At 35.4% G+C, this 72,089-nt stretch overlaps 2 protein-coding genes across 10 annotated transcripts in view; one reads left to right on the forward strand and one right to left on the reverse strand.

Moving 5' to 3' along the window:
- The window catches only part of LOC141487924 (actin-binding Rho-activating protein-like), an 11,142-nt gene extending 10,177 nt beyond the window's left edge, over positions 1–965 (reverse strand). For both annotated transcript variants that reach the window (XM_074187521.1, XM_074187520.1), the window contains exon 1: positions 873–965. The gene's annotated coding sequence lies outside the window, so the exon portion shown is untranslated. The remainder of the gene's footprint in view (positions 1–872) is intronic.
- Positions 966–5,532: 4,567 nt separating this feature from the next.
- On the forward strand, positions 5,533–57,807 carry TRMT11 (tRNA methyltransferase 11 homolog). Of its 8 annotated transcripts, none has more exons than XR_012468546.1 (13): positions 5,533–5,614; positions 8,786–8,851; positions 11,150–11,223; positions 17,221–17,302; positions 17,391–17,483; positions 17,596–17,730; positions 20,753–20,909; positions 26,482–26,562; positions 28,616–28,780; positions 31,644–31,716; positions 31,898–32,029; positions 33,721–33,841; positions 39,130–39,216. XR_012468546.1 is itself a non-coding variant. In XM_074187522.1 (13 exons), exons 1-13 carry the CDS (start codon positions 5,555–5,557, stop codon positions 56,975–56,977), a joined length of 1,377 nt encoding a protein of 458 aa, XP_074043623.1. In that variant the 5' UTR covers positions 5,533–5,554; the 3' UTR covers positions 56,978–57,798. The 8 variants fall into 8 exon arrangements, 7 of the variants coding, with proteins under 7 accessions (XP_074043623.1, XP_074043627.1, XP_074043628.1 ...); XM_074187522.1 differs by lacking the exon at positions 33,721–33,841 and adding an exon at positions 56,840–57,798 and having other exon boundaries at positions 39,130–39,250; XM_074187523.1 differs by lacking the exons at positions 5,533–5,614; positions 33,721–33,841 and adding exons at positions 5,939–6,826; positions 56,840–57,798 and having other exon boundaries at positions 39,130–39,250.
- The last annotated feature ends 14,282 nt before the right edge of the window (positions 57,808–72,089 follow it).

Consider the following 72,089-nt stretch of genomic DNA (forward strand, 5'->3'; position numbering starts at 1 on the left):
GTTTGGTGAGGAAAGATATCATGTCTAGTAATTCTAGAACATTATTTTGTACATAGCAGATGCTCAGTGGATACTTGTTGACTGATTGTGAAGAGTGAAGAACTCTAAGAGACATTGTGATGGTGTACTAAGGTTGTGAGCTGAATCTAGGATCAGTTTAAGAAAGATGACTCCAAAATTTAATGAAGAGCCTCTCTCTGCCCCATTGCCAGGATGGAAACAAGTACTGTATGTTTCCATTCCCTCATGCAGCTGTCCTATCTAGTCACCCTGGTTTCAGAAAGTGGGGGGGAGGGATGGAAAATGTTTCATTGGCTATTTCACTGGAAACAATAATTTTCTTTTTTATGTTGTGTCCATCTACTGCTAAGTTATCTGTTGTCTCCTAAGATTCTTGGCTCTATTTTTCCTGTTAGATAGATGAAAGCCTTCAAAACCAAAAGTTAAGTTTATCATCATTTACATATTCCTTCTTTCACCGGGAAATCAGGCAAGATATAAATATAAGCATGAAAATAAAATCTTAGAAAATCTTTATAGATTTTTTCCTTTTAAAAAATATTTTGAATTGTATTGCACACACAATCCTTTGCACATACCACAATGCCTGCATCAGCTTTTTCCTACTGAACATTTAGAAGAAAAAAACAATTCTATACAACCCCAAAGGAATTGTAAACTCTCCTGATAGATATTCTAGTCATAGGGCAACATTGTGGTTTCCCTAAGAAAGCCATAAATGGCTTTGTTACCAAGAGAGTTTTTTTTTTAACATTCCTGATTCCCCAACTTCTAAGTGAGGTAATAATAATAATAATAATAAATTACTCACAGATCTATTACAGTAGATATGTTGTTTTTAAATCACTTACCTAATGTCTTCAGTTAAGACAGTCTTTTATTTGTTCATTTCAGCAGTAGAGATTAGAGTCTGTAATCTTTCCTTATCCTGCCACCTCTTCTCAATGCAGTAGATCTAATTTTAGATGGACAGTAGAACTGACCAATCCCTATAGGGCAACACATCAGTGACTAAAACAAGGTGGGATTTCTATATCCGACTTCATTTTTTAAGGTGGATGAAACCCAACACATTTCAAAAGACTTGATTAGAAAACATATTTAGAGTGGGTATTGTTTGTAACAAATAGTTTAAAAGATATATGAGAAAGGAGTCATGAGAGGGTAATGCAGAATTTGAGAGAGGAAGATTACATAAAAGAAGATTCATAAACAAAAAAACAAAAACCTTGAATTTTTTTTTGTTAACATTGTAGAATACTAGAATATCAGAGTTAGAAGGAACCCTAGAGGTCATCTTCTAGCTGAAGCCTATTTTACAGAAGAGAAAACTATTAGTTTTCATGAAATGATTCATCCAAGGTCATGGTACTAGAATTCAGCTGGACTACCCAACAAATATTTATTGTTAATGGCTTTAATTATCAGCTCTTTGCAGATGATAGCTAAATATATATGCATGATATGTATATGGATGTGTATTTTGTCTATAAGTATGCATGTACATACTCAGTTCTCATCTTTCCTCTGAGATTGTCCCATATCACTGCCTATTGAACATTTAAAACTGGATGTCCCAGGGACATCTCAAATTAAATATATACAAAAGAGAGTTTATTATTTATCTCTGCTTCACCCCTTTAAAAATTTTCATTTTTCTGTTGAAGGCACCACAATTTTTCCAGTTTAAGTTCATAATCCCAAGGTTATTTGAGATTCCTTACTCTCATTCATATTACACTCCAAAAAAGCTATCAAATCTTACTATTTCTACCTATCTTATGTCTAATTTTTTTCTATTTACACAGGCACTACCATAGCCTGAGAACTCCTCACCTATAGTAGTGCAGCAGCAATTGATCTCCTCTGCCTCAAGTCTTTCTTTTAAGCCATCTTCTACATAGCTGCCAGAGTATTTTCCTCAAGTGCCAAGTTGACCATGCAATCCCTCCTACTCAATAAGATTCCCTATCCCCTCTTTAGCTTTCAAACAACCTTGCCCCAAACTATCTTTCCAGCCTCATTGTACCTTACCATTCACTTTGGGATCTAAACAAACTGACCTTTGATTCTCATATAACTCACTCTACCTCTTCATCTCAGTGCCTTTCCATTGGTCATCCTTCTAACTAATAAAATCCCTCTTCCCTGACCTGCACCACCATCTATACAAAAACCTCTAATTTCCCTCCCTCCCCCAACTTGGGGTCTCTTCCTCTCACTACCTTGCATTTAACCACCTATATTTGTTATCTTTACATTTACACTGTATGCACTTATCTATTTTGTTAGAATGTAAATTCCTTGAGAGTAGGAACTGCTTCATTCTTTGTACAGTTCCTGGTACAATGTCTGATACCCAATAAATGCTTTTGATTGGTTGATAAGATATTTATCACTAAAAACACTATCCTACCCCATAATATTTTGAGGTTTTTTTTTTTTTAAGACGAAAAATTCTGCTTTATGTTCATGGATATTACAGTAGGCATTAATGTCTATTCGTAAAGCACTTCTCAGTCAGTCAGCCTTTTGTCAAGAGGCTTTCTTTCATTAGGCTTCCTGAGAGAGAAGGAAGGCAGGGGAGTAGAAGGAAAGATGACACAGCAGTTTGTCATCTATAAGTTCAGAGCAGTTAAATTAGTAGGAACTTGGCTAGGTGAGACGAGAGCACCCTGGCTATTTTTGTTTGATATGAGAATAGGTGACCAAATAGTGATTCTCATTTGGGTATTTCCAGTTTTGGAAGCTGGAGGGTTCCTTTGTTAGAGCTGAATGGCTTCAGTAGGAGCTCTAGTATTGGATAAGATGACCATTGATAAGGAAGTTTCAGATGAAGCCTAGATTATTAGATCACATGAACTTGGAGGAAATTATCTGGACAGTGCAGAGCCAAGATGAAATGTAAATTGCCCATTAAACAGGACAAAAATCCAAAACAATACTGCTAATGAATCTAGTGAACCTATGAACCTCTTTTCAGAATGGCATTTAAAAAATGATAAAATGCAAAATTTCAGTTAGAGGTTAGTGAAAATAAAGGTTGTACAGTGATTTTTTTTCCCATTCAAATTCATAGACTCCCCCAAATCTATCCAGGTTAAGAACTTCTTTCTTAGACTAACGAAATTCTTAGGTTTAATATCTTTGGACAGCTCTGCAAGGGAGGTGGGGTAGGGGAAAGATTATTATTTGGTAGACTGAGCTCCTTGAGACCAAGGGCCTATTGTTTTTGAGCTACTATATTTCACACATCAGTTATTAAAATGCATTAAGATTTTTAGCTGTGAAAGTGAAGTTAATTGTGCAATAAATACAGAAGATGGGATTGAGTTGTTAATATTTGGTCTTTATTAGGTTAAACTTGTTTATTCTTTGGTCTTGCTCATTGAGTAATCTATCAACAAATATTTATTAAGTGTCCGCTATGGGTGAGGTATTAAGGATGCACATTTTCAGTTTATAAACATCCTTGTACTTTTGTTAATTATGAAATTCTTTATTAATAACTATTAATTCATTTGATGGTTTAGCACCTACTTTGCAGACTCCTGTTTTCTGTGTCTGGTTGCACAATTCATCACTGCAGAGTAGTCAGTTTCCTTATCTGTAAAATGAGGGAGTATATTCTAGATTATGTCTAGGGTTCCTTCCAACTCTAACATTCTCTAATTCTTTGTATCTATTTGAGGAACAGGATTTACTGGGTGAGACTATGTAGGCTGAGTTCTACTGGCTTGGTAAAGTACAAATTGATTTTGTCTTGTTCTCTTTTAATTCATTTTTAATCTTTGATTATTTTGTTTCAATATTGCTAATTTACCCAAGATGCTGGAAGGCTTGAAATGTTTGGACTCTTCAGAATGAGTCAAAAATGACTCATTTTTGATGGCTGACATCAACTAGAAATAGAGAAGTTGGGAGGATTTGGTTTAAGAGTGGAGAGAGGTGGGGAGATGAAGTATTGTTTTATGTTTGTTGAATATAAGTAGGTTGAAATTTGGGATTAGAGCATTAGAGAAGTCATAATTAGAAACATAGGTTTGATAGAAATATAAATGATCATGGGATTATAGATTTAAGAGCTGGAAGGGACCTTAGGTCATCTAGTTTGCTCCCACTTTCCATATTATTGATATAGAAACTGAATGAAACCCAGAAAGATTGAATGATTGCCCAAAGTCATCCAGGTATTAGGATTTGAAGCCAAGTATTTTGACTCTGAACCTAGCACACTCTCCTCATAGCACCTGAGATGTTTGTCCTTCATTCTTTTTTTTTTTTTAGATTTTTTTCAAGGCAGTGGGGTTAAGTGGCTTGCCCAAGACCACACAGCTAGGCAATTATTAAGTGTCTGAGGCCGGATTTGAACCCAGGTACTCCTGACTCCAAGGCCGGTGCTCTGTCCACTGTGCCACCTAGCTACCCCTGTCCTTCATTCTTGAAGAAGTCCATGATATCAGGGAAGGTGATGCCGAGATAAGCACAGGACTTGGATTTGTGTGAGAGGATGCTGCGCTAAGTCCCCTCCAGAGCCACCTGAGGAGTCAGGCTGAGTGGAGATGGTCCTGGGTGTGAGGCAGTCAGGGTGAAGTGACTGGTCCAAGGTCACGGGCTGGTCCATGGCAAGTGCCCGAGGTTAGATTTAAATTTCAGTCCTGCTGCCTCCAGGGCCCTGGCGCGATGACTGGCCCCCTAGGCGCCCCTGCACAGGTCCTGCAGCCCCGGGCACAGGGAGGCCCCTGCCCCGGGCACCGCCGCGGGCACCGCCGCGGGCACAGGGAGGCCCCTGCCCCAGGCCCCGCTGTGCCCCGGGGCCCAGGGCCACCTCAGACGCCACATCTGTCTCAGCCCGGCTCCCCCCTTTGTCTTCAAACAGAAGCGTCATATTTGGAGGCTCGGGGGGTTCGGGGCCACTCTTCTCCGGCTCCAGACATCAGGGACATACTTGGGAGGGCGAGAAGGTTTCAGGCCCCCCCCCCCCAGGGCCGCGCGGGCGGGGCCTCCCCGTTCTGCGCCTCCTCCTCAGCCCTCGGAAGGTTGGGGGTGCGGGCCGGGGAGGCTGAGGGGGCCCCAGTGCGCGCCCCCGGCCCAGGGCGCCGCGCCAAGCTGGGCCGGGGCTCGGCAGAGGTTCTCCGAGGCTTGATCCCGCGCCCCGCGCGGAGCCGGGGCGCGCGGAGCCGGGGCGCTCGGAGCCGGGGCGCGCGGAGGCAGGCACGCTCGGACTCGGGGGGCTCGGACTCGGGGCGCTCGGAGCCGGGGCGCTCGGACTCGGGGCGCTCGGAGCCGGGGGGCTCGGACTCGGGGCGCGCGGAGGCAGGCGCGCTCGGACTCGGGGGGCTCGGACTCGGGGCGCTCGGAGCCGGGGCGCGCGGAGCCGGGGCGCTCGGAGCCGGGGCGCTCGGAGCCGGGGCGCAGCCTCCGCCGCCGCCCCTCCCGCACCGGGCAGCGCTCCGCGGGGCCCCGCCCGCCGCTCGAGGCCCCGCCCCGCACATGCGCACCAGACGGCGCCGGGAGCGGGCCGCGGCCGGACATGGCGCCGACCCGATACTTGCTGCTGCTGGCGCAGGAGCACCTGGAGTTCCGCCTGCCGGTCAGTGCCGCGGCCCCCGCGCGCGCCGGAGCGGGGGAGGCCGGAGGGGGGCAGCGGCGCGCGCAGGCTCGTCGCGGGGGGGGCGCGGGGGCGGGGGCGGGGCTCGTGGAGAGGACGCGGGAACTGGGCGGGGGAAGAGCGGCGCGTGCGCGCGCCGGGGTGAGCGCCCCCCCCCCCCGGCCTGCTCGAGGCTCGGCGGCCTCGCCGCCACGTGGCCCCGGGCCCGGCCCGGCCCGAGCCGCCGCGCGCCTCTCCAGCGCCGCCCGGAGCAAGGTCACGGGCAGCCGCGGGGCCGCGGCGCCTCCTGTTTGCCACACCGTGGCGACGCCCCGTTTGGGAGGCGTTTCGGAACCCCCGCCTCCTCGGTGCGAATTGAAAAGGAGGGTTCCAGGCCACGCACATTCGGAGGCCGAGTGAAGGTCAAAGGAAGCTTCGTGGCCAGAGCACGGAGGGCCGTCAAGTCCGCCAGACGTCAGTGAAGCCAGAGGGCAAGGCCATACCGGGCACGAGCCACCGTCCTGCTCCCGCGGAGCCGGGCCAGGGCCGCCTAGACCGGACAGCGGCGCCCGGGAGGCGGCCTAGGAAGAGCCCCAGCCAGGGCCCGGACTTGGGCCAGCTTCGAAGCCGACCCAGCCCTGCAAGAGGGGGCTGAGCAGGCGGGCCCGGGGAGCCAGCGGGCCTCCAGAAAGGCTGCGGCTCCACGCCGGAGGCCGCCTGCGGCCAGCAGGAAGGCTTGCAAGCCGAGGAAGGGGGCATGGGCGGCAAAGTACGAGCAGACGTGGCAGACTTACTACAGGAACCCTGCTTGATCTGCGAGGTGGCACCCCTGAAGTTTAATGAGAGAGACAGACAGACAGGGTCAGATTTGGCAAGCGAGGAGAAGCTCTTCCGCAGTGTTGTGGAGGATGGATTAGCGGTGGATGTAATCTTTCAAATACATTTTCCAAGAAGACAGCATACTTCCAAATTCTCCAGTTCGGGTCTACAAGGCTTACTGGATTCATCACAGGAGGACCAGCAAATGGCTAAAAGGTGTGGGGAAAATTGGCATTACATTTGGTATCTGTGGATACCGGAAGACCTGTGTTTTAATTCCAGTTTTTGGTCCTCTTCATAGAAAAATTAACATTTGAATTGGGTTTTAATAGATGCTTAGGATTTCTGAAGATGAACTGACTTCCACCAGCCTCATTCTAACCTCTAGCTAGGATGGTAAGAACACTCCTGTGCATTGAAAAAAAAAAAGATTCAGGGACTGGATTTTATTTTACTTTTTGGCCTGCTCTATTCCTCTCTCTTGTTCCCCATATACAAAATAAATTATTTTTAGAAATATGAATAGTCTAGCAAAACTAATTTCCACTTTGGTCAAGTCTGAAAATATGTCCTTTTTTTTTTTTTTCATTCATCACCACCTCTCTACCAGAATGAGGATAGTATGCTTCATTGTTGGCGGTAATAGGAGCTCTGTAAATGCTTGTTGGTTTGAACTGAACTGATGGAGAATATATCTAGTGACTTCTACCTTCTCATAGAAATATGTTCAGAGTCATCTACTGTAAAGGGATTAGGGAAGTGGGGTTGTGAGAACTTTTACAATAGTTGCTGGCTGGAATGAGACAGGGAGTACATAAGATAAGTTAGAGCAAGTACCATCTAAAGTTGTGTAGCTTGGAGGTGCAATGGATAGAGCTCTGGGTTTGGGAGTCTGAGTTCAAATCCAGCCTCAGATACTTACTAGCTCTGTGACTCTGGGCAAGTCATTTATCTCCTATTTGCTTCAGTTTCCTCATCTGTAAAATGGGGAAAATAATAGCTCCTACCTCCTGAGGTGGTTGTGTGAGGATCACACAAGATAATAATTGTAAAATACTTAACATAGTGCCAGCCACAGAGTGAGCACCATATAAAGGTTTAGCCATTATTGTTTTATATATGTGTGTGTGTGTATAGTGAGTGAAATCATCTTGACTACATATGATGGTTTGCTTAGATTAAGCAATTTGTCCAATCATTAATTTATCTCCCATTACTTTTGTTTTCTTCTAGATCTATAATTTCATTGTTGGGAACTCCCAGTACTGAAATTATTTTTTCTAATGTTAATCAGCTGTTTGGCTGCAGTATGTAATATTCATAAGCTGCCTGAATTCCTGAGAGTTTAAGACCTTGTCCATGGTATCAGCCCACTGTATCAGCAGATACCTCTAACCTAAGCACTCCTGACTCCTTCTTTGCACATGCCACACTTTCTCTCACTGTGGCAGGTTAAAGAAGAATTGACTGAGTAAACAAAGGTTCAAATTTCTGAGCATTTCAATTTATTAAGCAGTTCATGCCAATAACATAACAAATTGGGACCAGGTTTTTCTCAGCTGGGTTTTGGACCCTGAATACAGGAGACGGATTTTATGCTTTAAAAGATAACAATAAGCAGGATATGAAACAAGATATATTATTAGATAATCTGATTTCTAATTGGAAGAAAGATCAGGGACTTTCCAAGTTGGGAGGGGGAGACCAAACAAGTGCAATTCCCTGAAAGAGGAAAAAGAAATGTCCCTCTCTCTCAAAATTTCTGTATTCAATCAGAGGAACTTGGAAACAATAACTGACCAGTCCAGGACAGTTTTCAGATAAGACCTAAGAGTTGCTTGAAATTTATAATTATGAGAAAACTCAAATAAGTCTCTGGATCTGACTGGATTTCTAGTCATCATAATCTTGGTCCTTAGGATCTCTAAGCAGCAGGAGAAGTGATCCAACTTCCCAGCCACACTCAAATGATGCAATAAAGTTTTCTCACCATTCCCATAATTGATTAAGGTATTGTCATAGGACAGAAACTGGATTAGACCAGTAACTGAATAGAAAGGCAACTGAGCTAGATCCAGAATTGAGTCAAAAGATGGAGTCAGTGTGGTTCACTCAATTAGCACAATTCCCTCATCACACTATATGTATATGTATGTGTGTGTGTGTGTATACACATATATATGTACACACACACACACACACACATATATATATAAATAAATTTACATGTGTATTGCAAAGTTCTGGTTGTATTTTTAGAGAATAAACATTAAACTTCGTAATCAATAGATGTAGCAATTGAAATTGTTTAATATAAAGAATAAACTGAATTTCTCCTATAATTTTTCACAATAGGAAATAAAGTCTTTACTTTCACTATTTGGAGGTCGATTCAGTAGTCATCAGGAAATTCATGGAAAAGTAAGTTGATAATTTATTTTATTCACAAAACTATTTATAGCTTTTGTATATATCTGTGCCAGTTTTTTACTGGAAGAAACTATTTTCTTGGAGTACTTTATGAGAAAATTTTAAAGTTTTTAGGTGTTTTTAGATAAAACATATTTTGGAAAAATTATCTTATGGTTTTGAAAAACTTAGTATAGAATAAGAATTACTAAAATTTTGTGTTCTGGACCCCTTTGGCAATCTAATGAAACAACAGTGGACCCCTTCTCAGAATATTATTTTGCTAAAATTCCTAAAATATATGGAATTACCAAATTGAAACCAATTATTCTGAATTACAGTTAACAAAATATTAAAAAACCCCACAAGAAAATGGGCCCCCTTATTAAGGATCATTGGTAAAGATTTTTTAAAAGCCTTTTCTTTTTATTTTTAGACTTATTTTCACTTAATTTATAGAAGAATTTTTTTTTTTTTTAGGTTTTTGCAAAGCAAATGGGGTTAAGTGGCTTGCCCAAGGCCACACAGCTAGGTAATTATTAAGTGTTTGAGACTAGATTTGAACCCAGGTACTTCTGACTCCAGGGCCAGTGCTTTATCCACTGCGCCACCTAGCCGTCCCCGAAGACTGTAATTCTTACTCAGTTTATTTCTATTGAAAATAATTATACTTCTGATTTACTAAGATATTAAAGAACTAGAATGAATATTATTAAATATTGCACTGCAAACTTCCTTTTGCAATTTATTTTTAAATTTAATGGATGCCATTATTCAAGAAAATAAAATTAGAAATAACACAGTAGATGTCTGATCCTGAGCAAGTCACATAACCCTGTTCAGTTTCCTCATTTGTAAAATGGATTAGAGAAAGAAATGGCAAATCACTCTAGCATCTCTACTAAGAAAACCCCCAAATAGTATCATAAAGAGTTGGATTGACTGAACAAAAATTATTCAATTAGAACTTTATTGCAACATTTATTATGGATTCATAATTTGAAGGAGTTTCTTGTACCTTTGCAAATTAAAAGTTTTTCAAATATTTGTCACCAGTATTTTTGTAAGATGCTGTGGCTGAGGGCAGTCTCTCTGAAACTTAATTAGGATGATCTTCCAATAACAAAAGTAAATTGTGTCACTAGTTCTATTCTCAACACTTTTTAAGTTGATTAGGCTTGCTAGATTCGATTGGCATATTCTTCTAGAACTTGAGGCCAACTTCATACTCTAGTGAAGCAACAGGGTGGGGTATTATTGGAAGATCAGTGCTTTGAGGGAAATTATATATAACAAAGTCCAAAGGAAAATTTTAAGGATTAGGAAATGGCAAGTGATATGTGATTTAAATAGTCTCCTGAGAAGTAGCATGGTAAAATGAATGGTAAAATGCTATGTTTGGAGACAGGGGACCTGGTTTTTGAATCCTGCCTCTAAAAATTTGTTGGTTACATGATCTTGGGCAGGAGACTTTAGTGCTCAGGGTTGTTGAATTTCCCATCTGTAAAAATGCGAATAATAGCTGCTGTGAGGCTTAAATGATTTAATATACATTGTGTTTTACAAATCTTGATAATTTTATTATTATCTTATTTACTTATAGTCTCATTTACTTATTTACTAACTTATTATCTTAGTTGCCATGTAGGATAACTCAAGAGGTAATTTATAGTCAAGGTCCCAGTTCAGTCTTTTTTAAAAAAATTATTTGTTTAAAGCAATGGGGTGGGGTGGCTAGGTGGCGTAGTGGATAAAGCACCGGCCCTGGAGTCAGGAGTTCCTGGGTTCAAATCTAGTCTCAGACACTTAATAATTACCTAGCTGTGTGGCCTTGGGCAAGCCACTTAACCCAGTTTGCCTTGCAAAAACCTAAAAAAAAAAATCATTGGGATTAAGTGACTTGCCCAAGGCCACACAGCTAGGTAATTATTAAATGTCTGAAGTTGAATTTGAACTCAGGTACTCCTGACTCCAGGGTTGGTGCTTTTATGTACTGCACCACCTAGCTGCCTCCCCCCCATTCAGTCTTTAACAAACAGATGCTGCTACATAAGGGTGAATAGAAAGAATCTTAAAGAAATGATCATTAACATTATTTGGACTGCTTTACCAGTGCTGCCCTATTATATTCAGCTGATCATTGTAGAAAGGTCAATTTTGGATGTTGACTGTTTTGATCCTCTTAGGCCATGAACTTTACTTTTATATTTTCCGCATAAAAATGACAAATGGGAACTTTTCTTCTTCAGTACTAAAACTTAGGGTGACATAGGACCAGATTATTATACTGATTTATTGTTTCTTTTTCAGTCACCATTTTGGATTCTTAGTATTCCTTCAGAAGATGTTGCCAGAAATTTAATGAAACGGACAGTATGTGCAAAGTAAGAGCAACTTTGAAAAGGTGTAATTTTCTCTCATTTGTGCACCCTTCTTCGATGTCTTCTGGGTAATTGCAGGCAATCCCTGCTTTTTTTTGCTACAGTGCTTCCCTGGAAACCAATCTGAAAGCAGAAGGAAGAAATAGATATCATTTTTATACCATAGTCTATATGAATAGCAGCTACCTGCTGTCGTAAATAGATGATGCTTCTGCATGAGCAAGGCAAGTTTTTGTGGGAATGGGAAGGGAGTTGTCTGTAGAAGTTGGATAGTCAGATCCTGAAGGTGATAAATGAATGGATGAAGTTGGCAAAAAAGTGAAATACTGTTGAATGACTATAACAGCAAAGTACAAGGCAGAGAAAAATGGGGACTGCCTGAACTTATTTGTTCTGCCAACTTTGTTAGTGGACTGAATTCCTAAGTCAAAGCTGATTCTTTGTTAATAAGAATTTTCAGTAGTAAAATACTCAGCAAGCCAAAGTATGTCTTACCATTAATCAATAGTGTAGTGGCATAATTACCTGTACAACTAATCTAAATTCCATTACATTTAATTATTGACAGACTGTTTTGTTAAGGAATATTATTGAAAGAGTAACAAGTAGTATTAATAAAAATAATAATAGTAACTAGTAAAGAGTAATTAATAAGCATAATAATAGAATAGATAACTAGGTGATATAGTTGATAGAGTGCCAGACCTGCAGTCTGGAAGATTCATCTTCCTGAGTTCGAACCTGACTTCAGTCAGACATTTAGTAGCTGGGTGACTCTGGGCAAGTCACTTGACTGTTTCCCTCAGTTCCTCATCTGTAAAATGAGCTAGAGAAAGAAGTAGCAAACCACCAATATCTTTGCCAAGAAAACCGAAATTGGGATCACAAAAAATCAAACATGGCTGAAAAAATGACTGCACAACCAAAAAAACTGTTTAATAGACTACATTTTCTTAAGTTAGAGTATCATATAGCCTTTTGAAACTTGAACATTTTGTAATATTCTAGAGGTTTTTGGAAGAATATTTCAGCAAATTGCTCAAAGATTTTTCTTTGGCCTAGGATTGTACTATTTAGAATTGCAGAATGATTATATCTAATTTTAACTTTGGCAAATTTGTCATATATGTGATGAGATACATTTATTTTATGAGCCTTAAAGTTCATATATATTATTTTTATTGTGCAAATGCTATGATATTAAATGGTGTGTGTGTGTGTGTGTGTGTGTGTGTGTGTGTGTGTGTGTGTGTGTATATTTTCAAAGTACTGAAATCTCCAAAGCTAATCTTTTCAACTTGTTTTTGCTAGAAAACCCTCTTTTTTGTTTAATATATCACATTATTATGAATACATTTCTCAGATAACTTGCTTTGTAAGTTGTCATTATTTAAACATAAAATGTTTTGAAACCATATGATTTGTTAGTTATAAGATTTTTTCTGTTCTGGGGCTAAGAATTCTTAGACGTAAAAGTTCTTAACTTGTGGTGCATGTTGGAACGTGGATGTATAATGGTATGACAGAATGTGCATCTTAAGTTGCAGATTTGCCATCCACCTTATACTTTTCTGTGGTGAATTTGGAATTCAGGAGAATGAATTCCAAAACCATCCTTCCCTGTTAGCCAGAATTCATGTACTACTACTATCAATCACATGGTTTAGATCTGTTTATTTTTTACATTATAACTATTTGAAGTAATGATTCTGTTATTTGGTAACTTTGGGGAACAAAGTATTTTGCATAAATGATTTTTCTTTTTCAGAATAAGTGAGGTATTATTATAGAGCCCCTTCCGCCATATATTTAGTGGGAAAAAGGAAGTATTAGCCTTATAAGTGAACTTTTGCATATGTATATATTATATATATATATATATATAATATATATATGCAGTTTTCCCCTTAGTATCCTGACTTTTTATTGAAACATTTTTAAAAAATTGCAAGTTTTTAAAAATATATGATAAACTTTACTGTTTATAAAGAGCTTATGTAATGTAATTTACTACTTTCTGATTAAGTTATGATCATGATCATTAGTTTTATGTTATATTGTGATATAGAGCTTTTAGAACTGTGAAAGACTATTTGTTGAATAGTCCTACATTGAATATCCTCAAATAACTTCAGTTTCTTTAATTTTTTTGTCAGATGGTTTTATATATCTATCCACCTATGTTATAGATTATAAATATATATTTTCTCTTTTGCTATCACTTTTTTCTTGTTATTTTCCTGTACCCGTATTTAGTTATTCACTTTTTCTTTTTTAACTTGAATCTTAATTTGTGATAGCCCAAAAAAACCAGATAACCAACCTTCTTAGAAAAGTGAATACAACTTAAATGTGTGTGTGTGTGTGTGTGTGTGAGAGAGAGAGAGAGAGCGTGCACTGAATTCTAAATAGTGGTGTAGAAGTTTTTCAGTAAGTATAGCAAATAAACTTTGGTGCATGGTCTTAGTAATACCTGTTTTTTTCATAATTATTTGTGGATTTTAGAGTGAAAGTCATATTTTCTAACCTTTTGTTTTTAAAGATAAGGAAAGTGAGGTCAGGAGGCATTGAACATTTTGCCTGAGAACTGCTTAGAAGTATCTTTTACTTACTGGTTCCCAATACTAGGTACTTGAAGAATGATGTGAAGAATTATTGTCAGTCTCCTTTTACATTAAGATCATGGAAGAAAAAGCACTGATTGTAAAAGTGTTTTGGTCTCATACACATGTAAAGATATTTGAAAAGTTACTGAACTGATTTAAAGGTAAAGTAACTTTTAGTCTATATTCAGTTCTGTTTTGCTATCACTCCTGTCTTTTTTGAGTATGAGGATCTTTTATAAAATACCAAATTGTAAATTTCCCATATAGTTTTGCTTTTATCCACTAACTCCCCCTCCAAAAAAAAAATAGTGCGAAAATGGCAATGCTTGGTGTACATGTAGGTTCACATACCTCTGAAGTTCAAAGATCAGCAACCAATGGTTTTAGACTTTTTGTAGAACTATTTGGAAGTTATAGCTTCTTAGTACCTTTTGGAATCACAGACAGTGAAACACTGTTCCTGGAAACAGTTTTTTCTTTTTCATAATTAATTCAAGTTTGAGTTCTTTTTAGGTAATTGGACTTAGTAATCAAATGTCAAACCTTTTACTTCATTACCTTTTTCTTTCTGAGGTTGAAATCCTTTTTTCCTCTTGAACTGGATTAACAAGTGCTTTCTGAAGATTGATCCTTTTCAAAAAACCTTAGTGATGTAGTTTTTTTTGTTTTTTTTGTTTTTGTTTTTTTAGGTTTTTGCAAGGCAAATGGAGTTAAGTGGCTTGCTCAAGGCCACACAGCTAGGTAATTATTGTCTGAGACCAGATTTGAACCCAGGTACTCCTGACTCCAAGGACAGTGCTTTATCTGCTACACCACCTAGACACCCCTCATGATACAGTTTTAAAAATAAGTAATAGCTTACTATTAATTTTTTTTTTTGCTAAAGTGGTTAGGAGATCCATGTATACCATTTAATAAATATTAAGCTAATGCCCAAATACAGTAATTTTAAGGCTCATTTGTGAAAAAACACCCTGAATGAGGAAAAACACTCTTTAGAGCAGCTTATATATTTTACTTTGTTGAAATTTTTGATAGAATTCTTACTGATTTTTGACTACTCATGTATTATTTTATTAAATCTATTATTAATATATATTTTACTGTATACTATATAATAAAAAGATTATTTCATTAAAGAAGGAGCCCAAGGTAGTAGATTGAAAGACATCAGAGAATAAACATTGAATCTCTTCATATTCTGTATTGGTATCAGTTGGAATTTTAGTAAGTTCAATATGATAGGTAAACCCTAATAATTTTCATAACAAGAAATAAAAAGGCCTAACCTGAACTTATGTTTCCAAGTCTCTAAAACTGTCTATCAATTTTACCATAAGACCTTGATATTATTAAAAATATATAACTTAAAACATCCAAGAGAGGTATATTGTTATATCTCTTTTACACATAATTAAGTCTATTTAGAGTAGGAATTCCTAGGGTTATATAGTTAAAATCATGATTGTGACAAATGATTATGATTATAATAATCCTGGGGCAGTTAGGTGGTGCAGTAGATAGAGCACTGGCCTTGGAGTCAAGAGGACAGGAGTTTGAATCCAGTCTCAGACCTAGCTGTGGTCAAGTCACTTAATCCTGATTGCTTCTCATTTAGGGCCATCTCCAGTCAGCCTGATCCATATCTGACCACTGGACCCTCATGATTTTGCATAGCCCCCACTCACTCAAATCCAATTAATGTGTTTGTCGTGGCATCACCTCCCTGATTTTGTAGTCTTCCTTGAAATGAAGGACAAACATTTTAACAATATTGTGATATTTGATTATAGTCAAATAACTATAATAGCTGACATTTATAAATGCTTTAGGATTTATAAAGCACTTTACATACATTATTTCCATTTTAAGTAAGAGGCAGTGTGCTATAGAAGGTAGAGAGCTGGTCTTGAAGGCAGGAAGACTTAGGTTCTAATACTGCCTTAGGCTCATATTGGCTATGTGACCTTGGGTAAATCTCTTAGCTTCTCTTTACTTTTGCTAATTTTGTAAAACTTTATATGGCAGAGTACACTTTTTTCTTTTTCTTTTTTTTTTGAGTACACTTTTTTTCACTTGGGACTTACCTGAGTCAATGGAATCCCTGAAACCCTATGGATTAGGAAACTTTGGCATTCAGAGCTTAAATGATGTGCCCATAGAAACATAGCTAATAAGTATTTGAGGCCCAATAAATTAACTGTCTAACTCAGTTTTTATTCTGTTTTTTTCTCAATATCTTGCCTATCTGTAAAAAGAAAGGAAAAATAATGAAGGATAAAAATGTTACTACTCTGATAAAAATATTTTTAAAGTCTAGTAAATTTTTTTTAATTAGTTTTTTTTGCAAGGCAGCTGGGGTTAAGTGACTTGCCCAAGGCCACACAGCTGGGTAATTATTGTCTGAGGCCCTATTTGAATTCAGGTTCTCCTGACTCCAGGGCCCCCACTCACTCAAATCTATCCACTGTGCCACCTAGCTGCCCTGAGTCTAGTAAATTTTAAGAAGTTTTAGGCACAGTTAGCAAATTCTGGTCATTTGAATGCCCCCTAAAGTTTGTTGTAATTTTATTTAGATTTTATTTAGAAATATTGTTGTGTGTCTACATTTCGAACATTCTGATTTTTTGGCAAGATTATAATTTGAATATAATACTAAGTATCATATAGATAGATGAGCCCATCAGAGAAAATTTACATTAGTAAGAGGGATACTTTCTATATAACTTTGGAGAACAAGAACCAAAAACTGGGTTGAAACTGGAGGGGGAAAAAATCAGTTTTGGTAACATAACCAGTCAGATTTTCTTCTTGCTTTGAAGATTCAACAGTATGTCCTTTAGAGGGGTAGAGGTAAAAAAAAATCCTTCTCTATCACTTTTTCTTCTCAACTGTAGTGCCTTCCTTTAAAGACTACTTATCATCTGTATTAATCAGGCTTATATGTGCTTGGTTTGATATATATCTATATATCTATATATCTATATATCTATATATATCTATATATCTATATATCTATATATCTATATATATATATTGTCTTTCCCATTAGCCTGTAAAATTCTTAAGAGCAGGGACTGTTTTTGCTTTTTGTTTGTATCTCTAGATCTTAGTACTGTGTCTGTCAAATAGGTGATAAAAAAATACTTGGTTGATTTGAGAAAAGTTTTTTGTTGCTGCTGTGTATATCTTTAAACTGAAGACAATTCAATCTCCAAATCTGAGTGTTAGAAAAGTAGAATTATATGTAGCTTTCAGACCCATGTCTCTTATTTAAATGTATAGTAGTGAAAGAAAAATAAGTGATTGCTTAATTAAAATGAGTAAAATTAGTATTTTTTTTTCCGGTGGGAATTTTTCAAGCTGAACATAACTTTGATCATGAAATTTCCAGGTCTGTATTTGAATTATGGGGTCATGGAAAATCTCCAGAAGAGCTATACAATTCGCTAAAAAATTATCCCATGGAAAAGATGGTATGTATTAAAAGTGGCTTGCATAAAAATGTATATAGTTGAAGTAGAATTGCCAGAAATTAAAAGGAAATTATCCATTTTATTTTAGGCTCCATTTCTACATTCAGACACTACATATAAAATAAAGATTCACACATTTAATAAAACATTAACACAAGAAGAAAAAATCAAGCGAATAGATGTAAGTACTTAAAATTTATGTAATTTTAACAGCACAACAATTATTGAAATATTTTAGTGATATTTTATGTTAAGGTCTACTGGGATGTTAGAATTAATTTTTTTCTTTTTAGGCACTTGAATTTCTGCCATTTGAAGGAAAGGTGAATTTAAAAGATCCACAGCATATATTTTCTATCCTTGAAGATTATGGCTTGGATCCAAACCATATTCCAGAGAAACCACTTAATATTTATTTTGGTAGATGGGTAAGTACCATAACTTCTTTATATTTCTCTTTATCTTTAAAAAAAGTTAGCTCTCTAAATTTGATTCCTTTTTAATAAAAGCTTAACAGAACTAAACCTAAAGCTAAAAAGAAAAATGAATCATGCATTCCACACTTGTCTAGGTATAAACAGTAAGTAGGAGGAGGGAGATATTCAGTCTTAGAAATTGTGAATAGGAGGAATTATTATTTCCAAAAACATTTTTTTCTTTTTTTTTTTTTTTAAAGCTAAGCTAGAAATATAGTAGCTACTCTTGGGTCCCATCCCAATACTTATTGGCATGGCAACTGGCTGACTCACACCCTTTAGGAAACCTTCTCGTCCTCTCCATTCTGGGGCTTACTGAGCTTACTGAACTGATGTGGGACTTAGTGTAGATACTTGATCAGCTGTTCTCCATCTCCTGAACTCAAGCTCTTCATCAGCCTTGTTAATTATAAGTTTTCAGCACTACACTTTTTTTTTTTAAGGATTTTTCCCTTGAGTTTTAATACTCTGCATGGGGTCAGTGAGCTAAAGGCTCAGTATTAGGATACTTTGACAATAGGTCATCCATAGGATGAATCTGAACCTTATGAATTCGGAGAAGAAAACATTTTGTGGAAAGAGTTCCCTCTTTTCTCAGCCTGGACTGAGTTTACTCTAAGAGCAATCCATATGAAACACCTGTGTTGATCTGACAAACCCTCTTACTCCTGTTAGGTAAACTCCTGTGTCCAAAGCCTAGAACAATAGACATTAGTCTAGATTTTTCTTTAGGTTGCCCTAATCCTTTGAAGCTCAAGGTACAGAAAGTTCACTTTACTTAAATGGAAATGGAATTTTAATTAAGTCCCACCTTTGATGAAGATTTAGGTATATTTAGGACAAAATCAAGAGAAATTTCCCATTCCATGTCTCAGAGAAGAAATAGAGTAACCCAATGGACAGAAGGTATCTGAATATAGCCAGAACTGGATGGTATTATTAGAATTGTGCTGTCTGTGCCCCAGACACAATTGTGAATTATGCCCCAGAAACAATTAAGACATGAAGAAAAATATGTTATCATACTTCATTTGTGTTAAAATTAAAAAAAATATCAAGTGTCAAGGCAACAACTTCAATTATAGAGAGAACTCATTTATTAGATTTCCATAATAATGGTTCAGTTTTATAAAATGCTTATAGTTTTCAAAATGTACAAATAGTACAAATGATATTATCCCTATTTTGTAGATGAGGCCAGGGTCAGTAAAGGTAAAATGACATGCCCAGGGTCACATTACTATTAAATGGGGTCAGAACTCTTAAACCCATCTCTCTTTACTTCTCTTACCATCATGTCTTCTTGTCTCTTCCATCCAAAATGCAAGGACAGTTACTAGAGAACAGTTTATTTTAAAAATCCTTATAAGTGAGAAGAATTTCATAGCAAGTGTTAACTTTACTTGAAGAACATATATATATATATATATATATATATGTGTATATATATGGAAAAAGTAAATTATTTCCATTGGTTAGAGATTATGCATTTTGATATTCATACTGGTTCTTTTTCAACCTCAAATCTGACTTTGATTTGGGAATTATAAGAGGAATATAAAGACATCTTGCAGTAGATGAGGAACTTTTCTATAACCACTTCCATTACCTTTATGAAAAAGAAAGATTGAAAGTGGAAATTGGAGAGAATTTGAATCATAGAATCACAGAATTGTTAGAGTTGGAAGAGACCTTAGGGTTCATCTTGTCCAACATATACCAGAAAAAAATCTACAGTTAACCATACCTGATAAGTGGCTAGTCAGTTCAGTGAGTGACCCTGGATCAGTCCATTCTGTTTTTGAGCAATTTTTATTGTTTAATAAATTTAATAAATTTAAAAAAATAAAAAAATATTTTTCCAATTTTGTATAAAGAAAGTTTTCAACATTCAGTTTTTGAAAGATTTTGAGTTCCCAAATTTTCTCCCTCCCTCCCTTCCTTTTCCCCTCTTCATGACAGCAAACATCTCCCTTCCCCTTGAAAGAAGAAACAGAACAAGAAGGGAAAAAAAAGTGGAAAAAAACTGAAAATAATATACTTCAGTCTGCATTTTTATACTCTCTTCAGTTCTTCCTCTGGAGGTGGATAACATTTTCCAAAATGAGTCTTTTAGAATCATTTTGTATCATTGCATTGCTGAGAAGAGCTAAGACAATCATAGTTGGTCATTGCACAGTGCTAGTATCACTGTGTACAATGTTCACTCACTCAGCATCATTTCATGTAAGTCTTTTCAGGTTCTTTTGAAATCTGTCTGCTCATCATTTCTTATATCACAATAGTATTCCATTGTATTCATATACCATAACTTGTTCAGTTATTTATTCCCCAATTGATAGGCATCCCCTCAATTTCCAATTCTTTCCCACTGTAAGAGCGAGCAACTTTTATTGCTAAGAAATTTTTCCTGACATCAAGCCTACATTTGCTTTTTCACAACTTATACTCAATTCTTCTACCTTTTGACCCTGAAACCACAAAAAAATAAACTTTTCTTGAGGCCAGTCCATCAAACCCTTGAAAAATGCTGATTTATATACTACTGATCCTTTTTTTCTTCTGGCTTAACAGTGCCAGTTCCTTTAATTGATCTTCATATTATTCTGCCTCAAGACTCCTCACCATCCTTTATAGCTAATACTCCAGATGTGATCTGACCAGGCACATTACAAAGGCATTGTAACTTCTTTATTCATGAATGCTAACCATCTTTTAATGTTGCCCAAGGCTGCATTAGTTTTTATGTCTGACAATCAAGTTCTGACTCATATGGAGTTCACCATCTATTATAACTTCCAGATTTTTTTTCAATAAACTATGCCTTCCCCAACTTGTATTTAGGAAGTTCAATTTTTGATCAGCATCAAGATGTTTTTTTTGTATGAAGGTTTTACCAGGCCTTTTACCAGGGTTGTCTATCTAAGGAATCCTTTATTGGTCTTCACATTAATTTAAAATATTTTTGACACAGATTGCAGATGGACAGAGGGAGCTTATTGAGTCATACAGTGTTAAAAAGAGACATTTTATTGGAAACACGAGCATGGATGCTGGGCTATCATTCATCATGGCTAATCATGGGAAAGTGAAAGAAAATGACATTGTCTTTGATCCATTTGTTGGAACAGGTATTTTTATTTTAATTATTTTAGAAAGCATTATCAAAGATATTTTAAAATGAGACAAAGTTAAACATTTTTAAAAAGTTGCACTTTTGAAGAATTTCATTTGCCTTTCAAGAGGAGACATATTTGAAAAGGAAACTACAAAAAGAAAATTCTGAAGTCCAAGATTTAAAATAATTTAAAATAATAGATTCTTAAAAAGAAAAGATAGGATATATTTTTCATCTTTTTAAATCCTTTGTAATGTTAGATGAACCAGTAGGGGGAGCTTTTAGCTCATAAATTATAATACTGCAGGAAAATTTGAAAGCTCAAAGTGTCTTGAAACATGATAATCTTTTAGGCTTCAAGGACTCTTTCAGAATGAAAGATTTGCATGCCTTAATCAGAAAACTAATTATAATCATTTTTCAAAAAGTTAATCAAGTGATTTGTTTACAAAATAGATAATGCTTACTACTGAGTTAGTGGAAAAATAAACTCTAAAGGTGAAGATTGTTGGAATATAATTTGGAGAAAAGATGATTTGTGACCACAGTGTCATATCCCAGTTATTATGGAATTGGAGCCCCCTGGTCATCAGGATGGCCAGAAATTTCATCATCAGAGTTCCAAAAAGAGTGTGGTAATGAGAAAAAATACCAGGGTGCTAGAGGGAAAATTCCAGATATCAATTTCTCATTATTACATTCTTTTTAGAGTTCCTGGAAGTTAAATTTCTGGCCATTCTGATGGCACTCTGAACATGTAAATATTATGTGTTGGAGTTATAACTTACCAGGGCTCAATACTCTAAACTACCTTTTAGTATTTTTAAATAAAATCATATAAAGAATTAGAGATATGTAATTTAGGGAGTTATTTTATATAGTCCACTATGTATTATGTAGCCTACTAATTCTTATCCATCCCATTCAATTAACCAACACCTCTGTCTCTTCTATTCTTTATACAGATAATGCATTCCTACCACTCTGCTTATATAATTTTTCCTTCCCCTTATGACCTCATATCTTTTCTTACTGATCATTATTCTCACTACTATTTAGTCCTTGTCTTGGGATTTTTATATTGCTTTTGTGGTGCGGAAGGAATTTTTGGAGTGTTTAGGCACATAGTGCCATAGCTTTTGTTGCTGTTTTTTTTTTCCTCCCAAATCTTCTTAGCTTAGTTTTAAATTAAAGCAGATATAGGAAAAAGTCTGATTCTTCCAGATATTATAGTGACAAGTCCTTTTTGTTGACCATACATCTTAAAACAGAAGAACAAAAAACCTAATTTCTCTAGCAATAAAAGTTCTCACTTGCTTTTACTTTTGTGGTTAAGAGTACACTTGCATATTAAAGTTGTTTTGAGGCGTTAAGATTGTTTTAATGGTCATTCTCTTAGCCTTATTAATGGAAAGTGAGATGAGCAGTTAAACCAAGTCTTTATTGCACATATCAGTTTGATAAAACTAGACTGTTTACGATTCAGGCATAGTTTTAGAATTGTAACTTGTTTTAGCTCTGTGATAGTTAAATGAGTTTGTTCATTTTTCTGTGGAAACAATTGTTAAGTATAATCTATTTGTGACTGACTTTATTGTCTTCTTGTAGATGTCAGTAAGGATTGGAAAAATGAAATAGTCCTGCCTCTGAAGTCACATTTTCCTCAGAGTTAGATTATAGATTTGGCATTATTCCTTTCTGCCCTCATTTCTCCAGTTCCTCTAGCTCTAGCTCTTTTTACTTTGACATTTATTTTGTTTCCAACAACTAATATTAAAATGCTTATTTATAGAAAAGCAGAATTGAAATGAACTTGGTTTTCTAAAGGCCCAGCATCTTGCCTCTACTCACAGGCTATGTTTTTTCCAAGGTTATAGAATAATAGGTTAGAAAGCTTCTAGGAAACTGGAAGGAGAGAGAGATTTAATCTTTTTTTTTATTTGAATAACTTTCCTTGTTCTTTTAGACAATCTGCTACTGTTTTCTAGACTGACATTATGAGCTGTGTGGAAAAATACTTTTCCTCTGTATTTCAGCAACTAATTTTTTTCAGGATTTATTTAAGGAATGAAATAACTACTTTTAATAATTATCAATAGGAAATATTATTCTAATATCCCAAGCACATTCAGAGAACAAAATTTAGTGGAAGATTAATCAATCAGTAAAGTATTTTTAATGCCTGCTGTGTTTAGCTAGAGTAAATTTTCACACTTAAATATTTTCTTGATTTCTTGTTTGTGAGTTATGTTATGTAGATTTATGACTTACTTGCAGTTTAATATGAATTCTATGTATTAGCACTGTATATTTATCTTTACATAATTTATATTATTCATACTTATACTTTTTACCAAATGGATCAGATTAATGGTCTTGAGTCAGTGTTAGTAAAGATTTTAGAAGTGGATCAAGTTCAAATTTGACCTCAGGAACTTTAATAACTATATGAACTGGGGTAGTTTCCACACATGTATAGTGGGAGAAAATAGTAGCATCTTTTCCCTCTAGGGTTGTTGTGAGAATAAAACTGAGATAATATTAGTAAAACACTTAGCAATTCTTGAGCTTTCATTATTATGATTACTTGTAACAGATACCAGATTCAATCTAGGGTTATAGTGAGCAAATTTATTATGTACCCAATTTCTGTTGAAGTACAATTGAACATTTTTGTGGTTAAGTCCCAGAAGTTTGCATGGGATTATTTGTAACTCTAGTTATTCTTTCTTTCCTAAAATACAACTGAAATTAAGATAAGGAAATAGAGGTTTCAAGTTTAGAAAAACCCTAGTTTTCTGTTTGAAGTTACAGTTATTCCTCAGAAAACTGCAGGATTCAGTGCTGGGAAATCATGATGGCTATCCTCAGTTGTTCCTCTTTGAATAGTGGAGTAAGTTGGACAATGAGAACTGAAGCAGATTCTCTTAGTTCTTTCCTCACTATTCAGGATGTGATGCATACCCCCAGAATGGTAAACTCACATATATATATATTTTTTTTAGGTTTTTTTTTTTTTTTTTTTGCAAGGCAAATGGAGTTAAGTGGCTTGCCCAAGGCCACACAGCTAGGTAATTATTAAGTGTCTGAGACCGGATTTGAATCCAGGTACTCCTGACTCCAGGGCTGGTGCTTTATCTGCTGCGCCACCTAGCTGCCCCTTAAACTCTTATATTTTAAACTCTTGTGGGTATGACTTCCTCATTTGGCCTAGTTTCTGTTTAGTGGAATTGGAATTAAAATTGCAAGATGGTAAAATTCCAAATTAGGTATAATTTTAACTGATCTCCCTGAATTGTAAATTCTGTGAAGAAAGGATTAATTTTTTACTAAATGATTGAAAGGGATGGACATTTATTGAGCTCACTGACCTGGTTGTGTAATGCAGTTTTGCTTAGAATTATCCATGAATTCTGATGATATTGTTTCTTTAGTCTACTGGTGTTCAGTAGATTATAATTATGTATGGCATTTCATATTGTGAGTGTATGTTTCAAGTGCTAAAATTGATTGATTAAACTCTACCTTTTTTTCCCTTTTTTTATATCACCTCTTTATATATAAACCAAAGTCGATCTATTCATTTCCATGCATAGTTCAATTTATTATGATTGATATCTAAATCTTCAGAAATGGAAAACTTAATTATAAATTGTAACTTGTCTATACTTGGATTGCACATTTAGTAGTGTTTTTTTAATAAAAATTCTTTGTACAAAATATTACCTGTTTTTGAAATAGTTTGATATAGTGTGAAATAGTGAAATAGTGTGGGGTAAGACATCAGATATCCCAGGCTCTGCAAGGAGAGCAAGAAACAACTCAATTTTGTCATGCCCTCTTGATGCTGAAACCTTGGTAACCCTTAATTCTGGAATACCTAAATGTATTGTATCTTCAGTAGCCTACTACCAGTGATTGAACAATGACTAAGACAGGGAGACTAACTCATTTTTTAAAGAAGCCTTAAAAGTGGAAAGAAATAATCAAACTGATTATTCATTTCCTTTCATCAGTATACTTTACTTATAAAATGTGTCTTATCTTCTTAAAACTCATTGTAGCTAAGATTGTATTTAAGAGTGAGGACAGCTAGGTGGCACAGTGGATAGAGCACAGACCCTAGAGTCAAGAGGATTTGAGTTCAAATGTGACCTCAGACACTTAATAATTACCTAAGTCACTTAACCCCAATGCCTTAAATAAATAAAAAAATTTTTTTTAAAAGGCTTAAAAACAGATTGAAAAACTTCCCTATGTTTTCTTAAATACATTTTCCTTGACAACTAGCTCTCCTAGGTGAGTATTTGTGTCCTTGAACAGAATTATAGTAATTCAACTCATGGTGTGAATATTACAAAGTCATACAGCCTGACACATTTTACCCTCACACTTCATAAAGATTAATATGACTGTTCTTTATTATGACTAGGTTAATCAGGGCTTTGTCCCCTTATCTTTCACTTAAATCCTTTTTTTTCATGATGATTAGACTCTGGATTTAATTTTCACATTGTTTTTGGCACTTCATTTCTCTTCATCCTTTACTTTTAGGACTCTTTAGTAGTAATCTTGTTTGCTTTTTTAAAAGTATCTTTATATGAATGCTTTAATATTTTGTTCTAAGTAGTAATTACTGGTAACAGATACCAGATGCAGTCTAGGGTATAATGAGCAAATATGTATATAAGTATTTCTGTGTATATGCATATACACATACTGATAATACAGGTGTAATGTTTTTGACTCTATTTAAAGACTCTTTGGAGTCCCTGGCTGTACTATCCCATTTTATCTTGAAAGACCACATTTGGGAAGGCTATAGGACTGAAGAGCCATAGCTTCTTTTCTAAGTCAGTGTATATTTTATAACCTAAATCATGTCACCTCTGTCATTTTGTAGATAGGTCAGGCAAATATATAGTTTGACAGATTATTCTGCTTTGGACTATGACACATAAAAGGTTGCAGATGATTCATTGTGTTTTTTTTTTGTTTTTGATTTTTATGCTGATATTTAACTTTGAAAAATGGAGTTATTTTAAAATATGAAGAAATATTACATAATGATCTACTTGAGAAGCTATAACTTGTCCTAACATGTTTCCTTTTGTTTTGGTAGGGATTGGCATGTGAGTGGCATAAATTCTGCCCTCTGATATTTATTTATAGTTTTGTGACTTCATTGAGAATTAAGCCCAAATGTCAGAAGTTAGTCCTTTTGTATGTGGGGGAAGGATGCCAACTGTGGTTGTGTAGCAAACCCTATGAGCTAATTTTTCAGAAATGAGCCGGATATGTCTGTAGGGGCCCCTTTGAATAGAATGAAGATACTAAAAATTTGTTGAAAAAGTAATTCCATATCAGCAATACTTTTCAGTAATAATTAGAACACATTAATTTATACCCTACTTTTGAATGACCTCAGATTAATTTATGAGCAAAACTTAATAAATTCAGTGTACCTTTCATATAATTATATTTAAAGACTCTATGGAGCTTATTAAGGGAAGAGAAGGAAGGGGAGAATATGCAGCTTTTTTTCCTAATTGGTCATGCACTATTACCATCTCTTTCATTTTCAGGTGGTCTCTTGATACCCTCTGCTCATTTTGGGGCATATGTATGTGGAACAGATATAGATTACAATACAGTTCATGGACTGGGTAAGTTGTGGTTCTAAATAGTTTAATACACACTACTATTATTACGTTAAAAGTTTCCTTTTATAGATATTAGAAAGTTATAGTAATTTCTTGGTTTTTATTTTGTGATAAAGGTCATCTTCAGAATACTAGTGCCTAAGTGAGTGATAGGTACTCCAAGACAAGAAAAATTTTTTTTTAATCTTCCTCTTAACCTTCCATCCTTCTCAACCTCCTTGATTTTTCTTTCAAATGTACATTAGAGGGATAGCATTATTGAATAAATATGATAACAATAACTCATCTTTCCTAAGTGACCTTTACAGCTTTCATTTACTTGACAGATTGGAGTCAGTATTATAAATCTTGCCATGGCATGTTTAGTACCATTAGTCAAAGGTTTGGCAGCTATTGATTAAAGCATTTCCTACAATGAAATCAAAATTGCTCTATTGAAGTGCTAAGTGTGGAACTAGCCTTAAGGAAGAGTTCAGTATAAGTAAATTTGACAGTGAATTGTAGCAATATTTTGTCTTCTTTTTTTGTCTTATTTCCCCAACAATTTGTAAGAAGAAACAAGTTATTCCATGAAGCTCATCTTAGGAAAGAGATATTCTTTGTGATTTACTTTATTACAAGAAGAAATAGCCTTTCTAGCCTTTTAGAGACTGATTGCTGGTTAACCTTATATATGATGTATGGGCTGAAATTTTTTTTTATACAGCATCTTTTTCCTCTTGTTAGAGCAAAATGGTTAAATGTCCCTACTTGACAATTTGTCTTTTTTTTCTTCATTGAATAGAAGTGATTTGATAACATTTAAAATGAAACTTGTCATGTTATTGTCATATTTATATTTATATGTTAATATAAAATATAATCATAAGAAAAATTAAAGATGGATATAGACTTGTTGAAGGACAGCATACCTATTGTCCAAAATCGAAATCAGTCTTGCTAAGTTTAGAGAGGGTTATCAACAAGTTGTTTTTAGATGAATGAGTTTTTTTTGTCTGCAAGAAGTCTTTTCTATTATAATTTAATTTAATTTAGAATTTCATTTAACAAGCACTAGTTTCCCTTCTTCTCCATTCCCTCTTCGCACATTGGGAAAAAAAAACCCTTTAACAAATAACCTACATTAGCCATTTCAAGGAATGTATATTTTATTCTGCATCTTAATTCATCAGCTCTTTAATCTTGAGGTGGGTAATGCTATTTATCAATCATCCTCTGGAATTGTGGTTGGTCATTCCTTGATTAGAATTCTTATGTGTTTCAAATTGTTTGTATCATTGTTGTATAAGTTGTTCTTTTGATTATGTTCACTTCATTCTGGGTCAGTTCATATAAGTCCTTTCAGGTTTCTCTGAATAGTATTCTATTATATTCATACATCACAATTTGTTTATCCCTTCCTGAATTGATAGTCATCCCCTTGGCTCCCATTTCTTTCTTACTACAAAAGGAGCCCACAGCAACTCCTTGAAGACTGGTCCTATGTCACAGAAGCATTGGTGGAGGGTATGCCATTCTATGAAATTATAAATTATTGAAATTCTGAAATAAAGTGATCAGGTGAATTATTATCTTCTGATTCTTTCTTATAATAGGTAGATTTCCTTTAGAGAAAATATCCCAAAAATTCCTTAAAAATTTTTTCTAAATAATTATGTCTCTATTCTATAGTGTACTGTGTTAAAGGGTAGAATTCATTTTAAAGGTTGACTTGTTTTAATCCTTTGTCCAAAGTGATTTAGTTTAAAATACAAGAGAAGTATCTAGGAAGATGGTTTTATATGAAAATAAGTCCTATATTTTGTCTAAGAATAGAATCATTTCGAGAGCCCAATATTCAGTGTATCTTATTGTACTGAAGTACTTCAAGTTTCATAATAAGTTGAATGAAAGTAACTTTATTTGGATAAATAAAATGTAAATGCAATTATCTGAAGCTTTTTCTTTGAGGAACAGAGAATTAAAAGTGCTTCTATAGTTACATGATAAGGAATATGAATGATTTGACTAATACTGAAATGTCACACATGGTATTCTCTTTCTCTTTACCCACTAGGAAAGGCTAGTAGGAAAAATCAAAAATGGCGAGGTCCAGATGAAAATATTAAGGCAAATCTTCGCCAGTATGGCTTAGAGAAATATTACCTTGATGTCCTCGTTGCAGATGCATCTAAACCTTCCTGGAGGAAGGGATTGTTTTTTGATGCAATTATTACTGATCGTAAGTATATTTCTGTACTTCAGTAGGTATTCAATTAGATTTATGTAGAGTAACTTTTTTTTGTATTGGGAAAAGCATTTACCTGAGTACATAACTTATCAGTGATATTTCTACCAAACTTCTTCATTTAGTAGTAGGGGAGAAAAATATGGAAGTAGCTCAAGTAGTTGATTGAAGAGGATTGCATAATTTAGCAGTGTGATTCATGGTAGAGTTTCTAATTTCTTAATTTCCTATAGCCTAATTTTTTTCGCTCTAGGTATGAACATATGCATTTGTTTTCATGGTTAGAATAATTCAGTTGTCTTTAGAAAAAAGCTAGAGGAAAGATGTTTAGTTCATTTGCAAATTATAATCTGAGATTTTAAATAAGAAAATATGCAAATATTGCATGTTTATCTAAAGATGAGCCTTTGTATTTCTGTAGCACATATTGCTACCTAAAGAAAGATCACAGTATATCCTATGCTATTAAATTAGAGGAAAACTGAATTCTGGAATAATTTGATAATTCTATTCAGTAATAATAATTCTAGGCAGAGGGAGAAAAAATAAAGGGAGAACTTTAGACTGTGAAAAGATATAAATAAAAACATTGTTTTAAAAACAAAATTGAAATAAACCAAATGGGAAAGAAGCCCCAAATTGGTTTATATATAACAGAATAAATACTTGTAAGGTAAAAAAATAATTATTTTATTTGAAATTTAATTTTTTGCTGGAGTTTTTGCTGCTCCCCTTTATTAATAGTTTCCTTCAATTACTTTGTATTTATTTATCTGTTCATATGTCATATCCTCTATTTGGATAAAAGTTTCTTGAAGGTGAAGAATTTTTGTTTTGTTTTGTTTTTCTCTTTGTATCCTTAACACATACTGTTTGGAACATAGAAGAACGAAATAAATGTGTATTGTTATAAAGCAGTTTACATCTTTTTTGCCACTTTCTTCTTACCATTTTTAATTACTTCTTAATAATCCTGTGAAGTTGTTAGGGCTTATATTATTAACTCCATTTTATAGATGAGGAAAGAGTGGCTTAGTGAATTTAAGTTACTTTTCTAAAATATCTAATAAGTAGCAGAATCAGGAAAAGAACCCACTTCCCCAACTCCAAATTCAGTTTTCTTACCATTACATAGATATGGATGGACTTTTTCCCATCCTATTATCTTTCCTGAATTCTAATCTTGTCTCACCTACTCCTTAGTGGACATTTTAAACTGATTAATCTATAAGTATCTTAATAATAATCAGCATATTTATTATAATATATGGTGCTTTAAAGTTGCAGAGTACCTTGAATATGTCATCTCATTTGGTCTTCATGACAACCCTTGATGTAAGAAGGAAGAAAGGAAGGAAGGGAGGAAGGAAGGAAATAAGTACTCATTAAATAAATAAATAAATGAATGAATAATAAGCAAATAAAACAACATAAATAAATAAATTTATTAATTGACCTGTATTAAGCATTTTACAAGTCTCTCATTTGATTTCTTACAACACCAGGAGGCCAGTGCTGTTATTTCCATTTTACATATGAGTAAGCTGAGGCTCTGGGAAGTGACTTGCTCCTAGTCACACAGTTCCAACTGAACTCATTTCTTTCCCACCACCAAACCTACCTTCTTTTGAACTTTCCAGTTTCCGCTTCAGGAATCCTCGTCCTTGGCAGCCCCTTGGTCGTCTCCAGCTTCTCTCTCTCTCCCTCTCTCGGTTTCAGGTTTGGTGGATCCTTCCTCTGCGACATTTCATTCCAGTACCCCTTCTTTCCATTTTCCTTGTCTGCCTTACTGCCTTTCCCTTGGATGGTTGCCCAGGTTCTCTAATTCATCTTGCTGAAAGCCTCCGCTCTCCACTCTGTCCTCCATGTAACTGCCAAAGTGATGTTCCTCAAGCACAGTTCTGAGCAGCTCACTCCCCTGTTCCAGACTTGAAGACCTGAGGACCGAGTCCAGTTTCCCTTCTTTTCCTCATTAGCCGTTACTTCAGTTAGGACAAAGTGACCTTGTTGCTGGTTCTCAGTCATGCCACTCCACTGCTAGGAGTTAATACAGCCCTTGGAGCAAAATAAGGGCTCTGGTGTTGCTTCTTTCTTTGTTCCTGATCTCTGTGCCTTTGTTTGTGCTGTCCCCCTTTGCTAGAATGCATTCCTTCCTCATTTCTATTTCTCAAAATCCCTAGAGATCAACTCAAACATCACTTTCTGCAAGCTCTTTATTTTGTATATACTTAACATGCAGTTCTTTTCTCCCATAGGATGTAAACTTCATGAGTCCTGAGTCTATTTTGTTTCAATCTTTGTGCCACCCCCCCAAGTCGGAAATCAGTTTTCCCATTTATGAAAATGACAGTATTCTCACTGTTAGAGTTAATGAATCAGATCTATTTTTTTTCTGTGTGGCACCTATCAAATCTTCTTTCATTGGCAACCTTATATGTTCTTTTCATTTTTTTGGTTTCATACTGAAAATGTTTTCTCTCACATGTTCTTAGAAATCATTAATAGTGAGCTCTCTTTTCCCACAATTATTCTGTTAATTTTATTATATTTAGTTAAGTCCATGCTATAATACCATCCTCCTCAACTTTTCTCCCCCACCTCCTGATAAAATGCCAACTTTTTAAGACCATGGATAAAGGTCTTTTACCTTGATATTCCCAGTATCACGTATTGTCTTCTATATAGCAGAGGTTTAATAAAATGCTTGTTAAATTAGTTACTTAAATGAATTACTGCTATGTGCAGTACTGCTGAGTGCAGAACAATTGCTCAGATATTATTACTTCAATGTAAGTATATTTTTTGAAATTATAAGGGTGAATTCTGGCTATCAATGTTACCTGTGTTTTCTGCTTAGCTCCCTATGGTATCAGAGAATCTACCAGAAAAACGGGTTCACAGAAAGAAATACCAAAAGGAATAGAAAAATGGTAAGTAAACTTTAGTTAAAACACACACACACACACACACACACACACACACACACACACACACACACATAAATTTAAGTATTTCCAACTTTGTGATGCTTTTTAGTCTTTATTAAATTTTATCTTTAAAAAACTTCACAGTGTTTCACTAAGCATATCATTTTGGTATTTTTTTGTTTAGCCCAGAAAGCCACATCCCTGTTTCCTTCAACTATCATCTGAGTGATATGTTTGTAGACCTTCTAAATTTTGCAGCAGAAACTCTTGTGCTTGGTGGAAGACTAGTTTATTGGCTACCAGTGTATATGCCTGAGTATGTATTCTTTGGAGAACTATATCTTTTTATTCTATTTCTGGTATATCTATGTTCCTAATATATTTTGTATAATTGAATTTTGCCTTAATTTTAGCTATGTTTGGAGTAAGAGACTTGGTATTTCAAGTGGAGTGAGTCTTTAGTTTCTATACACAGCACAATCTTGTTTATTTGGCCTCTTGTCTCTCTAGCTCTTTCGTTTATTTAGACTTGATAAATATTTGTTGAATGAAAGCTTTGTTATGCAAAGCTTAGTAGCATGCAACACATACTGTAGCTTCTCTCCTAATTTTAGACTCTTCAGATAGTTGTATTTTTGGATCTTGCCTAAATAATCAATTTGCATACATTGTTTTTCTGAATATAGGCTATATCCCCAAATGAAGTTTTTTTTGAAAAGAAAAAAATTTAAAAAAAATTGTATAGACCTGAGCAGAGAGAGAGATACACAGAGCTGAGGAGATCATCAAGTTATAAAGATTAGAGAGTAAAGAGAAGAGGGTTTAGAGCCTTATGAGATACTCACAGAGTCATCCTGTTAATTAATTTGGACAAAATGTCATTTCTTTCCTAAAGACAGGTAAGATTCTGGAGCATCAAACAAATTACTGTGGCAATGCAGAAGTATAAAGTAAAGAAGTTTAGATTGCCAGACAAATGTGAACAGTTAGACTGAGTACTGTTGAGGAAGAAGCTACAACAGATAGGTTGCTTTAGTTGCCTTTTTTTCCCTGTAAACCCCTGGCCAGTACTCCTAACATTTTTTTTTTTTCCCCTTGGTAGGCCTGTCTATCATGAAATATTCCATCATGCTCAGAAAGCTTTAAGCTAAAATTTATGTCTATTTATTTCTTTATAGTTCTATTCCAACACTTGTAAATTAGTATTTTCATTTCTATACTAGGCCTCATTATTTTATTTTATTTTAGCTTTTTAAGTATACTAAAGACAGATATAATGTTCACTGTGTAAGTTGTATTTTCTTTTGTAAATTCCTTTGTTTTTGTTTTGTTTTGACTTCTTTTTGTTATTTAGCTTATTCTTTACTTAAAAACTAGAATTTTAAGAGAGGTGTTCTAAGTCCACAATAAAGTCTTTGGGTAAGAGTTATTGAAGTTTATAGACCACTAATTAAATTTCTTTTTGTGACACTAATGAAATGGGCCTGGAAAGGTACAGCGTTGGGCATCCCAAAGAAGAAGGTGCTTTCATATAAAAAGAAACCAAAAATTTAGAATTCAGTCTGAAAAATTGAAGGATAGAAGGACAGAAGGTAAAATTCTTAGAATACTAGAACTTGAAATTTCAAAGCAGTAATTTTAACAAATTAAGTAATCAATGAACTTTTTAAAGGGTCCAGCTGTGTGCTAAGGACTGTGCTAAGTATTGGGGATGCAAACACAGAAGTGAAAATCTGCCCACTGAAGGCCCACATTCTAACGGGAGACAACATGTAGCTCAATTGACATATATATATATATATATACAAGATACATGCAAAGCAGATATCTTGAAAGAAGAGGTACTAGCAATTAGGAGTCCAGGAATTGCCTTCTACAAATGGTAGAGCTTGAGCTGAGTTTTGAAGGAAATCAGGAGCAGCAATAATAATAAGACTGGAAGGTAAGGAGAGGCCAGGTTATAAAGAGCTTTACATGCCAAACAGGAGTTTGTATTTGATCCTCCAGGTAACAAGGAGCCTTCGGAGGTTTTTGAGTAGGGGAGTGACATGGTCAGACCTACATTTTAGAAAAATTCACTTTGGAAGCTGTGTGTTGGATGGATTGAAGTGGGGAGACATTTGAACAGGTAGGCCAATCTAGAGGCTATTGTTTTGTTTCTACCTAAAGTGATGAGGGCCTGTGCTGGAGTGATAATGGTCTGAGTTGAGAGAAGATGTAGAAGAGAAATATGGAGATTGAAGTGACAAGATTAGATTACTGATTGTATATGTGGAATAAATGAGAATGAAGACCCAAGGACTGAAAATCTGAGTGTCTAGAAAGATGGTAGTGCCCAGTAGTAATACAAAAAATTCTAAGAGGGTTAAGTTTTTGGGGAAAGATAATGAATGTTTTCTGAATATATTGAATTTGTGATTCTTCTCAGACATCCAGTTCAAATGTCCAATGGATTGTTGATGATGTGGGAACAGAGTTCAAGAGAGAGATGAGAGTTCAATGTATGGATATTGGAATCTTCTGTATAAAGACAATACTTGAACACATCATAACTGATGAGACCCTTAACTCAAAGAATGTTGAGAGTAAAGAGAAGAGGACCCAGGACAGAATATGCAAGAGGAGAGGATAGTCAGCAGAGTCAAATGTTGCAGAGAAGTAAAAATTGAGGGAATTGAGAAAAGGACATCAAATTTGACTATCAAAAAAATCATTAGTAACTTTGGAGAGAAAAGTTTCAGTTTAATGATGAGGTCAGATGCCAGATTGAAGAGGGTTTAGAAGAGAGTGAGAAGAGAGGAAGTAGAAATACAAGTCAGATAGCTTTTTCACAAGACTTGAGTTGAGAAAGGAAAAATGACTAATAGAGACTAAGATAAATTTATAGACATCAGGGAAGGAATTAATATATATATAGAGGAAGATCAAAGATTAGATTGAGACAGGATAATGATGAGGGCAATCTGGAGAAAATAGGAGGAGATGAGATAAAGGGTTCTTGTAAATGGGTTGGTCTTGAAGAGTAGAGGGACTAACTCTTCATGAGAGATTAGAGTAAAGGAGGCGAGAGGGACAAATACAAGGATAGTGCTGCTTCACAGAGCAGGTGACAGCTAGGCCTCATTAGCCTAAGAAATATTGTAGGTTGAAATTATAAAAATTTTGAAAGGGGCTTGATAAATTCCTTAATATTTCTATCAGATAAAATATCGGAGTGGATGGGTGATTGATGTGACTCAGTATAGGATTTATTAAGTTTATATATCACTTTAAACATTTTAACTAAAATAGTTAACTATTTTTTGTACTGTATGACTTTAATTTAGCAAGGAAACTCAGAACTTTCCAAATTTTGATTTTTTTTTTTATTGTAAGTCACATATTGGGTTCACGTTTTACATTTGTGTGTATTTCCTAGTAGGAAAATGGATATTGCACTTTATTTCTCAGGGATTTATTTGTTGGAGAAACCACTAATTAATAGTACAATAAATTTTTTGTCTGAAACTCTCAGAGAGGGAAATATTCTGGATGCCTGAGTTTCTTTAAGTAACTGAGAGAAATTTTGTAGAATGAATTATAATGTACAACCCTCAAAATATACCACATATAATTTAGCTTTTTCTTGACGGCTCCAAATCAACATTGTTATTGTACTGTGCTATAACTTTAGCTATACTTGCATCCATATATGGTATGGAATAGACATGAATGATCTAATGTGTCTCTATAGTGTTTATACAGTATATTCATTTCTCTAACTGCTGAATTATATACCATATAGTGTTTCTTTTCTATTGATTTAGGGGCTGCAACCATTTGCTCTGGTACTCCTTTCCCCTCTCCCCAGATACACATAGAGGTTTTTTGACCTTTAAAGCTATAGTTTTGAGGTGTTTACTGATGTCATTTGCAAACCTCAGAGCTAGTCCAGAAGGTTTCCTTTTTCCACTGACTGCACTATTGATGAGGGCTATTCTTTTTACTTCTCTTAATTTTTCTCATATTTGTTCCCAGCTCTTTCTCTGTTCTGCTGTTAGAATTTGCTCTTTGCAGCTAGTATTGATTTTCATTGTTTTCTTCCATCTTCTCTGACTCCTATTCCTTTCCCCTCCTCGATTTTTTTCTTTCTTCTCTTTCACTTTCCTTCTTGCTCCTTTCCCCCCCCATCTTTCTGTGACTTTCCTCAATTTTTAATGAACCATTTTGAGGTTTTATAAACTGATGAAGAATGAAATGAGTAGAACCAGAAAAACAATTTTCACAAAAGCTTAAATAATGTAAAAAAATAAATATTTTTGAAACTGTAAGAGCTATGGTCAGTATTACCATTCTAGAAGACTGATGATAGAAGAACATACTATCAATTATAGAGCAGTACTAGTTGAAGGGCATAGTTAAATATGTAAGTACATGTACGTGTGTGTACACCTATATACGCATACATACATATTTTTTACAGGCATTGAGGGATCCTCTTTTGCTTGATGTTGCATATTTGTTAGGAGAAAGTTTTTTTCTTTTTTTTATTCCTAATGGGGTGAGGGATGAGAGAGAGTGAGAATGAGAGTGAGAGGGAGGAAGAGGAAAGGGAGTGGTTGCCTCAGTTGTGAAGTGCTATATGTGCTTTTAGATGAAGTCATCAAATTATTACTTTTATTTAACCGTTTTACTTTTACAAGATATTGTTCAAGTATAAATATTTGTGATGCAAAAACAAAATGTATTAATTCAAAAGTAGACTTGCAAAAACATCTCTTATATGTAGCTATTTGTTGTGGTATTTAGTGCCTATGATGCTGTATTAAGTTTAGTGGATCTAAAAGTAACAGGAAAATATTTTCTCTTCATCAAGGAGCTTATATGCTACTGCTTGAGATCCAGAGACACTTGCCTTTTTGCTACTGCTGACATTCTTTATTTCCCACCCTTTTGGGTCACTTTATTCCAGAAACCCTTGGGAAGATCTCTAGTTAGCCAGTGAAGGCTAATTAAAACTTGACTCTTGAGCCCTTTTCACTTTACTTTGTACTAGTGGTCTAGTTTCTTATTTAACCATCCATTTAATAATGGTCTGACTGAATTCTTTAGCTGATATTCTCAGAACCTTGGATGATCATTGTTATAAAAAAAAAGGTCAAACAGAAAAGAACGTTCACTGGCACAGGTTTAGTAATTACTCAGATGGCTCTATCATTTTTTGTTGATATGAGTATTCCCTATAACAATTCAAACTTCTATACATTTGTGCCTTTTTTATCTTGTTCAGTTTTTGTCTATATTCTCCCATGATTTTCATGTCTTGGCTTCTCCCAATATTCTAAGGGGTTTCCTTGATTTTATAAATGATTTGTGTGTTAATGATTAGAAATAATAATGATTAGAAATAATAAAGGGTTTGCATAAGTAATGATAATCATTTATCGTCAGTCTCAAGCACCAAAAAAAAGTTTATTTTTTCAAAATGAACTAGAAATAATTGTTATTTTAGAATTCTTTTTTTTTTTTAGTTTTTTTTGCAAGGCAAATGGAGTTAAGTGGCTTGCCCAAGGCCACACAGCTAGGTAATTATTAAGTGTCTGAGGCCGGATTTGAACTCAGGTACTCCTGACTCCAGGGCCAGTGCTTGATCCACCATGCCACCTAGCTGCCCCTATTTTAGAATTCTTGTAAGCTTGTGTGTAATAATAATGACTTACATTTAGATGGTGCTATAATATTTACAAAGTGCTTTTCTCACAACAATCCATTATGAGGCAGGTATGCAAGTATTTTTATATCTGATTTACAGATATGGAAACTTAGACTTCGACTTCGAAAGGATAACTCATTTGTCTGTGGTCACACAGCTAATAAGTGTGTAGCAGAGGGAAAGGGAGGGAATCAGACTCAGCTCTTCTGACTCCATTTCTATTGCTCTTTTTGCTATGCCATATATTATATTTCTTATAATCATGATCATAAACAAGATTTTAAAGAAAAACGGCATGGAGATTGCTTTTGTTGGAATAATAGGAAGTCCATTACATATCAGAAGCAACATACACTGAAATTAATGAATTTTTTAGAATGAGTTAGGTTATTGAAAGTTATTTGTGCTCAGCTTCTGATATAATAGTTAATGAGACCACAGACTTCTTGTTCAGATTGATCTTATTATTCTGGGTATATAGCTGGGTAGTCAAGACCGAAATCAGTTCTTAGGGTTTGCTGGTGTTTGAAATGACAGGTGGGTTTGCACATAGACCATCTGTCAAAGAAGGACTTTTTTGGCACATATGTATTTGGAAGTATTTTCCTTCTGGCTTAGGCAAATTGAGTTTTAAAAGGCAATGAGATATCTTTTTCTTTCCTAAAGTTTTAATTCCTATATTCCTAAACTATTCCTATATTTTAGTAGTAATGACTGCATTTTCCTAGTTTATTTTCCAGCATTTAATTATGATTGAAATGCTATCTGGTAAAGCAGTAGTTTAGAATCCTTATCTTAGCTTTTTTACCTTTGCAAAGTATAGAGACTGTGTTAATTATTTATGTTATTTCAGAGATGGTAAAGGATGTATTTTGTATATTTTTGTCTTCAGACTTCATAGCTTAATAAAGGCCCTCTTCTTTATTGACTCCCCCCCCCTTCATGGATTCTCTTGGTTATTTCATTGACTCTTTTAGCTTTACTTATTACCTTTCTGCAGATACAGTCCAAATTCCTATATTTCCACTTCTACTCTCTTCCTAGAACTTCAGTCTGGCATGACATATTCTTGAGGAAGTCATGCTGAAACCTTTGTGATTTTTTTTAAGAGGTCTAGTGTTTACCAAAAAAGTAATGTCAAGCTTAATGGTCTTTAATCTGCAGAATCCATGTTATTTTTTTGTGTTTTTTCAGAATTGAGTGAATATAACATGTTAGTTATATTTTGCTCATTGTCTCATCTAAAAATTTTTTAAAGCATTTTTCCATTTTAGGTAAATTTAGGTAAATGAAGGAGCCAATATGTATATATTTCTGTTTTAATGAATATCTTTTTATACAGTGCCCGTATATAAAAAAAATACTATTTTCCTTTTAAAACAATACATTTCGGGGCAGCTAGGTGGCGTAGTGGATAGAGCACTGGCCCTGGAGTCAGGAGTACCTGGGTTCAAATCCGGTCTCAGATACTTAAGAATTACCTAGCTGTGTGACCTTGGGCAAGCCACTTAACCCCATTTGCCTTGCAAAAAACCTTAAAAAAACAAAAACAAAAAAAATACATTATTTACTTATTAATACTGTGTGTGCATTGTGTGTGCATATGCTACTTCAGGAAAGGCAGTGGTAGGAGTGTGTAAAGTAAGTACAATTGAATAATCCCCATTTTTCAGTGTGGGGCACATATGTTCCTAAGCTTATTTCAGTGGCTTTATTCTTTCCAGATATGTGGAGGAGATAGTACCACGCCACCCCTGCCTGAGGCTCATTAGCAACTGTGAGCAGAGGCTTTCCAGTCATACAGCAAGGCGTTTGATAACAATGGAAAAGGTGAAAGATTTTGAGGTAAATCGGTTTGATTATTTTAGAAGAAATATAAATTCTTTTTATTTAAAGTTCTTTTGTTGCCTTTTTTTCATACCACAGTCATTTCCCCTTAAACATACTCTTCTCCATTTAACCCTTCCTTAAAACAAAGAAAGATATTTAAGGAAAACCAGCTGTTGCAACCATTCTTTCTGATAGTGCATTCAGATGGTTACATTCCATATCTCCAGTCTCTTACTTCCAGTGAAAGGAGAAAAGGGTGTTTCATTGTCAGACAATCAGGTGTAAGAGTGGCTATGTTACAATTAATCTGAACTTAGCTACTTTTTAGTGTTGGGTTTTTTTTTTTTTTTTTTTTTAGGTTTTTGCAAGGCAAATGGGGTTAAGTGGCTTGCTCAGGGTCACACAGCTAGGTAATTATTAAGTTTCTGAGGCCGGATTTGAACTCAGGTACTCCTGACTCCAGGGCCGGTGCTCTATCCACTGCGACACCTAGCCGCCCCTTAGTGTTTTTTTCATAACATTATTTTGATCAATGTGAGTCCTGTTCTCTTGCATTTGCTTACTTTGCTCTGTAGAACTTTTGTAAAACTCCTGTTTCTCTGAATCCCTCACATTAGTCATTTTGCAGTAATTCTTCACTATATTCTTGTATCACCATTAGTTCAGCCATTTTCCAAAAGATAGTAATGCATATAGCTTTTAGTCTTTTGTTACCACAAAAAATGCTATTATAAGTATTTTGATATATATGACATCCTTCCCTCTGTTTTGGTCCCTTTAAAGATTTTAGAAGAGGAACTTTTGGGTCAGAAAAGTATTAATAGCTTAGCCACCTCTCTCACATATTTACAAATTGTTTTTCAGAAAGGTTCTCTTGTTTTATTTATAAGAATATTGACTTTGCCTCCTTCTCCATATCCCTTTCAAAATTAAGTTGTTGATTAGTCATTTTTCAGTAATGTACTACTCTTGGTGACTTCTTTGGGGTTTTCTTGGCAGAGATGTTATAGTGGCTGGCCATTTTCATCTCCTGCTCATTTTACAGATGAGGAAACTGAGTCAAACAGGAAAAGTGAGTTGCCCTGGGTCACATAGCTAATAAATGCCTGAGACCAGATTTGAACTCAGAAAGATAAGTTTCTGAATCCAGGCTTGACTTTTATCTACTGCACTACTTATCTGCCCTATTCAACATTCCTTACTTTTTGGATTTTTGTAATTTTTGTTACTTTGAGGTTATGAGGTAAAAACCTTAGAATCTTCTAATTTCTCTTACTATTTTTTTAGAGCATTCTCTCATATGATTTTTGATAATTTGTAATTTTCTTTTTGGAAACTTCATATATTTTGATCACTATCCTATTAGGGAATGGCTTTGTGCTTTGGTTCAGTAAAACTAACATTTTGATAAAGGTATTATGGGGTTCTAAGAAATATGTCTATACTTTTATTTTCCCATTCAGATATGTGTGTGTGTATGTATGTATGTATGTTTTCTGGGTATGTATAAATATACAAAGAGCTCTAGACCTGGTAGAACATAAATTTTCTTTTTTGAGTAATTTATTTTTATTCTGAACATAGCTAACACAAAATATATTCCACTTACATAGTATAACAATAGAAGAGGATTGTTAATGAAACTGTGAATCTATATGATGTAAGACTTGTTTATCTTTTAAAATACATAATGTATTCAGCATATAACTTTCAAAGTTATTCTGATAGTGATTCTTTCTTGCCTTCTGTTTTCATTCATTTAAAATGTTTCATCAACTCTATTTTCCTTTTTTTGTTTTTTTCTTTCTTTTTTTATTTTTCGACTATAATAGCCCTAAATCCTTTCTCCTTTCCAACTTAACCCTTGTGGTTGGGGTGGGAGAGAACTTCCTATAACAAGTATATGTAGTTAAACAAAACAGTTTTTTACATTGGCTGTTTAAGTAAGCTTTTACTAAACACCTACCATTGCCCAGAAACATGTCTTATTCTGCATCTTGGGTCCATCACCTTTTTTGGTAGCTAATTTTATCATTAGTCCTCTAAAAAACATTGCATTGATCAGAGATTTTATGTCTTTCAAGGTTTTTTTTTCCCTTTTCAATATTGCTTTGTATAAATTGCTCTCTTGGTTCTTTACGGTCTTCGTTCTGCATTAGTTCTTATATGTCCTTTCAGCTTTCTCTCAAACTATCTTTTAAATTTGATTATAGAGCAGTAATATTCTATTTTCTTCATATGCCATAACCTTTAGGCCTTTAAAATAAATTTTTTCCAAAATTTCATTCAACTTAGGGGTTTCCCTTTTCCCTTAAATCAGCACTTGGTTCTTGCAATTAGTTTTGCTTACATTAATTTGATATCAGTATCAACCTGTAGACATATTCCCCTGCCTTGTTTTCATTTCCTTTTTTAAGTTGAGTATGCTTAAATTGTTATTACCTTTTTCCCTCTGTATTATATGTATATATATCTTTCTGTCTTTGTCTATCTGGTTATATAATTGGGTGTTCATCTTCTAGCTCAGATAATGCAATTATCTGAATCTTCCTTGTCTCACTCCCATGAGCCATCCTCTAAATTCAGTAACACTCATTTTGTGGTGCCCTTTTCCAATAAATTTTACTTTGCCTCTACTCTCCTCAATTCTTTAATCTCTTAGGCTATACTAAAACCTAGTGTTTCATTAATTGACACACACACAAATATGTTTTGTTCATTCTGTATAACTCATTCAAGGAAGGTCTTTTGAGGGAGAAAGACTGTTTGATCAGCCTTCTCTTCCTTTCTATATATTTTTTTGCTTGTTTATTTTTTAAGGGACTTTTTTTCCTTTTTTAAGGTTTTTTTTTTTTTTTTTTTTGCAAGGCAATGGGGTTAAGTGGCTTGCCCAAGGCCACACAGCTAGGTAATAATTAAGTGTCTGAGGTCGGACTTGAACTCAGGTACTCCTGACTCCAAGGCCAGTGCTCTATCCATTGTGCCACCTAGCCACCCCCGAGGGGCTTTTTTTTTCTGATGAACCTCACTCCATAAGTTTTTTTTTTGTTGTTGTTGTCATTGTTTTTTTTTGCTAGGCAATGGAGTTAAGTTGCTTAACTGCGCTTATCCACTGCGCCACCTAGCCGCCCCCACTCCATAAGATTTTAATTCATGACTGGAACAATGTGGTGTGGTGAGAGATATTCTATTTTCTCAATCTGTTTCCTGAATCCTGCTCCTTCATAATTTGCTCATCCTAACAGATGATTTTCAGTGTCATCTTTTGAGAATTGAAAAGAATATAACTCAAACTTACTGTTTTCCTTGCTTTATCTGCATCACCTTATTTTTCCTCTCAAAGTATTATTTGTTTTGATCACTCACCCTATTAGCTGTATTTGACTTCAAGTGTTTTTAAAGCATTCAGAAGAATATGTTATCTCAGAACACAATTCTAATAAAGGAATTCCTCCCAAAGTGTTTTTTACAATGGCATCATTGAAATAAGCATATAATCCCCTTTGATTATGATGAAAAGGGAAACATTCATTTAGATGTATAAATTTGGCATGTTTGATTTTTTTTTTAAACTATACCATTTGTATAGATGACATATAATACTTTGGGGAGGAGCTGAGGTGTAATCTTACCACCAGAATTGTGCTGGAAATAAAACAAATCAAATGAACATTTTTTGGTTGTTGTTTGGACAATATAAATGGTCCCTTAACTCTGGCTGATGATGACTATTTCTAACATTGTTCCAAAGAAATGGAAAGTGGGACAGAACATGAATAATTTATAGGACTTTTTAAAGCTTAGTTGACCAGAATAATAAACCCATAATTTCTATTTTTATGACAGAAATAAGATTCACTGTGGACCTTTTACCTTTGTTTCCCCTTCTGGTACTAAATTTATTTCAGTGTATTTTATCCTCTTTCCAAAGTTATAATCATCCTCTAGGCAAATTCCTTTGGGACTAGAAAGAAAAGGTAGGGATAAAACTGAAATCGTTTTTAAGCTTTTATTTTTTTAAAACCACGTACCAAAGATGTAAAGGAAAAATTTCCAGGTTACTTTATAAGCATTGATTTTAGTGTTAATGATTGGCTAGTTGCCTCATGCCATTTTGCCAAGGTACGTCCTATAGCTGTACCCTGTAACATAATCCTTGCTCTCTATGAATTGAATTTCCCATTTTCATTATTGTCTCATTTGGAGTCTTCTGCAACTCATGAGAATTCTTTAGTTTGTTATGTTAAGTAATGGAGCTTAGTTGGAAATATATTGCTTTATTTTTACCTTTGCTTTATAAAGAGGAATGTATGTAACTTGTTAAGGTTCTAGTCCTTTATAATACAAGAGATGACATAAAAATGTCAAACAGTTCTCATTTTTCTAACAAATTGCACTTGTGCTTGTCCAGCACTATTGACTTTGGCTCCAGAATACCATTAATTATAAATTTTTATACTTTTGTGTATTTTCTCTCCATTTCTGGTTTGTAATATGTTAGACACATTTAACATCAGTTCAACTTGGTTCTGTTTTTTTAGGTTGATATAAATTATTCCTTTTATCCTTTTGAAATTTATGTTTTTAAATTTGAAAAGACCAGTACTGAAACTTGTGCTTGGTGAAAATGTGGATTATAAAAAATGTATTTGTGGTATACTATAGGATAGCCCATTTAAATTTGACCACTTAGTCTCAGTAGTTTTTCTTGATAACCCAGATGAACTCCATAAAGGTCCATTATGGAGACAAAAACATACTGAGTAATCTGTTCTTCCCCAGTGATAAATGTCTTAATGATAAATTAATAATATGTGTATCTTCTCACATCTCCCACTAAAGATCTACAGATATAGTAACTACAAGAATATTCTTGTAAGTGTCCTTGGGGATTATTGATCTAGTTTCTGATTCTTTTATATACTCAGTCTTTTAAAAAAATTGTATTTAAAATTTTAAGTCAGCAAGAAACTTTTTTTCTTACCCTTTTACCCCAGTGTTTCTCTCCCTAATTAAGAACAAAAGAAAAGCAAAATTCCGATTACAGACATGAATAATCTAGCAAAAGTATGCTTCATCATTAGTCTTCTGGAATTCTAGTAGTCATTACACTGATCAGAGTTCCTAATTCTTTGAAAGTTGTTTGCCATTATCATATTGTTGTCATTGTATAAAGTTGTGTTCTAAATTATACTCTATATTTTTTTCCAGTATATTTTACCTTTCCTCTACTTGATTTTGACATGGTCCAGGACAGTGGAGTCAAAAGCTTGAATTTAACATTGTTGTATCATTGTGATTAAATCACTTCATCTTTGAACCTCAGACTTATTTGAAAAATGAGAATAATACTCTATCATGCTTCTTGTGTTTTGTAGTCAAAGAAGACCAAAGTGACATCACTATGTTTGAGACAAATTACAGCATATCTGACAGTGGCTGATCAGACCAATATAAGCTCAGAATACTTTACTGTAGGTCAGGTATAGATAGTCCATGTGAACACCAGGGGGTGTGTATTTTAAACTTATGTATGTAAGAAAATACCTCTTGAAACAAAAAAATTGAGGTGCTATGTAAATATCTTTATTTCAGATGCCCAATGAAATTAATAGTTAGCTTTTAATGGTTATTAAGGAATTTTGTTCTTTCAGCTGATAAGCCTCAGGTTATTTATTGTTTATGTTTTTGAAGAACCACTATCCTTATTAGTCCATGTTGCAGTTAAAAAGAGCTAGCCATTTTGTGATTATTCTCAGTAGATTAGTACTTTATTTTATTTATGTAAAGTAATCTTCATCTCATACATTAATATGAGGAAAATGCTGAAATCCTACGAGTTTGGTTAGCACATTTCAAAGTACTAGTCTGTTTTATTTCTAGTAAATCTAAGAAAATTGCTTGAATATAAAGTTATATTCTATGTACTATACTAATTTCATGTACTGTGTGTGTACTATGCTAATTCTTATTTTAAAATGTTCCATTCATTAAAAGCATAGTTCAACAGGGATCTAATTCTTTGAAATTATTTAGGTATTCGTGTTTGTTATAAATATTTTAACTGTGTTCCAGAAAAATGTCATTTGTATAGTGTACAGTAGGTTGTGATTATTCTCATGGCTAATTCAGAGACCCTAATGAAGAAAATATTGTGGATATAGGGATAAGGCAAAAGTTGTTAGTTTCTCTGTTTTGGATTTATTGGAAAGAAGACTTTTGTAAATGGAAAGAGTGATGAGAAGATTGTAATAAATCAGAGTGGAATGTGGCCAAAGATGAGGGATTTTGCTCTAGAGAAAGGGATCCTATTTTCAAACTGTGGAGAAAGAACTGTCCAGATTGTAACAATTATTTGGACATGGGAGAGAAGAGAGGAATCAAGGATGACCTTGAGGTCACTTGTTTGCAAGATGGTGATATCCCCAGAGACAGAGATGACTTAAGAATGACTTGAAGGGAAATAAATTAAACCTTATGATGATGAGTTTAGATATTAAATATTACATATTAGAGAGATGTGTAGTTTCCTTGGAAAATATTTACCTAGGAGAAATATATTTGTATAAATATTTGTGATATGTCATATAAAGAGATATAGATGAATATAGTTTATATTCCTTTACTTTGGTTTATAAACTCTGATTCCTATTCAACACAGCGCTATGTATCACTACTGTTTTTATTTTCCTGATGGTCAGTTTGTTTTTCCTTTTGAGTTTTCTGGATCCCAGTACATATGGCTATGTCATAAGTTGGTTCTTATTCCATCTTATTTATAGCAGCATTGATTTCTTTGAAGAGAAATAGAGTCAGTCATTATGAATAATATTCTCTTCCACTTAAAGAATCTTTTGAAAACTGTATGTACCAGTAATGGTAGGCTCCTAGGTCTAAGTCTGTCTCTTAGAATCATAAAATTGAAATGGAAGTGATTTTTGAATAAGAGAAATGAAAGAACTAAGTAGTATCATGATTGTAGCTAGGGAGGTGAATTTTAATTCTATTTAATAAACATGTATTATACAATATTAAAGTATTTTGACCATTGTATAATTATTTGAATAATGTTTTCTTTGTGTTGTAGCATTTTCTATTGTTTTTATTCAGTATTTAATTAGAATAGATGTCATAGCATTTTTCTTAAATCATATATGGACCATCATGTCATTTCCACAAAACCCTCAATAATAAAAGTTCATTCTAATTCTAATTTCAATTTATAGTACTTTGTTTCAATTGGCATGCATAGGTATTTTATAAAATTCTTAGACTGTCAGTATTTCCAATTTTTTGAAACATATTATATCTGGCCCCAAAATGTGTATTTTTTTGATGGTTTGAAATGAAGGTGAGCAAGAAGATTTTTAAAAATATAATTGAACTTTAGTTATATCAAGTACATTAAATTAGCAGTAAATTCTTGCCTTGTGCCCTTTCAGATCTCAAATTTAATTGATGGGTGTTTATTATAAGTTATAGATGTCAGAGTAGGGTGCCCCAGCAGTACATTTGAGGAATACAGAGCCTTTTGTTAGCAATCATTAAGTCTCATTTTGTACCTCTTAAGAGAGGCAGCTTGATGCATTGATAAGGATAGAGAAGCTCAGTTTTGAAACCTGCTTTTTTACTAGCCATGTGACCTTGGTTAAGTCACAGAACTTCTCAAGGTCTCAATCCCATGAGTAGTAAAATTGAGATAATACCTGAAGTTCATTGTGAATGAACCTTTAACAATAGTGCTATGAGCTGTCATTGTGACAGTTGATTCCTATACATGTTGCCAAGAGTCTTAGGCATTAAAGTTTAATACTTTGTTGGAAATATTGCTTAAGGTTTAGAATTCTAGGATTGAGGATGTTAAAAAAAGTTCTATTAAAAGAAGATAGAGGTGAGAGTAATTGAAAACATTTGAAAAGAACAAATTTGCAAATATACAAGCACTAGACTCACTGAATAAAGATTTCCAACCTCACCTTGTGACATTCAGGTTCTCATTAAGATTAATGTTGGGAGTTTCTATTTACCAGTATTGGGTGCCAGACTTTTGACCTGCTTGTCCTTGGTTTGGAAATTGCTTAGTGCTGTTTATAGTTGTATAACTTCAGCACAAGTGGTTTCTATAGCTACTGTCCAGTACCAGATGTCTAACAGTGGGAAGCTTTGATAAGGGTAGCAGGATTTTTAAACAAAAGCCGGACATGGGTAATTACCCTGAAGCTGAACTGAGGCCCACCGAATTCAGAAACATCATTTATGTTTCATTTCTGTATTAATTAAAAAATAAAAACTACCTGCTGCTTTACTCCTCCTCCTCTTCTCCCTTCCTCATCTTTTTCCCCTTGTTAATCTTTAATATTTCTCTAAGTATGTCACATGCCTCCAGTCTCCATTGTAATTTAAGTCTTTTCTAAATATTAGTTGATAAAATTAGTTAAGTATTACATGAGGTGATTTTTCACTTTACTGTTAGCATCTCTGGTTTTCACTTAGCATAAGATGCTTCATAGACCATTTGTATTCAGAAGTTTGCAGTGGAAACTGCCATTTTTTTAATAAACTTCTGTCACTTAAGAAAATATAAATTATCTGAAGTTAATGCCAGTGATGTGGGAGAAATCATTATCTCATTATAAAGCAGTGATAGTAAAGGAATAACTTTAACTTGACCCCAAAATAAAGTAAAAAAAATCACCTGATTTTTCTCTAGTTTAATTATTAGCATCATTGATTGTTCATGTCTCATATGATGCCTTTTTTGGGACAAATCACCTGTTCTCTAGAGAAAAATAGTCATCTTTTATTTGAAAATTATCCTTGGGAATTATCACTAATGTTTAAGATTATGTGAAAAAATCAACAAACATTATTATTTTTGTAATAGAAAACTTAACAGAAACATAGGATTTTTAACTTTAATGAGCATTATTTGGACAAATTTCAAATGCTAATTATATAAAGCAAACTAAATAGGTATAGCCACCTGCCATCTAGGAATTTTCAGTATTTAAAAAAGTAAATGTTGAGTAAATATATTCATTCATTTTCTGAGTCTTAATGGCCATTCCTTCATGGAATTTATCATTTGATGAAAGATTTAATTATTAAGGCAATTTATAGGTGGGCTAAATTGAATAATGCTATTAAAAGTTGGACCTTTAACATTTCAACAATCATTTATCAAGTGCCTACATTATATACTTTATCAGACCCATATAAACCTGGAAATGTAAATTGTAGCCCAACTTTGGAGGGATTTGAAAGGTTGGACAATTTGTAGGCAATAGATATTCATTAAAAAATTTTTTTTTTTAGGTATAGAAGTGCTCTGATTGAATTTTTTTATTAGGAAATATTACTCTGATGCTGACCAAAAGAATAGATTGAAGAGAGTAAAGACCAGTATTAAAGGGATTAGTTGGTAAGTTGTTGTAGTGGTTCAGACTAGTAATAAGTACTTTTATCCAGTCTGGTTACATTATGTCTCTTATTTTTCTCTCCCCATATCCAATCAACAATCAATTCTATACTTTCCCCCCCCCTTAACAGAAATGTGCATGTGACAAGTTTTCCCAACTCCTTCCTGCACCTCAATAGCTTTCTCACTTCACCTACTCTTTTCTTACTGCAAAGTATAACTTCCACTTGTGCCTCAACATTTTTCCCTTCATCCTACCCCCAGTCCTCTCTAGAACTTTGCTTTATCAATCACCCTCTATCTCAACAATTTTCAGTCTTTGATGGCTCCTCTGTCTCTGATTACAAAATTACTCAGCTCACTTCATCTTACAAAAAAACTTTCCTTGACCTGGTAACATCTCAGACTTTTATCTTTCTTCTTCCTTGCCAAACTTATTGAGTATCATGGACTCAATGAAAGGCTATTAAAAGGATTCATTATGGTGTTGTGGCTTAGTGGCAACACATGCAATTTGGGGGAGTAGAAATGGAAAAGCTTTTAGACAAAAGTTTAGATTTAAGGGTTTATGCTAAAACACTATTGAAATGACCTACCTTTGATTTAATTTAAGACTTTATAAGGAGGGAAGTCATTTGATAGAGGCCCTACATGTCTTGTTTATCAGATTTGCAGATTTTATAAAGCTAGAATGTTGAATGACAAAAATCAGAATCCAAAAAACTTAATAAAAGCACAATGTATCAAATCAGGTAAGATAGAATTTAATAGGGACAAATGCAAATTATTTCATGTGGGTTCAAAAAATTAACTTTACATGTATTGGATGGAAGAAGTATAGCTGTGTAATGATTCTTGTAAAAAGAAATTCGGGGATAAAGAAGACTAATGATCCATAGACTCAATATATGAGCTAACAGTGATTATTGGCAGTTCCCAAAGCTCTGTGGGGAAACTTTGAAAGGCCTAGTGTCCAGGAAAAGGAATGGAATGATTCCACAATGGTTAAGCTACATTCAGTCCTAGATACTACATTTTAGAAAGGACATATTTTTAGTTGTGACTAAGATGGCAAAAGTACTGGAATCTATACCATAGAATAGGAATTATTCTGGGGTCTAGGAATTTTTTATTTTTTTAAGTGTTTTGATAATTAAATGATTCATTTCCTTTGTTATCTTATATATTTTATATATTTAAAAAGATTATTCTGTGGAAGGAACCCATGGGCTTCACCAGACTGCTAAAGGGGTCCATTATCTAAAAAAGGAAAAGAGCTCTTGATCGAAGGAACTGGGGGTATTTAGCCCAGAGAAAAGAAGATTTAGTGGGAATAGAAGTGAGACATGATACTACAGTTGTAAAGTATTTAAGGGATCATCATATGGAATAGGGATTTTTTTTTTGGGGGGGGCACAGATTACAAAACTAGAAGCAAAGGAGAGAGAGAGAAATTGTGGCAGATTTTGTTTAAGAGAAAAATTTCCTTGCAGTGTTTGCTGTCTACCTCAGTAGTCAGTATATTATTCCCTGTCATTGAAATTCTCCAGGCAGAAGATGGATGAAGCATAAGAATTTCAGTCAGATATAGGTTGAACCAGAGAATCTTTCTGGTATTGTCTAACTTTTAGATTCTTGAAAGCAGAAGGGGAATAAAGAAATAGGTGGTCATAATGAGAATGTTGAGATTGCTTAGGAATGATGGTGTGGGAGAAGTGGGAAGAGAAGAAATTATGATTTTTAGGGTTGAAGTTCTTGGAGGTGGAACTCTTTCAACTAATGGTGACTTTTAAAGCATGACCAATTATAAATGTGTGGCTAAAGTAAGAGTTACATGGGCTTTCTAGGAGTAGGGTTACTGATTGATGGTGGCAGGGCAAGGATCCAAAATGATGGTGGAGAATAAGGAAGGAAAACAAGGTTGCTGATCCCAAACAGTCTGTGAATAAGATGGTTTGAAGGAGAATTTAAAAAAGGAGTAGTTAGGAGAAAATGGTGAAAGATTATGAGGTCCTCAGGAAAAAGTTAGGTTTAATTTAATGCAAACAGTTTGTATTACAAGAGCTGGAGACTTGAGGGTGAAGATAAGTCTATATTTGAATAGAAATAGAAGTGAAGTCAAAAGGAAATAGGTACTAGGGAGAGAGTTAGGGCTAGATTTAGATAGGAATGAGTTTATGTGGGGACTAGGTTTTTATAAAACTACTGTGTATTCCTTATAATACCTAGTTCTCTTGTGCATAGTGTACATTTGTTTGTGAAGAAAGTTGTAGAGGGTAGGGGTAGAAATATGACTAACAGCCATAGAGTCCAGAATTTTCCATTTTGTAATTCACTGAATTTCTGTATTCTCTAAAGCTCCAGTTCTCAAACTTTTTCAACCAGTGACTCTCATGATTTAATTTCATTTTCTTCTGTTGTACAACAACAGGGTGTCAAAATCACCATACTGTAGAAACAACTTTGTTTCTCTGAGGACTAGTTGATAAGAAGGATTGGGTTGTAGATTTTGGGAATAAATTTGATAAAAAGGTTAGTTGGATTTATTCTTTGTATTTTCTTCCTTTATCCCCAACTGCCCCAAGACCTATTTTTAATTCCCAGAAGTTTAGGATCCTCAGGTTGAGAAATGCATCTGAATACTCATTCTTTTTTTTTTTTTTAAGGTTTTTGCAAGGCAAAGGGGGTTAAGTGGCTTGCCCAAGGCCACACAGCTAGGTAATTATTAAGTGTCTGAGACCGGATTTGAGCCCAGGTACTCCCGACTCCAAGGCCGGTGCTTTATCCACTGTGCCACCTAGCCGCCCCTGAATACTCATTCTTAAATAATAAACTTTAGTAGCCCTGGATTTGAATTTGTATACACACTCTTTTGAATTTGTATCACAAAATAATTCATAAGATTTCTTCAATTTTGTATTTATGAACCTTTACATTAATATTTACTATATCATGAAGTAGCTTTGCATGCTTTGGAAATTGAAGTCATTTGTTTTTAATGCCTTAACCTTTTATTTTGGATATCTCATTTTACTTTTTGGATGGATAGATATATAAACAGTTAATGTGTATTCAGTTACTGTCTAGTAATACAGAGAAGTGGGAAGAGAAGAAATTATGATTTTAGGGTTGAAGTTCTTGGAGCTGGAACTCTTTCAATTAATGGTGACTTTTAAAGCATGATCAATTATAAATGTGTGGATTATTATAAATTATTATAATTATAAAAAGTTGAGGATTCATTTGTACATAAGGACTATTCCTTGTTCTTGTTTTAAAATGTAGTTTTCAGTTCTTAGTAGGGAAGAGATTGTTTGGATTATCTTTATGGTAGATAGCTAAATAGTCAAATATCTAACAGTATTGAGACCCAAGATCCTTAGTTCTTAGGTCCCAGGAATATGTGGTCATTTGTGGTTTAAACTGTTACTGTAGCCAATGAAGTAAGGGAGCATAAAGAGGGATTTTCTGATTTTAGACAGCAGAGGGCAGTGGTACACATAAAAGTTTCTTCTTTAGGAATTGGCCTTCACTTTTCTTTATGTTTATAATTAGCAGTATTGATGGTGCAGGAAATTGACTTGGTGGGGACATTGTGTTAACAGGATCCTGTCTAAAAGTTTAGATTTAAGATTTTTTTTTTGCTGTTTAAATTAAAAATTTTTTTTGTTTGTTTTGAAAGCCCCACCAACCCTTTGTTTAGAAAAATTAGCCACATGATTGGAGATTTTAGAATTGGGTACTTTAAAGGTCATCTAATCTAGCACTGTTACTTTACAGATGAGCAAACTGAGACTCAGGTACAGGAAATGATTTACCTAAGGACACCTAGGATAGATTCAGAGTCTAGTGCCCTTTTTAGGACAGCATTATCAATTATTGTGTACAAATTGGAATTGAATATTATTCAGCTGTGTTGTTTTATAGACCCCCAAAGTAGCTTATTTCCTATAATTTGTAAAATTACTTATCAATTTTCAAGGTTAAAATATTTTCATTTCGGGGCGGCTAGGTGGCACAGTGGATAAAGCACCGGCCTTGTAGTCGGGAGTACCTGGGTTCAAATTTGGTCTCAGACACTAAATAATTACCTAGCTGTGTGGCCTTAGGCAAGCCACTTAACCCCGTTTGCCTTGCAAAAACCTAAAAAACAATTTTTTTCATTTCAATTGTGGTGAGCATCATTTTTATTTTAGAAACATTTTTATTCTAGTTATAATTTGTCTGATTTACCAACTTTGATGTTATATGTATTCTTCCTTCTTTCTTCCTCATTCCCAGTCAGAAATTAATTCTTGTTTTCTCCTCCATAACACATTAATCCCCTTCTCTCTGTGCTCATTTCTCTCTCTTAGGAAAAGCACTCTAAATTACCACATGTTCTCATGACTTCAACAAATTTTCTTGCCTCTGTTCTTCCTCTTCCCCTCCTTCAAGTTTTTCTAATGCAGGTTTTCTTATGCCAAAAACCTTTCTTAAGCAAGATTTGATTATGCCATACTCCATTCAAAACTCTTCAATGGTTCTCTGACATCTAATGAATAAACTTTTTTTTTTCGACCTCGTAGGCTTTCTACAGTCTAGAACCAACTTACCTTTACAGATTTGGTTCATATTGTTTCCGTCTAAGTATTCTCTATTTTTACCAAACTCAATTACTCTATATTTTATTCTTCTGCCTCCCTGCCTTTCATCATGCTGTTTCCTATGATTAAAATTCTTTCACTATCTCCTTTTACTGTTGAATTCCTACTCATACTTTGACATCCAATTCATTTGTTGACTGTTCTAAGAATATGGTAAACCTTCCTACCAATCACAAAAGCCCTTTATCCTATATTTTTCTACATTTATCATGTAACATGTATGATTATTATCTGTATCTTATCCTCTTCTCTTTCCCTTATCAGCTATTTTTCTGGGTGGTGTGGGATTAATTTCAGTAATTAATTATCAGTATTGAACCTCCTTCTACCAATGCAAGTTAGAATCTAGTCTGAAATTTTGGGTTGCACAGTATATTTAAGACATGAACCCAAATCTTTTTGCATTTATCCACTTTACCATGTTGCTTCTCTGTTTTGAGAACAGAACTTAGTTCAAGAGAACTTAGTTTCTAACTACTTTTCATCTAGCCCTTAAAGAATCTAGGTGTGAAATAACAAACCAAGGTGTAATCTTTTTTCCATATACCTTCCTTTCTTGATGTTCTTTAGTTTTCTGAGTATTTTTATTTCCTCTCTACTTTTATTTCTCCCTGAAAATTCTTCCTGAATAAAACAAAGCTACTTTGAATGAAGGTTTTGAAATGTTGAACTAGAATCATAGTTTAGACTTGTAAAGAGTTTCAGGAATATTAAAGCAAATATTGATACTAAGACAAGAGGAAGAGATAGGAGTTGTATGGTACGAAGTTCCTCCTTCTCTTTAAAGGAAACACTTTTGTCTTTGAGATGGTTAACTGATGAGAGTTGAACAAAGCCACGGACATACTTGGTCAGAATGGACAGGGAATGTGAATAGAGAAGAGTCATTGTAGGTGTTGAAAGATATGTAGAGTTGAATATCAACATCTTAAGTGTTTACTTTGGCATTGACAAAAGATATGAGACGATTGAGAATTGAATTTTATCTGAAGTGCAGCACTATAAATTCTTACTGGCATAAATAGTTTCATAGGGTTTGCGTGTGTGGAAAGAGTACTAGACTTGATGTCAGGAGATAGCGATTAACTTTGTCGAGGATTAGTTTCCTGATCTAGAAAATGGGGATAAATAACATTGTCTGTCTCATCGGGTTGTTATTAAAAGAAAGAATTCTGTTAATCTTAAAGTACCATGTAGATGTTAGTCTATGAGCTAATTGTCTCTTAAGGTAGTTGTTAATAGTGATATCTGAAATAACACATTCTCGGGAACAGAACATCTCAGGGAACAGAACTACTTTTTACAAAGTTGGCCTGTGTGTAAAGGGACCGGAAAAAATTTCCTTCTTTAGTACTGGTCAATGGTGGATGAGAAAAATGGATCTGTAGCTCTTTCTCTCATTCAGAGAATTAAGTCCTGGGACTAATCACTTGAGAGTTAGGGAGATATTACTTGTATTCCTTCTTTCCCCAATGAGTTTGAGAAGTTGAAATCTGCCTGTTATATAAGAGAAGAATTTTTGAAAGTAGGGATTGCCTTTTACCTTTCTTTGTAGCCCCAGTAATTAACATGGTGTGTGAATGTATATTAGTGAACTATTATATGGGAAGTAGATTGGCAGAGTGAATAGTATTAGACTTGGAGCCAGAAAGACCTGCATTTGAATCTTACCTCAGAGACTTACTAGTTATATTCTAAGAAAGTCATTTATTCTCTTTGTTTCATTTTTCTCATCAGCAAAATGGGGGTGATGATAGTTCCTAGGTCATAAAATTATTATGAGATAATATATCTAAAGTTCTTTGCAAAGCACAAAGTGCTATAGAAATATCATCTATTACTAATATTATCTTTGAACATATCCATATTTTGCGTATTATTTGACAAGTTTTTATAATCACAGAATTTATCCCTTTACACATATTAATTTTGTTACCCTGGATAAGTCATTTAACCTTCGATGTTTTAGACAACTTTCTAAAACTATAAATTGCAGACAAGATACCAACCAGCATTGTTGGGAAGTTTCCTTACCAAATAATTTCCAAAACCAGTGAAATCACAAGTCCACAGGTTCCTATTCATATTATTGTATTTATGATTCAGTTTTGCCTTCCAGTTTTGAGGTAACCCCATATTGGTCCCTCTGTCATACTTCTCATCTATCCCACCTCCCCTCCCTGATCCCCCTGCCCCTTGATCCTCTTGCCTTCTGTCCCAGTTGGTCCTATTTATTTTGGTGAGAAGAAGAGAAAAATAAGACAAAATGTTTGTGTATTGAGTGTCCATTAAGTGGCTAAGGAACAAATTCACCTTGGATTCATGGCTGTTTTCATGTGCTTTTGTATTATTGACTGAACTGTTCATTAATATTCTTTAGAAAATGTGCTGAACTTCTAGGATACATGTACATTGTGTTTTCTTAAGATTCAAGTATTTATGCTTAATGCAATAGTAAAACTAGACATATCTATGAAATATTCATTACGCAGTTTGGATTACTTAGTTGTGACTAAAATGGTTCTTAGAAAAACATAAGGACTAACATTATAAAAAATGAAATTTCATATTAAGTAAAGCTTCTGGGTATTTATAAACTCTAGCAATGAAGTAGGACAAAGATATGAAATAGGCAGAAATAGGAAAACATTCTGACAGCTGATATAATCCAGATGCATTTGTAGCTACCATTTTGATATTAAAATTAAGGTTTGAGAGGATAGGTTTTTGCTTTCTAGTTGATTATCTTTATGAAAAACATAGTGAATCCCCTACCTCCAACTTTTATGTGGTTGGTAAATAGATTTATACAAGAGTAGGTCTAGTTGAGAAGTAGTTAAATTAGCAACATTGTTCACTGTCAGATATGTCTCTCATCCTAGGCATCTTGGTGGCACAATGGGTAGAGTGCTGGGTTTAGAGTCTGGGACACTCATGTTCCTGAGTTTGAATTTGACTTCAAATGTTTATTAGCTCAGTGACCCTGGGCACACTTTGTTTGCCTCAATTTCCTCATCTGTAAAATGAGTTGGAGAAGAAAATGGTAAACCACTCCAATATTTTCTTCAAATGGGTTTATAAAGAGTTGGATATGATTGAATGACTAAACAAACACAACACCCTATCTCATCCTGGCAAACCATTTCTCAGTAGTCTAGTCTACTTTGCCATTTTAAAATGACTCTCACTGCAGTAGTCTGTCATCTACTTTAATACCTGAATATGGAGGCAAACCAAAAGTTTCATTTACTTGTTTGATTTTACACAAATGCACCCCTTTATGATCTCTCCTCTGGTTTCATCTTTCACTTTACATCCCTAGTTCCTGGCAATAGTGGATACTTAATAAATTCTTATTGATTGAGTGACTGATTTGTTCAGAAGTACTTTCAGGGCACAATCTTTTTATTCATGTTCTAAAAATATATTCTGTAATGAAAGAATAATAAAAAGACAGAGAGTTTTCTTAATTGTAGATTTTTGCCATGTCACATATAAACAATTTAACGAGCAATATTTTTTTCTCTTTCCATCTACCAGGTCCAGGACCAATATTCTCACCTATTAGATAATCAACTTCTGCCGTACAAAGGTCTTAATTCATTTCGTGAAAAGTATTTCAGTGGGGTAACAAAAAGAATTGCCAAAGAAGAAAAACCTAGCCAAAGTGAAAATTAAATTTGCAATAAATAAACTAAGAATGAAAATTGGGGGTTTGAAGAGAAAAGACATCTGGATATTCATGGATGATCCAGAGAACATGTACTGTTTTAAACTTTTTTAAAATAGAAAAACAAACGAAATACTACAAAGTAAGTTGAGCAATTCTTTTGACAGTGGATTTGTTTACAAGCAGTTTTCTTGGTACATGTCTTTTGCAAACCATATTTAATTTATATTTCTATTTTCAAGTATTAATAAAGATTGACTTTAAAGTTATATTTTTTTACCATTAAATTGCAAAAAGAAATAGTGCTATAGGTATTTTAGTATTTGGTACTTGGGGTCTCCTGTATATTTTAGGACCTGTTGGAAGTGATCAAAAATTATTTCTTTAGTAGAATTGTCTAGCTTTTAATTTTTTATTTGTAATAAATGTGTATTGAAACCAATAAAACTTAAGAAGCTTCTTAAAGATCATGTAACACACTGAATGTTTTTGTTATTTTCTTGGTGAATTTTTCTTATTTCTCTGGTAATGATAATAAAAATGCTAGGACCTGTTAAAATTGAAAAAGCCTATTCACATCTGAAGCTCATCTGTACCTTGGATTTGCTCTCACATTCCTAAATCTTGACTTTTGGTAAAGCCAACTGTCCACAATTTTTGGTTTAACAACTGATAGTTAAAGCATAGCAATAACAACAACAACAAATGCTGTAATGGTGCCCTAATGGTATTAAGTCTAATCAGTGCTCTTTGAAATTGAAGCTTTATTTTTCTTGAAGGGGAAACTTTGCTGAATCCACATTGTGTCATGAAAGTATCTCATTGGGAAACCACTAACCCCATTAATTCTTGATGTTAATGGCTTTCTTTGCCTTTGGTGGTCAAATGTACCTCAGCAGGGTGGTGGTAAAGTGGAATCTTTCAATCCATCCAGATGCTGCTGGATTTAAAAGGTTTTCTGTTTGTTTGTTTGTTTAATGTTACCTTTGGCAATTGTGGTCACACATTAATGGGTAGGTGATCATTACCTTCTAAAGATCATTGTGGTCTATGCAGAAGGCTCCCTGCTTCAGTGGAGACTTCATTTTTGTCTCTTCTGCTAGGGTTCTGAATTTGAGCAGGAAGGTCTCAGAAATTTCAGTGATTGTTTTTTTTTGGGGGCTTCTGGATATGATTTGTAGTACACTAGGGAAAATCTAGATGTATCCAACAGTGATTTATTTTCAGTATTTCTATTATAAACTGCTGTAATTTTAAAAAATTTGGAGGTTGGGAGTAAATTTGAATTTTTATAACTAGCAAAATTTGGAATGAGAGATTATTTCAGTCTAGTGATTTTCTTTTTCCCCTTGTAAACAAAAAATTTTTAGTTTAAAAATTGCAGTAGTTTAAAATGAATCTTAACTTGGTCATCATTTAAAGCAATAGCAAAATAAAAGCCATATAACATAAATACACTTCACTCTCCAAATCATCATTATAATTGAACTAATTATTAAAAAATAAGTAATTTAAAAGTTTATTAAACTTTGAATCTGCAGAAGTTCTATGAAATTTATTTGGAGGTTTTTTTTTAATCAACAGGACCACCCTTAAATTCCTAATTTGTCTTAAGCATAGGAACCAATCGCTGGAATACATAATTTATTCTATTATATATTTTTAATATTTCATAGCAATTACAACAGATCACTTCAAAGAGGGTTGTTTCAACTTTATGTGTGGATGCTGGCTCATTTCTTTATATATTTAGCAGCAGGAATATCACTGAGCCAGTTAACTAAACACTAATCCACTTAACAGCCCTGGAGCTCTGTGATTCAAAATATGGTCTGTAAGGGTTCCCCAGGTGGTCCCTGGACCAGTCTCTTTAATGTTTATAATATGACAAAAAGTCTGTAGTTTTGTTTCTGGCATAAATTAATTTATTTAACATTTAATAAAAACCAGACCACCTGAGTGATGTTTCATCAAAGGTAATAACACCCTTGTTAATTCTGGTGAATATTTTTTTGTGTCTGGTGGCAAGCAGGGGAATAAGTAGAGTAGGTGGTCTTGAGAGTCTTTTACTCAAGTAACCAGTAGATACAAAAAAGCTTAAGAACTCTTTGCTGCTGTGTTTTCTTAGAAGCTTCCCGCCCTGGGTGTGACTTAGCATTAAGCTAACCTTACCCATGGCAAACCTTTTAAAGACAGGGATTCAGTAATATGACATTTTCAAAGTGTTTGCAGTCTCTGGGAGGTAAGGCAATCTTATCATAATTTCCTTGTTAAGGAAATGTGCACTCATAAAGTTGGCCATTCTCTCTGTACACTTGAGAGGAGTGGATATTACAACTGAAAATCTTATTCCAAGCTTTGTACTTGGAGGGAAGTACAGCCTGAAGTAGCATAATTGGATTCATTAAAGTGAACGTGTTTATATTATTGGGTGAAAAATATGCTTTAAAAGTCTCTAAGCACATGCTTTATGGAGACATGGAAATAGCTTTTGACTCATGTGTTTTTATACCCTTATTAAAATGTAAATGAAAGAAGCAAGGATGTTATTTTTAAAATTCAGGAAATAAGACTTTAAGATGGAGTGATCCAGTTGCCAATATGAGCAGTCAACTGAAAGAATTGGAGAAAACTGCTAGCTGTTCCAGAACTCAACATCCTATCTATTCCCTGCCCAAATTGGGGCAAGCTCTCCTCTGTGCTAGGAATGTGCTTCTTTATTTTTGTCTCTCACAGTCTTCAAGACTCAGCCTTATCTCCTTACCTCCAGAAATTTCCTTCCTGGTGAAGAATGGCAACACATTTATAACTTAATGATTTCAGAGAGTCCTGAGAGGTTAGATAACTTTCCTAAGGTCATATAAGTGTGTATCTGAAGTGAGACTTAAATGAAAGTCTTTCTGACTCTAACACCAGTCCTCTAGATGATATTCCTCTGTTTCTCTCTTAGTAAATTGCTATATTCAAAAAAATTCAGCACTCTTAGACCTGCCTTTTAGTGATGAACCTTTCTAATGTTAACTTTCTAATGTTTCTAGTATAATCTTTATATTCTATTTGATAGGGTTCACACTCTAAGATGAGGTTAGGGAGGATTTTTCCATATAGACATTTAATTAGTTGAATTCATTTTGTATGATTGCATGGTGGCAGCAACCTCCTCTTAGCTACAGCCTCTGCCTCTTCTTATCTGTTAACTAATAATAGATGCTGGGGAGGAGCTGGTCTTGAATGCATTTATCATTGATATCAGGATAAGGACCTTGAATCATCAGAGAAGATAAAAGCAGGCTAATATTCTAACAAATTATTAAGTAGACCAAATTATTGGTGCAGAGAGGATTATTTCCTCTAGGTCAGAAGATAATAGATTTAGAACTGGAAGAGCTAGTTCAGTCCATTTTACAGATGAAGTTTGAGGCCCAGAGCAGTTACGTTACCTGTTCAACATCATGGAGGTATTAGCATTTGAGGATAGATTTGAACCCATGTCCCCCTGAAGATGGACTCTCCACTTTAAACTTTGCCTCTGCTATTTTTCTCTGTGTCATTTGTTAAGTGATTCAGTTTTCTTTCCAAACCCTTGCTCCCCCTTACTCTCCCCGTCCCAACTTCCCAAAAAACCCACAATCCAATCCTTTAATCCATGATGTGTATATATATGGACACAATAAACTTAAGCTAAGGGTGTTTGCACTTCATTAAAACATTTTAGATCTTCCTTAATACCAGAGTGGTCTGGGAACAGAAGGTCTAGAGCATCAAGTATTGCAGTAGAAGGATAAACACATCTCTAACCACAGAATCACAGATGCTGCACATTCCTGTCTACACTGGGGTGAAATAACTCACTAAGGACCCTGACCTGCTTCTCCCTGCAAGGGTCTTTATGAAGATGTTCATCTGTTTCAATGAGCTGGGTAAGTCAATTGACATTATGTTGTAACTGAGGCCAACTTGGTATTTGGCTCTTATCCCTCCATCAGTAAGCTATTGGTGACAATGCCTTAGGGGCTAGAAGTTAAATTGTCTCAGCAATCTCTTAGGTAACCTGGGCCCCAGATCAAAATTAGGCTTTACTAGATGAATGTCAAGATAAGCCAGCTGCCCTTATGCAACTTCAGGCCCTTAGCCCTACTTCACAGGGTTTTAGAATGCACTCAGTACATTTTCCTTCTGGCATCTGAATCTTCTTACAAAGACAGTCATGTTGCAGTAATGCCAGACTTTAAATTGCCAAAAAAGGACTCTGCTTTGAGCTCAATAATTTATAAATTTCTCTGTCAAACATCCTCTTTGATTCTCCTGGGTAATTATTAAGAAAGGAACTCTGTATTGGCAGCTTAGTCTGAAATCAGGGGCTCATCCCTAAAGTTAGCTCAGGTTTAAAAGAAAGCAGACTATCTGAAAGAAATAGACTGTTAAGTCACAAAAGTACTGCAAAATAGGTAATGTCAACACTATTTTCCCTGTTTCATTGATGAGAATAGAGGGTTAGAGAGATAGTGATTTGCTCATGGTTTCACAGGTGGTGGCCAACTGAGAACTGGACCTCAGGTTGTTATTTAAGTACTACAATTAGTTCTAGTAAATGCTGCCTCTAAGTCCTGTAAACTGTACTTCATTCCCTATAAGAATTTTTTAAAGAAATTACTGTTTAAGGCATTATATTTGCTGCTGCAGTGCAAAGACAAAAAAATAAAATGATCTGAGTCCTCAAGAAATTTATAGTTTACTGGTGGTAGTAAGAGGAAAGGAGGAGCAATACAATGCATAGATTAAGAAAATACAAGATAATACAAGATAATTTCAGGGTGGGGATGTAGAACAATAATAGCTGGGAAGGGGGCCAGGAAAGGCCTAATGTACAAGGTAGCACTGAAACTATGTCTTAGTGAGAGCTAGAGAGATTCCAAGAGGCAGATGTGGGGAGGGAAAACATTTCAGATATGAGTCTAAGTGACCACTTCTTCAGAGAGGTGAAAGAAGGAATTTCATTACAAAAAATAGACAAGTTTGGCTAGAACATAGAATGAATGTGAGGAATAATGTGAAATTAAGTCTGGAAGGAGGATGAAAACTGATTGTGAAATATTTTAAATGCCAAATGGAGAAGTTGGTCTTTAATCCTAGAAGCACTAGGGAGCCACTGAAGTTTCCTGAGCAGTTGAGTGACTTGACCAGGTATGTATTTTAGGAAAATCAGTTTGGCAGTTATGTGGAGGATGGGATAGAACAGGGAGTGACTGGAAACAGAGATATCACAGATGGAAAGTGTTAAGAAAAGTCTTAAATTGAATTTTGGTTAATGGCTATGTGCATGAAGAAAAAGGATATATATGAGAAATGTCGCTGAAATAGAATGAACAATACTTAGCAATGAATTGGATGGAGTGAGAGTGAAGAGTCAAAGATGACTGAAATTGCAATAATATGTGGGGAATGGTGGTGCCCTAGAAAGAAAGGAACATTAGGAAGAGATTGGGTTTAGACAAAGAATGTATTACCATTTGGAAATGTGAAGTTTGCAAATATTTAAGTGGTACTTCAAGTGGAGATATTGCATGGGCAGTTGAAAATAAGAGCTCAGGAGAGAGAAGAGAAAAGCTAGCCTTGGAAGTCATTATAATCTCTAAAGATAATAATTGGATCCATTGTTAGAATGTGGAGAAAGGAAAGAGAAAAGTGCTTAGAATAGAACTCAAGTTTATGCTGAACACCATGGATGAAGATGTAGCAAAGGAAAACCAGTGGTCAGACAGGGAGGAGGGAAAAAACCCAGGGAGGAGGGAAAATGTAGAGCATATTCAACTGGGTCAAATAATACACAGAAATCAAGAAGGATGAAGATAGAGGAAAGAACTTTGGATTTAGTAGCTAAAAGATCATTGGCAGTTTTGGAGAGTCATTTCAGTTAAGTAATGGGGCTGGAGAATTAATGGAATTAATTATGGAAAAGTAAAAGAATCTAGCAACAAGAAATTGAAATTTAGCTAGTTGAAATTTAATGACCAAATTTGTAGGGCACCTGGTCAGCATATAATAAATACTTATTTGACCTGTGTGACTTCCTACAGCAGGATTTGGCAGTATACAAGTAGGATTCAGAGAAGGTGGAGATGACCCAGGGTAGAGTTTGGAAAGGGAAGAATAGCAATACAATAAAGAGTAAAAGTATGCAAGGACAAAACACAGCGTAAAGATAAACTGAATTTGGGGCCAAGATTAGGAAGGAGGAAAATGAAGGCAGAGCAAGAATGTGAACTCACAAATCAAGGAATGATGGAGTATTCACAGGACAGTGTGGATAAAAAAACAAGTCTCCATAATTTTGAACATCTTTGACAAAATGTTATCACTGTAATGTTACTTCTTTGTTGTTTATAGTGGGAAATATACACTGATCACATCTCTGGCTACTATTATTTAACTTTGACTCCTAGTGTTCTGTATGTCATCATTTCTACCCCCAAATGAAAGGAGTTGATGGAAGAAATTCCTTGTCTTTCTCCCTCTTCTCTATTTTTTGTTTTGAGTCATAGCTGAAGATGAAGCTGAAAGGTATGTCTACTTAGGTGTATATAAACACATATACACATATGTATATTCTATTTCTTTCACTAGCTTTGTGTAAAACAGACAGGACTGTGGGTTCTTTGTTTTTCTTTTTTCTTCCTCTTCTTCCTGGTCAGACATTTGAGATACAATGAACAAAGGCATTCTATTTCTGTTGGAGAAGGTGGTGAGGAATAAGGGCCACTTTTTTCTTTTTCTTATTGGTACATTGGATAGGGTATCCAATAGGGAAAATCACTGAATTTTGTTAGATGTTTAGTCACCCTAACAGCTGAAAGTCATCTCTCTATGTGACACAAATCATGTCTTAAATCGCATACAATTTTTAGACAATTGTGTAATATTTAATTTTGTGAAAATTGTGAAAAAATTTACTTAATTGTATAAAAAACACCTATTTAACTGACTTTGAACAGGAAGATGTCATATAGGGAAACAAGTGGATTTAGCATTCTATATGGTGTAAGTCTTTAGTTATTTTCCCTGGACGAACAGATGAATGTTCAAGATTGACCTTATGATTAAAATACTCAAAGCCATTTGTTCTGCCACAGAGCTCCAATAAACCTCAATCAACTACTCTATTAAAAAAATGACTACTAAGTATAATGTATTATGTAGGCGAAAGGGAGAAAAAGTACAAGTTCCTATTTTAAAATCATGAACTTTGGGGCGGCTAGATGGCGCAGTGGATAAAGCACTGGCTCTGGAGTCAGGAGTACCTGGGTTCAAATCCGGTCTCAGACATTTAATAATTACCTAGCTGTGTGGCCTTGGGCAAGCCACTTAACCTAAAAAACAAAACAAAACATGAACTTTGTCCAGCATGTAAATGATATAGAGAAATAGGAACTGGACTTGTGATTCTATTCGTATAGAGTACTTCCACAGTGGGAAACTCCCTCTCCCAGTGCAGGCAACTCAGTTTTATTAGAATTTCTTGGAAGAGTACCCAAAGATCAGGTGACTCACACGGTCAGTACATCACAGAAATAGGTATTCTAATTTGGCACCTGATCTAATTTGGTCCACTACTCAATTAAATATAGTTGGTATTTCACAAATACTTAGATTGAACAAAGGATAGTGGATGTTTTGCATTAGTGGGCTATATTTTTCTCCTATAGGTGATAAGCCTTGATGTCAGGACACAAAACACGTCTACATGGGAAGAGGAAGGGAGACAATTAAATTGACAAAGTAATAAAGTACTTATTACTTAGGTACTGTGCTAATTGCTGAAGATACAAAGAAAAGGAAAAAGTTCTGCCTTCACAAAGTAATAGCAAGGTGTTGAGGTGAGAAGGGGAAAAAAAGACAAAAATAAAATGGAAATTGCCATGAAACCTGTCTTAGATTATTGTCATTGCCTCTTCACTGGTCTCCTTTGTCTCTCCCCTCTCCAATGCCTCCTCTACACAGCTGCCAAATTAATATTCCTAAGGCACTGGTCTGAGTATGTCACTCCTTTTTAGTAAGTGGCTGCAGTGACTTCCTATTATTTTTGGGATCAAGTACAAACTTATTTGTTTGGCTTATAAAGTCCTTCAAAACCTGGATCTCATCTCTCTTTCCTGACTTATTACTCTTTACTCCCCAACATGTACTCTATGTTCCAGCCAAATGGCAGTTTTTTTTTTGCTGTTCCTCATACACTACATTCCAATTCTCATCTACATCCTTTTGCAGAATCTGTCCCTCATATACTTCTTCCTCATTTCTGCCTTTTAGAATTTTTATTTTCTTTTAAAAATTACTTAGAGTGCCACCTCCTACATAAGGCTTTTGCTGAATCTTCTACCTTCCGATTCCTCCTCTCCCCAAATAACATTTTCTTTACTCTGTATGTATGCTGTATATACTATATATATATGTAAAATTTTATTTTTTCCAATTAAATCCTAAGATCTTGATTTTCATCCTTTTGTAAGCCTATGAATTCCACATTTTTCTACTACCCTCCCATCCCTTCCCCACTCCCCATGGCAAGGAACAGTCTTATATAGGTTGTACATGTACAATTGTGTTCCATATTAGTCATGTTGCAAAAGAAGAATTAGAACTAAGGGTGGAAAAACATGAGAAAGAAAGAAAAAATAAAAGAAAATTAAAAAGTGAACATAGCTGTATACATTGTCAAATATCCATGTTACATAAGGATTTTTTCATTTTTGTCTTTGAATCATTATAGGCAAATAGGATATTTATAAGGTTTTTAGCATAGTGTCTTGTATTCAGTAAGTACTATATAAATCTTTATTCCCTTGTCCTCCCTTTGTATTTCCTCTGACCAGGACAATGCTTAGTCTATAGTAGGCACTTAATAAATTCTTGAAAATTGGTTGGTTGATTTCCTGAGATATGACTTTAATAAAAAACACATAGGCTTTTGGTACAAGTAAAGCCCAGGGGCAAGTAGAGAATACATGGCAATTAAAAGTTAAATGAGAAAGAAAAGATGTGGCTAAAGTAGGGTAATCAATAATCAGCAGAAAACAGAGTTAAACTGGAGGGGAAGCAAATTAGGAAGAGCAGAAGCTCAGTAGAATAAAGCCAGGAACTTTAATGTCTAATCTTGTCTTGGGATTTTAAGAAGCTAATAATGTCTTTCCCTGTCTGTAGCAGTGGGAAGGAGAGATCAGAATCTAAGATCTGAATGGTTTCCTTGTATTTTTGTTGTTTTTTTTTTTTTTTGCTACGCCTGCACCAGGGTGGGATGTTGGCAACCTGGTGAGAGAAGACTTTGTGGCCTCTTCATTGGTTTCTTGAATATTTCTATTTACAATATAACAATAAAAACTGCTGCAGAGCACAAGGCAGAGGACTTGCCTCTATTTCTCTTTCACTAAGGGGCCCCTCTGTTCTGAACCCCAAGCATGCCATCTGACTTTGTTCAATTCTACAAGAGCCTGACTTGATGGGAAGGATTAGGCTCTCTTTTCCCACACTCCTCAGCTCAAACACCCCTTATCCAGCTCTCAGAGGACATTTTGACTCATTTTTGAGTCTCTCTAAAGTAGAAAATAAAAAAAAAATCTCACGGTATATGGGTCAAGTATATATTTCACACAAAAAAGAGAAATACATAAACACAAAAGATCCCCCCAAAGCAAATGTTGATAGAATAACTTAAAGCAAGATTTAGTAACTTAATATTTCAGTAATGTAGTAACTTTAATAACTCAATTTAGTAATACTTTTAGTAACAGTAACTTAATTTAGTAATATTTAATACTTTGTAACTTAATACTTTAATAATAATATTTAATATTTTAGTAACTTAAATAATACTATCATTACAACTTGCTGAGAAGTGATATTTAAAACTTTATCAGGGACTCTAACTAAACTTTCGAGAGACAGAACCCACAAAGGGACCCAGGGAGGCAGTTCTCCTACTCAAGGTAACCTGGAAAAGAGCAGAGAGGCTCTGCTCCCCGGGCCAGAGGGGTGGACCACCAGAGGGGTGGCCCGCCAGAGCCAAAGAACTTCAGCCTCCTGGAGGCAGCTCCAGGGCACTGAGAGCCTCAGCTCACAGCAGCGGGGGAGTCTCCTGAGCTGCACCCTGGGGAGCACCTGCACAAAGTGGGGGAACAGCGGGGGACCTCTGCCAGAGCAAGCTCGTGGAGCCCAGCCCTCAGGGCACACAGCCAGCAGCCTGGTCTTTCTGCAGCCTAGACCAGGAAACTGAAGCAGGCGGAGACCTTAAGCAGGAGCCCCCAGGGCATGAACCCATTGAGCTGAGGGAGGGGAGTGAAGAGAGACTGCAGAGCTCTGTCCTCTGCCCCTGGAACAGGACTGGAGCTCTGACCACATTCAGATCCTGATCGAAGTCTAGGCCCCCCCCCCCTCCATAGAACAGCAGCCCCACCCACCCACCTCAGCCCCGTGGCAGAGTGGGACGCTTATGTTCATTCGCAGACCAGGAGGGAGGACAGAGCCTCACACACTGAGACCCTTGTGGGAGTGTCCCAAAAACTCAGGAAGCACCCCCCAAAAACAGGCTTAAGCTGGGAAAATGAACAAACAAGAGGAAGACCATTGAGAAATATTTTCCAAATGAGCCCAAGAAGGATCAAAATACTCAGTCTGAAGATGAGGAAGCACAAGCTCCTGCATCTAAAGACTCCAAGAAAAACAGAAATTGGGCTCAGGCTATGATAGAGCTCAAAAAAGACTTTGAAAATCAAATGAGGGAGTTGGAAGAAAAACTGGGAAAAGAAAGGAGAGAGATGCAGGAAAAACATGAAAATGAAGTCAGCAGCTTAGTCAAGGAAATCCAAAAAAATGCTGAAGAAAATAGCATGCTAAAAACCAGCTTAGGTCAAATGGATAAAACAGTTCAAAAAGTTATTGAGGAGAAGAATGCTTTAAAAAGCAAAATTGGCCAGATGGAAAAAGAGATAAGAAAACTCTCTGAGGAGAATAAATCCTTCAGACAAAGAATAGAATTCAGGGAGATTGATGAATTTACCAGAAATCAGGAATCAATACTTCAAAACCAAAAAAAATGAAAAATTAGAAGAAAATGTGAAATATCTCATTGAAAAAACAACTGATATGGAAAACAGACTTAGGAAAGATAATTTGAAAATTATTGGAATACCTGAAAGTCATGATCAGGAAAAGAGCCTTGACATCATTTTCAAAGAATTACTACAGGAAAATTGCCCTGATATTCTAGAAGCAGAGGGCAAAATAGAAATGGAGAGAATCCACCGATCCCCCCGAGAAAGAGATCCCAAAAAACCAACCCCCAGGAATATTATAGCCAAGTTCCAGAACTCCCAAGTCAAAGAGAAAATATTACAAGCAGCCAGAAGGACACAGTTCAAATATCGTGGAGCTGCAGTCAGGATCACACAGGACTTAGCAGCAACTATATTGGAAGCTCGTAGGGCTTGGAATACAGTATACCGGAAGGCAAAAGAGCTTAGAATACAGCCAAGAATGAACTACCCAGCAAGGCTAAATGTCCTCTTCCAGGGAAAAAGATGGACTTTCAATGAACCAGGGGAGTTTCAAAGGTTCCTTTTGGAATGGCCAGAGCTGAACAGAAGGTTTGATCTTCAGATACAGGACTCAGGTGAAGCATGGAGATTGGAGGAGAGGGGGGAAATATGAGGGACTTAATGAGGATGAACTGCATGTATAGAAAAATGATACTGATAATATTCATATGAACCATCTCAGTTAATAGAGCAGGTAGAGGGAGCTTTTATAGTTGAAGCACAGGAGAAAGCTGAATTCGAAGATAAAATATGGTGTAAAAATGGAGTCAATAGAAAAAAAGGGAAATGTAATGGGAGAAAGAAAAAGGAGAGGGGGAATAGGCCAAGATATCTCATATAATAAGTTTTTTCTTTATTACATTGAGCTATTGCAATGATATGGAAGAGGGGAAGGCAAGGGGGAATGAGGGAATCTTTGCTCTCATCAGAGGTGGCTAGGAGAGGAAACAGCAAATATACTCAATGGGGTATAGACAACTGGAGTAAGAAGGAGCGGGGAGCAGGGGGAAGGCGTGGGGATGTGAATAAAGGAGGAGAGGATGGACCATGGTGGGACAGTGGTCAGATATAACACATTTTCTTTTTTTACTTCTTGCAAGGGGCTGGGATTGGAAGGCCTGCCCAGGACCATAGGGCCAGGTGGATTCTGGGCCTAAGGGGTGGTATGGGGGCTCAGGGCTTCTTGGCCCCAGGACCAGGGATCTGTCTGCTGCGCCACTCAGCAACCCTACAGCAGAGTCAGAGTGAAAGGAGAGAGAAAATATAGTACATGGTAGTGGAGAAATAAGAACGGAGGGAGTTGAGATCAGCAATGGCAACGTTGGAAAAATATGGAAGTAACTTTTGTGATGGACTTATCATAAAGAATGTGATCCACTCACGACAGAGTTGATGGTGTTGGAACAAAGACTGAAACACATTTTTTGTTACTATTATTTGGGGGAGGGTGCAGGGCAAGTGGGGCTGGGTGGCCTGCCTGGGGCCACATAGTAGGGTGATCATTGGGTGTCTGGGGCCGGATTCGGACCCAGGTGCTCCTGGCTCCAGGGCCAATGCTCTGTCTGCCACCCAGCCCCCCCTACTATTATTACTATTTTATTTTATTTTTGGGTCTTTTTTTTTTCTTCTTTTTGTTTTTTGCAGGGCAGTGTGGATCGGGTGGCTGGCATGTCACATGGCTGGGTGATTATTGGGTTTACGAGGCTGGATATGGGCTCGGGTGCTCGTGGCTCCAGGGCTGGTGCTTCATCCATTGCACCACCTGGCCATAACTACAATTATTACTATTATTTTTTTAATTTTAATTTTTTTCTCCTCCCTTTACTTTTTTGCCCAAGCAAGTCTATCTATATTCATGGGGGGAGGGGCATTTTGTTTACTTGTAAACAAGTATATTTTATTAATGTAAAGAAAAACATTTGTACAAAATGAGAATAAAAAATAAATTAAAAAACTTTATCAGGATGTAAAGCTATTTGCAATACTACTAATTAGGCATTTTACATTTTACCCTGCTTTGTATTGTTCAAAAAACTTCAAGTTTCCTGGTAAGCTTGTACAAGGGCTTGTTCTCTTTTCAGTGGTTCTCTTTGATGAAGAAACTTCCCTTTCCTATAGTCAGCTTTATTTAATGAATTCAGGACTTCTGGAACTCTGAAACTCACAAGGTCACCTCCAAGCCTAGAAATGTCTACTTTATGCTCAATGTTTGGACACTTACTCAGAAAAAGAAATACAAAGTAGTTAAGTTAACCAGGGACCCAAGCACAAGCTCACCTAGTGGAGTATCCTCACTCTAGCTCATATGAAAAGTATCCCCATGATATTGGGATGGGAAAGGGTCAGCTTATCTTCTAACATTTGCTATAGGTCTCAGAAGTATACTACTACCTGAGAATTAAAGGAAGAGAGCAGACCATAGTCATATTTTCTTTTTTTAATTAACAAGGAATTTGTCCTCCCTTTAGCCCTACCTTGTCACTGTCATCTGGTAAGGAATAGGGGGAATGAGGAGACCACTTACAGTTTTCTGTCATGCAGACTGCCAAATTCTTTTAAGTGCTGGGCTATTTTCTAGAAACAGCTACAATCCCCAAAAGACCCACGGTACTGACTCAATATGTGCTGAAATTTCATGGGAGTTCTATGTGTTCATTCCCTGAGTTGACCCCCCATAGGCCAAGGGAAATGGCAATATGATTAATATTTCTTCAATCATTTAAATTCTGGGATGGGGCTTATGGAAAGAAAAAATTATATAACTTTTAAATATATATATATTTAAAAGGAATAAATAGCAAGTTATTGACAATCCAGTGGTATTATGATTAGATAACTATATATGTATATACATCTAAATGTATATTGTACTTTTATATATAAAACCTCAAAAAATGCAACAGGGATAGAAAGGGTGGGGATTTTTCTTGGTGTGGGAACTGGGGATGAGCTAAGACTCTGAATGATTCACACCATACACTTAAACTACTTAGTTCAAATCTGCCATCCACAAAAGGATAGAACAAGGGGAGAGAGGTGGTCTATTCCCAGAGCCAGCAAGAGCTTGGTCTTACCCTAGAGTCCCCTCTGGTGTTGAGTGGCACACATAACAGCTGGTGATGAGTTACTTTGACAGCACTTTTCCCCCTTAAACCGAAAAGGATCAGGCAGTTGATCAGCAGTTATTCTTGGTGGTTAAAGAAATAGATGACAAAGTCACTGCCCTTAATGAATTTGTAATTTAATTGAAGAGACAAACTATGTGCCAAAAGATGATCACATATGGTAGTATTTGATTGTCAAATGAATGGTACAGACAATAAATAGAATGGCCACTCTTTGTAGAGGGAACAATTGAATCACTGATAAGTTGAATTCCAGGTAGAGAGAAGGAGTATTTTACATGGAAAAAAAAAGTCATATACAAAGGTGAAGAGGCGTTAATATTATAGGGATTGTTGGTAAGGCCAGTATGATTTGAATGTAGAGCAATCATGATATCATATCGGAAAAGTGGGTTGGGGTCATCGTGGAGTACTTTGAATGCCAGACTCTAACATTTCATTTTTCTAATCCTGTTGGCAGTAGAGATGCATCAAATGTTTATGAATATGGAAGTAGCATGGTGGGAAGAGCATTGAATTTGGAGTTATTAAAGGACCTGGCTCTTCTGCTTACTCTCCATGGGTATTGTTTCCTCATCTATCAAATGAAGGAGTTGGAAGCCATGATTTTTGTTTTTTTAGATTTTTGCAAGGCAATGGGGTTAAGTGGCTTGCCCAAGGACACACAGCTAGGTAATTATTAAATGTCTAAGCCCAGATTTGACTCGGGTACTCCACACTCCAGGGCTAGTGCTCTATCCAGTGTGCCACCTAGCCACCCTGGAAGCCATGATTTTTAAGGTCCCTTCTAGATTTAAATCTATAATTCTATTAGAGTACCCTTTTAGGAAATAAATTACTTCGAATTATAAGATTATACATTTAGAGCTGATTGAGAGCTTAGAGACCATCTCATTCAACACCTTGGT

Source organism: Macrotis lagotis, chromosome 5 (assembly GCF_037893015.1).
Source record: "Macrotis lagotis isolate mMagLag1 chromosome 5, bilby.v1.9.chrom.fasta, whole genome shotgun sequence".
Taxonomy (NCBI): domain Eukaryota; kingdom Metazoa; phylum Chordata; class Mammalia; order Peramelemorphia; family Peramelidae; genus Macrotis; species Macrotis lagotis.

What these genes read in the sequence shown, in the direction of transcription:
- TRMT11 (XM_074187522.1), top strand. Translation starts at nt 5,555, where the DNA reads ATGGCGCCGACCCGATACTTGCTGCTGCTGGCGCAGGAGCACCTGGAG. An exon ending in ACCTGGAGTTCCGCCTGCCG is followed by an intron (nt 5,615 to 8,785) that starts GTCAGTGCCGCG and finishes TTTTCACAATAG; the next exon opens with GAAATAAAGTCTTTACTTTC. An exon ending in AAACGGACAGTATGTGCAAA is followed by an intron (nt 11,224 to 17,220) that starts GTAAGAGCAACT and finishes TGAAATTTCCAG; the next exon opens with GTCTGTATTTGAATTATGGG.